The sequence below is a fragment of the Pleurodeles waltl genome, chromosome 7 (assembly GCF_031143425.1).
Source record: "Pleurodeles waltl isolate 20211129_DDA chromosome 7, aPleWal1.hap1.20221129, whole genome shotgun sequence".
Taxonomy (NCBI): Eukaryota; Metazoa; Chordata; class Amphibia; order Caudata; family Salamandridae; genus Pleurodeles; species Pleurodeles waltl.
The window spans coordinates 630,092,656-630,164,744 of record NC_090446.1 but is presented as its reverse complement, the minus strand read 5'-3'; the positions used below and the strand labels follow the sequence as shown (position 1 = coordinate 630,164,744).

The following is a 72,089-nucleotide window of genomic DNA, read 5'->3' as shown; positions in this document are numbered from 1 at the left end:
AGGAGTGTGCTACACCTCCAACAAAAATCTTTTAACATGTCCAAGTTCCTTTAAAAGACAAACAAGCAAAGGAATACAGAAGATCAGGAAGGTAAATATTTGTAGAGGGTGTGATGCACCAGCAAGAGAAATTATTAGGACTGAAACATTTCCAGGAGGAGGACCAGGATTTCAGTTTTGAGACGTGGATGTTGTACATGGAGATAAAAACATTCCACTGAAAAATGTCTTGAGGCTTAATAACTTCATGAATTCTTATTACTGCTAAAAGCTCCTGAGCAAATGTGTGATTTGGTGGAAAATCGCCAAAGTAAAAAGAACATAAAAGGGGAAAACCAGTTATGGGAACTTCGGCAGCACTGTCTACAGTATCTTTGGTATAAATAATACAATACGGACCCTTGAGCATTCCTTTTATCTCTCATATATGTATACGTTTATATTTATGATGAGTGTTTTTACTATATATGGTTTTTATTGGTATATTAATAATGTATTGGTGATTATTTGTTGTAATGGATGAATTTTTTTCATACCGAATAAAGTCTCTCTCATGTTCATCTTGTGTAAACTTGGTCGGTTTGCGTTGCTTAATTTTCTCTTTATACGTGATGAAGTGGATTTTCATCTGTTTACAACATTCCCCTGCTCTGTCTTTGTCCAAATTTGATTTAATTTTATTAACAATTTTTTTAATTTCTTGAAACAGTTGTTCACAGTCACTAATTGTGTATTTTACCAGAAAGTTCACTATGCATTTGGTAGATGCTGCTGTATATCCTACCCATTCCTGGATCAATTTGGGATTCGGGTTCTAGTTCGGGGATAGTATAATTGTGCCGTCCTCTAGGCACCCTATCTGCCTCCAAATATTTTTGTAATGAGACCGCTTCCCAATATTTGCATATTTCCTTTTCGTATGTCCTCTCCAATGTTTGGAAAAGTCCTTGTAGCATTTTATAATAATAATGTGCCCCTTCTTTCCTTTTAGGAGGAATTGTCCTGTCTTTCAGCTGCACACACATATATAACTGGTGCTGCCGTTTGGTGTTCAAAATCTAAAAACCTTATCCCGTCCTGGTGTGGCACACGATTTTCCCAAATTTCACTGACTTATTTTTATTGTCCTTGCTGTTGCCAAACATCAAAGTTCAAATTGAAAAATAAACAGCTACTCACTGCAGCGGTCCATTCATGTGATCTGGACCCTCTGACTCGGATCCTTGAGCATTCCGTCATGCAATGATGTCGCTCCACTTGCGTTTCAATTTCCTTGATACTAGCTCAGCAGGGCTGCCAGCTGTTACTATTTTAGTTTTCTTGGTTTCTCATCAATGCTATCACACACCCAACACAGTGGGTGCTACGGTCATGGGGATGTTACTGCAGGAGTTTTAACAGAAAATATTAATTAATATTCATGTATTTTGAGTAATGGATTTGCATAGAAAATGTGATAATTTAGAGAAAAATAATGCACGCATTTGAAATTGTGTCCATGTGAGTGGCCGCCAATGTTCACGAAGTGTACTTATTAATGGCTTATTAATATGAAATGATGAGCTTATGTTTGAATAATGTAGTAACAAGTCATATTAAGGGTTATCATTATGTATTAGATTTATAAAATAAAATCCTTAACTTAGTGGAAGTCTTGGCCTAGTTGCACGGCCTCATGTCAAGCTGTATTTCTTTAACATTTAATAAAATGTCTGCTTAGGTAACTGAATTGTGATTTTCCACTGTGCTGACCTAATGTGTTCATAGCTAAAAGTCTTTCTCATGAGAACTGCTTGTTAGAAGATGCTGTTCCTGTTAAATGTAACATTGTAGACGTAATGAGTGTAAGCCTGAGTTTCTCAGGTGAAAACAATAGAGATACTGACTGGAGTATAAGCTGCAACAATATTGTTACCTGACGAGCTGGATGATGAGGACATTACAAAAGGAATCAATCATCGACATGTGAACCGAGAACTAGTAGAAATGTAGATTTGAAGTTTTCGTTTTATTCGACAAAGTGTGAACATGCGATCTTGACCAATAGGGACTTGAGAAGTAGTTTTAGGAAATCTAACTTAGCCAGTCTGCACTGATAAGAAGCGGCCACTTGCCATGGTGCATTTGTCTTTGCCCATTCCCATTTTGCGATACCACCATTATTTTCTGGTGCGTCCTGAGAAGAGACGTACTTAACTTTAATGCTTAAAGACTTTTGCCCTCATTACACATGATATCCTCTTCAATTTGGTAACTTGAGTTTATGTCTAAGGGGAAAGAATTATAGTTTTGCTGATTTATCTCATTTTTTTACAAGGTTTGACAGTACAAATCTAGTCAAAATCAAGATTAAATTACACACTATAAAGAAAGACAGAGATTCCTTCTTGCTTCAGTATGTTGACATTTGAGGCCATGTAATAAACCCATTTTCTGTCCTTTGCAGGCACATGAGGAGTCTGAGATTCTCTTTTTCATGTCTTCAACACATCTTCTATGCCTGCAATGTGATAAATCGATTAGGTTTTCTAAGTTTTTCTAACAGTAGCGCTGGGAAACACAGAACCACATTGCCTTTTTGTCCTTCCCTGCTCTGGTGTTCACAAAATGTGAACTACCTCAGAGATTGTTCAAGTTAGTTGTTGCACTGAGGATTAGATAAAGAAAAGCAAGACATCCTTTTGCCCAGCACAGTGCAGACAACTGATTTCAGGAAAAAGCCCTTAATGCAGTGTTACAGATAGTGCTTCTCTACAATCATCTTGTTTCAGTTTAGTAAAAGCAACAATTCAAATATCAGACATTCTTGTTGTCCAATTTCCACCTTGCCCCAATATTTCTCTGTCTCTTGTGTGCTTCTACACCTCCCCCATGTTGCTCTCTTCCTCTTGTGCTGCTTTCCTCCCTTGCCCTACTAATCTTTATTTTTGATGTATTTCCCCTTCACCACATCCACCAAGTTATTCCATTGTCCACACCACCGCTGATTTAATTTTTTATATTTTTTTGTTTGGAAGGTAGGACAGCAAGTTAATGCAGGCTCCTTGGCCTCAAAACCCAGCATATTTGGGTAAAACCAATTTTTTTATTTTTATGTATTGATCTTTCTTTGGTCAGTAAAAATGGAGAAAGGAGTCCACCTCATTTTGACGGTGCATGCATGTGTTTGGATGCATGCATGTATTTGATTGAAGAGATATACATGCCCATACAACACCACAAATGCACAGGACTAGGAAATGATATGGCCATTTAATTGTGTGTTTTGTTTTGACTGATGTTGCATGACATAATCATTAAATGTTTTTTTCTGATGTAGTACTGCATCACTAAAAGTCATTAGCAAGCTAAAAGCTCTAAAGCTGAGACTACTGGCTTTACCATTGCTTGTTAATATAGGGTTTCTTTTACTGAAGATCTTGCACATTTTTAAGTCATTCACCTCCTCTTTATTCGTGGTGCACTTCACTTTTCGTTCTAAAAAACTTAGGGACAGATTTAAGAAAAGGGCGCTGCCCAGGTGCAGAACCACTTTTCTTGTGCCTCTTAGTGCCCCTCTACTGCCACCATACGTGCGCCATATTTAATTTACGGCACCCTATGCCGGTAGTTACGGAACTAGCATCAACAGTTTTTATGCTAGTTTGTCGCTTTGCATGATTGGCGTAAAAAATGTTGATGCTAATCCGGCAAAGCACATTCATGCCCGTTATAAATAATGGTGTGCCTCCTTTTAACACCTGCTCTGTGCAGGCGGTAAAAATGGAGAAAAAATTGCGCAAATTAAATTTTTTAGATTTCTTTTTCGCAATTTTTCAGCACCCGGATGGGGGAATTCTCCCCTTGCATACATTATGCTTGATGGAAGCACAATGTGACGCAATGGATTACAAAGTGTCGTAATGAATGCATTGCGCCACTTTGTAAATATGGTGCTGCGTTATCGCCACAATGGTGTCAAAAAAATAACACTAATGTGGCGATATATGGCGCTAGGCCCTCTTAAATCTGAACCTTAAAGTTAAAGGATAGTCCTGGTACTTTGTCATGGGAATATGAATTTATTTTAAAATTTACATTGGCAAAGCCAAACAAGACTCATAGGGCAGGGTGTATGCATTTAAAAAGTTTTACATTTCCTAGAATTGAAAAACTCCTAAAGCTGTTTTTCACTGTTGTAAGGCTATCCCTCCCAAAGATTAACTGTGAATTACATTATTACAGTTAATGTGTGAAAACCTCAGTTTTGAAACAGACAGAGAAATGCTGCTTCCACACAAATGAATTGTGGTTTAAATTCCTCAGTGCTGATTAAGCTTTATTTTAAGTTACAATTCTAAAAATACCACTTTTTTCTGCCTAAACCAAATGTGCCTTTAAGCCAGGGCCTAGGGTCAAATGACTGTAAATGGCTCTCCTGTGTTTTATTTTGTTGTGGACTGCTTTAAGACATGAGAACAAAAGGGCTTTGAGTGTGGGACAGGATAAATCTCACCTGAGCAGAATGTTCTGGTGTTTTTACTCAGACTTCTTGAGCTTCATTGTGCTACCTCAGGGCTTGCCTACCCCCTGCCTGACTTGTAAGAGCTGCCTGCTCTGCCACTGACAAATGCAGCTCACACCTAGATCCGCCTGCCCGGTGTTACCCTAGAATGCTTGAAGCCAAATCCAGCTAAAAGGGAACGTTAGACAAAGCAGGATCAACACCCACAGGTTGACACTGGGGATAAAAGTGACACCTTCATAACCTCTCATCAGAACACCTGACCCTGTAGAATATTCAGAGGCAGGACTGTCTTGCTTTTTGAAGAAGGAAGATTGGATGTGCTTGCGTTGAACCAAGGCTCCCCAAAAGTGACTCCAAGAGACAGTTGGCTAACCTAGTATTTGAGCTACAAGGACAAAACAAGCTCCCTGAGGCCTCTCTGGAAACTCCAGCTGACCAGGACGTGCCTGAGCCCTGGTGCTGGCCTCTTCTGGAGTGAGTTCTGGTGCTCCCAGGTCTGGACCCTTGGCTGGCATCAGAGTGCCTCCGGAAGAGTGAAGATACAGAAGTTTGGGCTTCCCACAACCACAAAGTGACCTCTTTGCATGAGAAATGCCCGCCCTCATGAATTCCAATTCAAAGCTCCAACAATGACCTGCTCTTTGCACCAAAACAGCGACCATTGGGACAAGTCACTTGCTTCTTGCATTGACAGCAACCTCCTTGCAACACAAGCAGCTACACAATACAAAAAGCAGCTTGTTGAAGGACTTAAGAAGGTAAATCTTCAACCCAACTAACATGGCCCCTTCCTCCAACACCCAGTCCATTGCCATTGGCTTGAACTTGTGAGTTTCGCAGATGATCATACATGCCCCATTGTGCTTTTTTGTGTGTTTTGACCTAAAACTTAATAACTCATATCTCTGGTTCTACTGATCAGATTATTGTCAAGTTTGTGTCATTTTATTAAATCCAAAAGTCCTTATTTGTATAAATTGCTTTGGCATTTTTATTGTGTTGTGTTTACACTTTATTACTGTTTGCACGCTGTATAAATAATGTACACATTGCCTCTAAGTGAAGCCTGTCTACTTTATGCCAAGCTACCAAAGGGATAAGAACAGGCTTATTCAGTGACGTTTGTGGTTTTCCCTGATAAGGATTCTGTTTATTACTTATGTGGGGCTCTCCCAAATTATAACCTAATTTCTTACATAGGGCAACCAAATGAATGGCTCATTGATGTGCTCTCTTTCTTTCATCCATTCAGGCACCAAGTAAATCACATCAATTCATTCTCAAATGCTTTGCTCCATTATCTACCCTTAAAAATGCTGCATTCATCTAATTACTTGCCTGGGTAGCTAAACACAGGAAATCACTCATCCTTTGCCAAGGATTTTTATATATGTTTTCTGGCTCTGACATGTCTGAGGAGCTTGTGCTCCTAAACTGATAAATTAAAAATAGCAATCTTTCAGATCAATAGCCTTTGGGAGAGTTACCCTATGTCCTTATATGGTAATATAGTGCAGCACATGGATGTGTATCTTCTTCACTACATGGCAAAGATAACATTGATGACTCAAATAGATTCCCTTCTAAAATGTAGAATATTCATTTTTGATGAAACATTATTTCTCCCTTGGTTGTCATATTCTTTTGCATGATCAGTGTAGTACTTTGCAAAATATTTGTTTGAGGGATAACAAAAACTTCTATTTTTGTTCTTTTGTTGTATTTTTTTTAATATGTTGCACGATGGCCTATCGTTTGTGTAGGAGGCTGGACTGGCTTGTAGTGAGTACCAAGGGGTACTTGCACCTTGCACCAGGCCCAGTTATCCCTTATTAGTGTATAGGGTGTCTAGCAGCTTAGGCTGATAGATAATGGTAGCTTAGCAGAGCAGCTTAGGCTGAACTAGGAGACGTGTGAAGCTACTACAGTACCACTTAGTGTCATATGCACAATATCATAAGAAAACACAATACACCGTTATACTAAAAATAAAGGTACTTTATTTTTATGACAATATGCCAAAGTATCTTAGAGTGTACCCTCAGTGAGAGGATAGGAAATATACACAAGATATATATATACACAATAGCAAAAATATGCAGTATAGTCTTAGAAAACAGTGCAAACGGAGGCGTGGCCGGGCCACGAAACAAGATGGCCGCTTAGAGCGAGAGCTCCGCGCCGAGGCGGTCCCGGAGGGGCGACGGGGGCGAGAAGACAGCCGGACAACACACCGGGTTCGGTGCCCCTCCACCCCTACAACAGCGGCGACACGGAACCATGTCCGGGGACCCCGTAGGAGCGGGACGCAAGGCAGGAAACTCGCGACTCGCCCCAGGCCGATAAGGCCTGGAGAAAGGGGGCGGAGTCGCGTCTTCGGAAGACTGCGGACGGCGTGCCCGTAGCAGCAAGGAGCAAGCTGAACAGGCCGCAGGGACTGCGGGAGTCGTGACGACCCGCATCCATCTCCCTACAACGCCAACAAACACCCGTGGACCTTCCCCCCCCCCCACAGGGAGACGGGAAGACACAGCAAAGGGGTGCGGCCCCTTCGACAGCCGGGAGAGAAACCCAAAGAGAGGTAGGATCGAATCTCTTCAAAATAAGAACGGCATCGCCGGAGGCAGAGGCACGACTTCTCCCCTCTTTTCCATCACAGAGGGACAACAAAAACCCTCCCGCTGAGATAATAAACTTTCTCCCCCCCCCTCCAGACAACTAATACTGAGGAGGGCAGAGGGGCACGACGGGAGGCACGTGGGGGCGAGGGGACGAGAGGGGTGAGCGACTGGGGGGGCACCGGGGATGAGGAGAGCCAGAGGGAGCCAAGAGAATAGAGATACAGGAGAAGGGAGTGGACTGACACCAGTGTAAGCCACCGAACATCTATATCCTTATCGGAATCTACGGAGGGAATCTCGGGCCCCACGTGGTCAGACTCTGTAGACAATTGAGGCGATGCCCGGCAACAAACCGAACCATAAACCTGTCAGCAAGCCTGCACGACAACTATTATTCTCAGAAGCGCTACAACACAAACGCCTAACCCCCACGAAGATAAACCCTCAAACATCGCCACCTTTAAGCGAGTTCACCACGATGCCTGATAAAGATCAATCCACGACTATGGACAGGATACTACAAGAGATCACCACCGTCAGTCGCCGCATAGAGGGGATGGACGCCTCTATAACTTCATTGACACTAGAAACCAAATCCATGCGATCTGACATTGCCGGCTTTCAATCTAGAGTGACAGGGCTAGAACAACGCATGGGATCACTAGAGACGCAGATTAACACGTCTCAGGTGCGAGAACAAGACTTCATCTACCTCAGGAGCAAACTAACGGACATGGAGGACAGGAGCCGGAGAGACAATATCCGCATACTTGGGATCCCGGAAAACGAAGAAGGCTCGGATATGCAGACTTTTCTGACCTCCACTCTTCCAAAAATGATTTCATTGGACTTTGACCCGCCGCTAGAATTCCAACGGGCACACAGGATAGGCCCAAAACGCTCTGACAACTCCTCAAGGCCCCGCCCAATCATCGCATGCTTGCTGCGGCATAATCAAACCCGACAAATACTCCAAGTAGCACGCAACCACGGCCCTTTCCGAATAGACCAGCACGAGATCCGAATAACCGCCGATTACTCCAAGGAAACCAACGAACGTAGAAAGGCTTTCCTAGCCCTACGACCCCGGCTTCGCAAACTAGAGATGAAATACGGTCTCTTTGACCCTGCAAGAATGTGGGTTACAAAGAATGGAGTATCCAAGGACTTTTATAACCCCGACGAATTGAGACTCTTCCTTGACTCTTTCCAATCCCAGCCTATGGACTCTTACAACACAGACAGTGAGCATGACATTGTAGGAGGCAGTGATAGGGCCGAAACCCCCCACTTGGGAATAGAAAAGGTGAAGACGGCTCTACACGACACCGGAGCCAGTCATAGAGGTAGAGACATGGAGAGACTAACTAGATCATATGATGACAGGGGTCAGATTTTACACGCAGTAGTAACCCACACCCAATTATCGGAAAGAGACAAATCCCGCTCCCCTTTAAAGCCTACAACTGGGTCTTCTTGAGAAGGTAACGCGACAAGACGACTTATGGGACTATCGCCAGAGAGTCGAAAATAACAACTATAGACTCCGCGGAAGGATGAGTACCTTTCCAGATCATATGTGTATTACTATTGTAATTGTCTAAGACTGCTAGTATCAATGTTAAAACCAGATACATGAAAAATATATGCTCTTTATGACTAGAGCCGAGGCCCTATAATGGAAACTACCAGTAAATCGTTATTTGCCCTCAGTACACAACAGATGATGATTACTAGAACAGGGATCAGACCCCACCAACTCACTGTATGTTGAATAAGGGCCCGGTCCCGACCCTATAACCCTATAACAAGGTAACAAGGTAACAGGGGCATTAAACAGATAACAAAAAATAAACACTAATTAACTATCATGGAACTTACCTTACATTCCACACACTACAAAGTATCTCATGGTAGTAAACAACAAAGTATGTGAAACTTTCCTAATACACACCACACTCGACCAGCGCCGACATTAGAACCGTTTAGCCCCCATTATCACCCCAAGGGATGGGACTAGACAACGTAAAGATAAATTAATTCCAATACAGGGACACACAATACGATATAACCTGAAACATATCAAAGCTCCCACTACTTGACTTTACCTTATTCTACAATAAGAAACTGGGGAAAAAAAATAGAACACGAGGACATAATACAACATAATACCGCATAACAAAGCGAAATATTATGACATTCTACACTGCCACTCCACACCACATTATAACATCACAATGTAAATTATAAACTATTAGCTATTCTTTTCCCCAGATGTTCGTACCTACCCCCATCCTAATCATTATTACTATCTTAAACTATCACCAACAACAGAACGACTATGATGGTGGCACATACCAAGCAAGACCTTAGTAGGTCAGTATTATGATGTAATAATACACGGCAAGGAGTTAGTAATAGGATGAGATACGCACTATCCTCGCGTAACCCGGGGCTCAGCTACACTCATTACCTATCCTACGATTAATAGAGAGACGTTTGGCATAATGGCTCCTAACATGATAATGTGATAAGATGCCAGGATATGTTATGTTGATCAACCTAATATGTCATTGAACAGTTGTAAGGCGAGATGAGACGAGGCAGTGTTATAGTTGAAAAGAAATGCTCAGGAAGTATTATATTATACTGTATATTGGTATCTTTATGTACCCATGCATACGCGAGAACTATAATACTCTGTTTGAGCTCTCTCCCCCCCTCCTCTGCCCTGCCCCCCCCCCCCCTCCCCTCGCCAGCCGGTCTCGGTCTTTCTGTCTGCCCAGTCCCTACTTTAATTTACGACCCTATCTCATGAACTCCTAAACACCCTACGATACCATACAACATCAAGTACTAGGCACAACATCCTAAACACCATACCCCATCAACACCCGACACCCCCTCCCTCCTCTCCAGCGCCGCTCAGGTACTATAGTTATTAACCGATCATTACTTCTGCCAATATACGCTTTAGTTATATAACTAATACACTAGCCACTAACCACCGATGAACAGACCCACTTCCCGATACATAAACATAAGCACTGCTGTGTGCCCCCCCCCCACCCCTCCTTATCACCGACATATCGATAACTGGCTGTCTGCTGTTTCCCCCCTTCGCCCCCCCCGATCGAGACCGCCCGACGGCACGAGAGCTCCGAGAGAAATCGGTCCCGCCGTTTACAGACCTAACGAACGAAGGAGGTTGGACTCCTAACCTCCCTCATCCCTACCCTTCTCCACTTCTTCCCCCAAATTGCACGCTCTCTTGCTATACTCTCAATCTCAACTTCAGCACACGCATCCATCCCTTCCCCCCCTTCTCCCTCTTTTCTTCTCCCTCTCATTTCTCCTTGCCTTCTTTTTCCCTCATATTTCCCCTCCATCTGGCTCTCGTCCTACTTATATTACCTCTCTTCCTTCACCCTCTCCTCTCTCTTCTCTTTCTTCTCCAGAGGATTCCCTTGGCCTCCACCAGCTACTAACCCCCGTATAAAATAAAATAAAACACCGTATCATATCGAAACACAACTCCCACTCTAACTACTAAGTCAATATCTCCCACAGGGTGCTTACTTACTCACAATTATCCAATATGTCGAAGCCCCACCCTCAAGCGACGCGACCATTACGCATACTCTCTTGGAATGTACACGGCATGACGAGCTATGTTAAGCGGAAAAAGATACTGTCCTATTTTCAATCCAAAAAAACAGATATAGCTCTGATTCAAGAGACACACCTTGACACTCTGGAATCCAGTAAACTTAAACGGGATTGGGTAGGGAGGGTTGCCTTCAGCTGCCGTCCAACGAGTCAGGAATCTGGAAGTAACGGACCCCGCAAATGTGGAGTGGCGATACTAGTGCGTAAATCCCTCCCGGTCACTATCATTAAAACCTGGAATGATACGGAAGGAAGGTATATATTTGCTAAATTAAAACTAGGGGACACTGTTTTATGCGTGGGATCCGTTTACGCACCAACCGGCCCAAAACGCCCATTCCTTCTACAGCTAAATCGCCTCCTGACAGAAATCGGAACTACTCGATACATAATCGGGGGAGATTGGAATGTCGTCCAAGACGCCATAATGGATAGGACAGGCCCTGTCGATGTATGTAACAATCACGACAGAGCGCTTCTGACAGACCTGACCACTGACGTCGGTCTGGTGGACTGCTGGAGAATACAACACCCGAAAGATAAGGAATATACTTTCTTATCCACCGTCCATGGCACCCAATCGCGTCTGGATTATTTCTTAGTATCACACACTGTAATCCCTCATATACAAGACACCTGTATCCTAGACAGTGGGCTCTCAGATCACTCCCCAATACTAATCCGGATCCAGGTGGGACTCTCCTTCTCTGGTCGTAAACCATGGCGATTGGCTGTACACAGATATCGCTCTCCACAAGGGAAGGAACAATTAAAAGCTCATGTAACCACATACATGGCCGAGAATTCAGGCACTGTATCCTCAAAAAGGATCCTATGGGCGGCAGCAAAAGCAACCCTAAGAGGGAATATGATGCGAGATGCAGCACTGGCCAACAAAGACAGAATAGCCCGCCAAACCACCTTAGAGACCACAATACGGGACCTCACTAAGCAATATACCGCCCAACCATCCCCTAGGCTGCGACACGCCTTAGAACAGGCCCGCATGGCACACAATGAACTCTATACATCTCAGGCGGAATACGCACTGCAAAAATTGCGAGGCCGCCATTACGAACAAGGGGAAAAAGCAGGTCGCCTCCTAGCGGCGCAGCTCCGACAAAGAGAGGCAGCCTCTGCCATTGCGGCCATAACATCTTCTTCAGGAGCAGTGCTAACTCGCCCACAAGACATTGTAAACGAGTTCGCCAAGTACTACCGACATTTGTACACTCCTGAAACAACGACAGATCAAACACAAATGGAGACATTCCTTGCCGCGGCCAATCTACCCCGTCTGTCTGAGGCAGGCAGGGCCCTCTTGGACGGTAACATAAGCAAAGAAGAGATAACCCAAGTTATAACAAGCCTCCCCTACCATAAATCACCAGGAGAGGACGGATTCCCTGCGGAATTCTATAAATGGGCTGGGGAGGAGGCAATAACCGCAGTACATGAAGCACTGACGGAAGCATGTCAAGAAGGCTCCCTGGGCGCTCTATCCAATAAAGCCACGATTGTCATCTTGCCTAAGCCAGGGAGAGACCCCCTTCTTTGCGGCAGTTACCGTCCTATCTCCCTTTTGAATGGGGATGTCAAACTCCTAGCCAGTGTTCTAGCAGCGCGGCTCCGCAAGGTGATACCATCGTTGATTCACAATACCCAAGTAGGATTTGTACCAGGCCGTACCTCCAGAAATCATATGCGAACTCTTTGCCATACACTGTTAGAATCCATACAATTACCTGACGAAGCCCTAGCCCTGTCCCTAGACGTGGAGAAAGCATTCGACCGCATTGAGTGGCCCTACCTATTCACAACCATGAAGCATTTTGGCCTGGGGGAACAATTTATCTCTAAAGTACGTTTATTATATGACCACCCCACAGCACAGGTTAACTGTGGGGGCATCATGTCAGACCCATTCCCTATCGGAAGGGGCACACGCCAGGGATGCCCCTTGTCGCCACTTCTATTTTTATTGGCCATGGAACCCCTAGCTGCCACCATACGAAATTCTCACCAAATAAAAGGGATCCATATCACCGGGGGCATATACAAAATATATCTCTACGCAGACGACATTCTGTTAACAATGTCCGATCTAGAAACCTCGCTCCCAGCACTACTTTCCACTATAGAAGACTTTGCATCCCTATCCGGATATCGGGTAAACTGGGATAAAAGTGAGGCACTACCATTATCCCGCATAACGACGAGGGCAGCGATACATGGCCTTCAATTCAAATGGACCCCGACCCGCCTTAAATATTTAGTAACGTTTATTAACAGAGGTCTAGAACATATGGTCAGGGACAACATAGACCCCCTTATATCTAAAATGAAACAAGACTTTGCCAAATGGTCCCTACTAGGCCTGTCCATGTGGGGCAGGACACAGGCGGTCAGAATGGTCACCTTACCACGCTTCACATACGTGTTAGGCATGATTCCCCTACAGATACCTCTTTCCTCACTCCGATTAATAGACGCATCCATAAGGGCCTTCGTCTGGGGCTCTTCACGCCCAAGACTGAAACCTGCAATAATACTGGCACGACGGCTCTACGGAGGATTAGGACTACCCTCGGTAGAACAATACTCTCTGGCCCTACAACTCTCACAGCTAATATATACGCTTCCGGATATAGCCGATCCACCGCAATGGGTGATCACAGAGAAACTCCTATATGGACAGTATACGGAGATGGGAGGAACATACGCCGACCACGTTCCCTTAACTAACCCCATCCTCAAGGCTACAAACACAGCGTGGTGCAGAGCCCATCGACTACTAGGAGTACACCCCTCCCTGCATACTCAGGCTCCCATAGCAGGGAATAAAAGCATTAAAATAGGAGGGACTATTCTCAGATGGCCCCAATGGTCCGACGCAGGTATTCACAATATATCTCACATAATAGATGGAGATAGCTTCCGCACATTCGCCTCCCTCCAGGAAGAATTCGGTATCCAAAGTAACCAGGAGTGGCGATATCTACAGCTCAAACACTGTATGCGGAGAACATTAGGAACCCCCCCGTGGCTGCTCAAAACCTCACCCATCGTCACCTATCTTCAGAAATGGGGCCGACAAAAAGGCGTCTTGGCTGGCCTCTATGCCGAATTAACTAACCACCTTTACTCTCAGCCTTTACTTAAACGACTACGCTTAAAGTGGCAGGACATACTAGAGATAACCTACACGGACGAAGAATGGCCAGACATACTAGAAGCCCTCGACAGGGGCGTACGTGAAGCACGCCTCAAATTTTGCCTATTTAAAATCCTTCAGGGATGGTACTGGACCCCCGTTAAACTCTTCAGGGCAGGGTTGATACCTCACGCGAACTGTTGGAGATGCACAGAGCCATATTGCGACCAACTTCATATTTTATGCCACTGCCCCACGGTACAGTCACTATGGGACGCGGTACGCCTCGCCTTATCGGACTTCATACAGGTACCAAAACCGACCCCACCAGCATTTATCATTCTACATGACATTCGCCCGTATCCCTCCCTATCGCGGGCACATAAACGATTAATCCACACGGCGCTAGCCACGGCCAAAATATGCATACTCCGGCACTGGAGATCTAGCATTGCCCCCACACCCATGGAATGGATGACGGCCATGTATCAAACGGCTACCCATGAACGAGTGATTTATAACCTACAGGACCAAGCAGAACAGTTTGAGGAGGTCTGGCGCCCATTCTTGAAGAGACCATGAAGCGGCTGGTGGATGACCAACGGATGATCAATGTTCAATGATCAATGATTAGGGAATATTAATTACCAATCACCCTCTGAGAATCCTAGACTCCGGAAACACATTTAATCTCCTATTGCCCCCTCTCTCTCTCCCTAGCTACGCTATCCTCTCTTCTCTCTCTCTTTTTTCTCTCTCTCTATCAATCCACAGGCCTCTAATTTTGTCACATGCCCGAGACCCTGAACTACCCAACATAGTAATACAAGTCGCTTCCTAACACAAACAAGGACTGAGAAATCAACTCATATAAGATGTAGACACTCTCTAACTGACCTTACCATACCTATCATACATATTATCTACCCCTAGATAATAACTTGCTACAGACGGAGAAGTACAGAACGATCTACTCTTAGGCCTGAACAAGCTAGTCTCAGGATACAAAGACCCCCTGCCTACCTCGAGTCTCTTCATTCTACATTCCCCCGCGATTATCCTTCCTCTTTCTCCCTCTTTCTTTCCCTTCTCTCCCCCTCCCCATTTCATATGACTATTTTGCCTCTCCCCTATACCAAGACCAACCCCTCCTACACAACCCTATCCTCGCTCCCCCTCCCCTTACCACCCCCCTCACCTGTTTTCCACTCTTCTTCAAAATAAGGGTACACAACTCAACTATGCCACTGGAAATTTTTACTTACCTGACAGTACATGTATATATGCTTACAATGGAAATAATTGTGGTAAACGAACAAAAACAATGTGTTGAAAGCTAAACAGTTTGTTTATATGCTGTATGTACCGCCTTATATATTCTTAATAAAACTTTTTAAACTTAAAAAAAAAAAAAAAAAGAAAAAAGAAAACAGTGCAAACAATGTATAGTTACAATAGGATGCAATGGGGAAACATAGGAATAGGGGCAACACAAATCATATACTCCAAAAGTGGAATGCGAACCACGAATGGACCCCAAACCTATGTGACCTTGTAGAGGGTCGCTGGGACTATTAGAAAATAGTGAGAGTTAGAAAAATAACCCTCCCCAAGACCCTGAAAAGTGAGTGCAAAGTGCACTAAAGTTCCCCTAAGGACAAAGAAGTCGTGTTAGAGGAATAATGCAGGAAAGACACAAACCAACAATGCAACAACGCTGGATTTCCAATCTGGAGTACCTGTGGAACAAGGGGACCAAGTCCAAAAGTCACAAGCAAGTCGGAGATGGGCAGATGCCCAGGAAATGCCAGCTGCGGGTGCAAAGAAGCTTCTACTGGACAGAAGAAGCAGAGGTTTCTGCAGGAACGAAAAGGGCTAGAGACTCCCCCTTTGGTGGACGGATCCCAGTCGCCGTGGAGAGTCGTGCAGAAGAGTTTTTCCGCCAAAAGAACGCCAACAAGCCTTGCTAGCTGCAAATCGTGCGGTTAGCGTTTTTGGACGCTGCTGTGGCCCTGGAGGGACCAGGAGGTCAAAAATTGGACCAGGAGAGAGAGGGGACGTCGAGCAAAACAAGGAGCCCTCTCAGCAGCAGGTAGCACCCGGAGAAGTGCCAGAAACAGGCACTACGAGGATGCATGAAACAGTGCTCACCCGAAGTCGCACAAAGGAGTCCCACGTCGCCGGAGACCAACTTAGAAAGTCGTGCAATGCAGGTTAGAGTGCCGTGGACCCAGGCTTGGCTGTGCACAAAGGATTTCCGCCGGAAGTGCACAGGGGCCGGAGTAGCTGCAAAAGTTGCGGTTCCCAGCAATGCAGCCCAGCGAGGTGAGACAAGGACTTACCTCCACCAAACTTGGACTGAAGAGTCACTGGACTGTGGGGGTCACTTGGACAGAGTCGCTGGATTCGAGGGACCTTGCTCGTCATGCTGAGAGGAGACCCAAGGGACCGGTAATGCAGCTTTTTGGTGCCTGCGGTTGCAGGGGGAAGATTCCATCGACCCACAGGAGATTTCTTCGGAGCTTCTGGTGCAGAGAGGAGGCAGACTACCCCCACAGCATGCACAAACAGGAAAACAGTCGAGAAGGCGGCAGGATCAGCGTTACAGAGTTGCAGTAGTCGTCTTTGCTACTATGTTGCAGGTTTGCAGGCTTCCAGCGCGGTCAGCAGTTGATTCCTTGGCAGAAGGTGAAGAGAGAGATGCAGAGGAACTCGGATGAGCTCTTGCATTCGTTATCTAAAGTTTCCCCAGAGACAGAGACCCTAAATAGCCAGAAAAGAGGGTTTGGCTACCTAGGAGAGAGGATAGGCTACTAACACCTGAAGGAGCCTATCAGAAGGAGTCTCTGACGTCACCTGGTGGCACTGGCCACTCAGAGAAGTCCAGTGTGCCAGCAGCACCTCTGTTTCCAAGATGGCAGAGGTCTGGAGCACACTGGAGGAGCTCTGGACACCTCCCAGGGGAGGTGCAGGTCAGGGGAGTGGTCACTCCCCTTTCCTTTGTCCAGTTTCGCGCCAGAGCAGGGCTAAGGGGTCCCTGAACCGGTGTAGACTGGCTTATGCAGAAATGGGCACCAAAAGTGCCCATGAAAGCATTTCCAGAGGCTGGGGGAGGCTACTCCTCCCCTGCCTTCACACCATTTTCCAAAGGGAGAGGGTGTAACACCCTCTCTCAGAGGAAGTCCTTTGTTCTGCCATCCTGGGACAAGCCTGGCTTGACCCCAGGGGGGCAGAAACCTGTCTGAGGGGTTGGCAGCAGCAGCTGCAGTGAAACCCCAGGAAAGGCAGTTTGGCAGTACCGGGGTCTGTGCTACAGACCACTGGGATCATGGGATTGTGCCAACTATGCCAGGATGGCATAGAGGGGGCAATTCCATGATCATAGACATGTTACATGGACATATTCGGAGTTACCATTGTGAAGCTACATATAGGTAGTGACCTATATGTAGTGCACGCGTGTAATGGTGTCTCCAGCACTCACAAAGTCGGGGCATTTGCCCTGAACAATGTGGGGGCACCTTGGCTAGTGCCAGGGTGCCCTCACACTAAGTAACTTGGCACCTAACCTTTACCAGGTAAAGGTTAGACATATAGGTGACTTATAAGTTACTTAAGTGCAGTGTAAAATGGCTGTGAAATAACGTGGATGTTATTTCACTCAGGCTGCAGTGGCAGGCCTGTGTAAGAATTGTCAGAGCTCCCTATGGGTGGCAAAAGAAATGCTGCAGCCCATAGGGATCTCCTGGAACCCCAATACCCTGGGTACCTCAGTACCATATACTAGGGAATTATAAGGGTGTTCCAGTAAGCCAATGTAAATTGGTAAAATTAGTCACTAGCCTGTTAGTGACAATTTGAAAGAAATGAGAGAGCATAACCACTGAGGTTCTGATTAGCAGAGCCTCAGTGAGACAGTTAGTCACTACACAGGTAACACATTCAGGCACACTTATGAGCACTGGGGCCCTGGTGAACAGGGTCCCAGTGACACATACAACTAAAACAATATATATACAGTGAAAAATGGGGGTAACATGCCAGGCAAGATGGTACTTTCCTACACAACCCCCCCCCAAACGAAGGACAATAAGACTAGCCATGACCTGATGAGTCTTGATTGTCTAAGTGGAAATATCTGGAGAGTCCATCTGCATTGGAGTGGCTACTCCCAGGTCTATGTTCCACTGTATAGTCCATTCCCTGTAGGGATATGGACCACCTCAACAATTTCAGATTTTCACCTTTCATTTGTTTTAGCCAAAGTAGAGGTTTGTGGTCTGTCTGAACAATGAAGTGAGTGCCAAACAGGTATGGCCTCAACTTCTTCAGAGCCCAGACCACAGCAAAGCCCTCCCTCTCTATGGCAGACCAACGCTTTTCTCTAGGGGTCAACCTCCTACTAATAAAAGCAACAGGTTGATCCTGGCCCTCAGAATTAAGTTGTGATAGGACTGCCCCTACTCCTAATTCAGATGCATCAATTTGGACATAGAATTTTTTAGAGTAACAAGGGCTTTTCAGGACAGGTGCAGAGCACATGGCCTGCTTCAGCTCCTCAAAAGCTTTCTGACAGTTTGCTGTCCATAATACCTTTTTAGGCATTTTCTTGGATGTGAGGTCATTAAGAGGGGCTGCAATGGAGCCATAGTTCTTAATGAACCTCCTGTAATACCCAGTGAGGCCTAGGAAGGCTCTCACCTGAGTCTGAGTGGTAGGGGGAACCCAATCAATAATTGTTTGGATTTTCCCCTGTAGTGGTGCAATCTGTTCCCCACCAACAAGGTGTCCCAGATAAACCACCTTACCCTGCCCTATCTGGCACTTTGAAGCCTTGATAGTGAGGCCTGCCTTCTGCAGGGCCTCCAAAACTTTCCATAGGTGGACCAGGTGATCATCCCAGCTGGAGCTAAAGACCGATATATCGTCCAAATATGCTGCACTGAAAGCTTCCAGCCCTTGCAGGACTGTGTTCACCAACCTTTGAAAAGTGGCAGGTGCATTTTTCAAACCAAAAGGCATTACAGTAAACTGGTAATGTCCTCCAATGGTTGAAAATGCAGTCTTAGGTTTAGCATCTTCTGACAATTTGATCTGCCAATACCCTGCAGTCAAGTCAAAAGTGCTTAGATACTTGGCAGATGCCAGTGTATCTATGAGCTCATCTGCCCTGGGTATAGGGTGAGCATCAGTTTTGGTTACCAAGTTGAGACCTCTATAGTCTACACAAAACCGCATTTCCTTCTTTCCATCTTTGGAATGGGGTTTTGGTACCAGTACCACAGGAGAAGCCCATGGACTGTCAGAGTGCTCAACCACTCCTAGTTCTAACATTTTCTGGACCTCTTGCTTTATGCAGTCCCTGACATGGTCAGGCTGCCTATAGATCTTACTTTTGAGAGGCAAGCTGTCTCCAGTATCTATAGTGTGCTCACACCAAGAAGTGATACCTTGGCACAGTAGAGAAGAGTTCAGAGAATTGATCTAGGAGATTTATGCAATTGTCTTTCTGCTCAGCAGTAAGACAATCAGCCAAAACTACACCTTCCACCAGAGCATCTTGTTCTGTGGAAGAGAAGAGATCAGGTAGAGGATCACTGTCTTCTTCCTGTCCCTCATCTGTTGCCATGAGCAGGGTGAGATCAGCCCTGTCATAGTAGGGTTTTAGGCGGTTGACATGGAGCACCCTAAGGGGACTCCTGGCAGTGCCTAAGTCAACTAAATAGGTGACTTCTCCCTTCTTTTCAACAATTGTGTGGGGTCCACTCCATTTATCTTGGAGTGCTCTTGGGGCCACAGGCTCCAAGACCCACACTTTCTGCCCTGGATGGTACTGAACCAAAACAGCCTTCTGATCATGCCATTGCTTCTGGAGCTCTTGGCTGGCCTGAAGGTTTTTACTGGCCTTTTTCATGTACTCAGCCATCCTTGATCTGAGGCCAAGTAAATAATCCACAATATCCTGCTTAGGAGCTTTTAAAGGTTGTTCCCAACCCTCCTTTACAAGTGTGAGTGGACCCCTAACAGGGTGTCCAAAAAGAAGTTCAAAGGGGCTGAAGCCCACTCCTTTCTGGGGTACCTCCCTGTAGGCAAAAAGGAGGCATGGTAGAAGGATATCCCATCTCCTGCGGAGTTTTTCAGGGAGAGCCATAATCATGCCTTTGAGAGTTTTATTAAATCTCTCCAGCAGTCCATTTGTTTGTGGATGATAGGGTGTTGTGAACTTGTAAGTTACACCACACTCCTTCCACGTGGCCTTTAAGTATGCAGACATGAAATTGCTTCCCCTGTCTGATACTACTTCCTTTGGGAAGCCCACACTGGAAAATATTCCCAGGAGGGCCTTTGCCACTGCAGGAGCTGTAGTGGTCCTTAAAGGAATAGCTTCAGGGTATCTTGTGGCATGGTCCACTACCACCAAGATGAATCTATTGCCTGAAGCAGTAGGAGGGTCAAGGGGGCCAACTATGTCAACCCATACCCTTTCAAAGGGAACCCCAACCACAGGCAGTGGAATAAGGGGTGCCTTTGGGGTGCCACCCTTCTTGCCACTGGCTTGACAGGTTTCACAGGACTTACAAAATTCCTTTGTGTCCTCAGACATTCTAGGCCAATGAAACAGGGGAACAAGCCTGTCCCAAGTTTTCATTTGTCCTAGATGCCCAGCTAGGGGAATGTCATGTGCCAGGGTTAGGAGGAACTTTCTGTACTCCTGAGGAATCACTAATCTCCTGGCAGCTCCAGGTTTAGGATCCCTATGCTCAGTGTACAAGAGGTTGTCCTCCCAGTAAACTCTGTGAGAGTCACTGACATCCCCATTAGCCTGTTTGACAGCTTGCTGTCTGAGACCCTCTAATGTGGGACAGGTTTGCTGTGCCACACTCAGCTCCTCCCTGGCAGGCCCCCCTTCACCCAAAAGCTCAGCAGTGTCTGCTTCAAGCTCCTCTGGTGTAGCTTCTCCACAGGGAGGGAATTCTTCTTCCTCAGAAGTTGAATCCACTGTAGAGGGAGGGATAGTAGGAAGTGGTTTGCTTCTACTAGCCCTAGCTTTAGGGAGCACTTGGTCCATTGTTCCAGGATCCAAGCTTCCCTGTCCTTTTTGCTTTTTGGCCTGAGTCCTTGTCAAAGCAAAAATATGCCCTGGGATGCCCAGCATTGCTGCATGGGCCTCCAACTCCACATCCGACCAAGCTGATGTCTCCAAATCATTTCCTAGTAGACAGTCTACAGGTAAATCTGTGGCTACCACAACTTTCTTTGGACCAGTAACCCCCCCCAGTTGAGATTAACAACAGCCATGGGGTGGCTAAGTGTGTTGTTGTGAGCATCGGTTACTTGGTACTGGTGACCAAGTAGGTGTTGTTCAGGGTGGACCAGTTTCTCTATGACCATAGTCACACTGGCTCCAGTGTCCCTGTAGGCCTGAACCTCAACACCATTTATTAGGGGTTGCTGCTTGTACTTATCCATATTAAGGGGACAAGCAACTAAGGTGGCTAAATCAATAGCCCCCTCAGAGACTAACACAGCCTCTGTGGCCTCCCTAACAAGGCCAACCCCAACTAAGTTACCAATAGTGAGCCCAGCTACTCCCTTGGATTGGCTATTAGTAGGTTTGCTCCCACCACCACTGCTATTAGTAGGGACACTAGGGGTAGCAGTAGGGGTTGTAGTGGTAGGAGCATTGGTGCTTTTCTTTGGACAACTGGGATCTGTTGTCCAATGGCCTTTTATCTTACATAAATAGCACCATGGTTTCTTTTCCTTGTTCTGATTAAAAGATTATTTGGGCCCACCACCCCCATCAGAGTGTTTTTGTGGGCCTGATGAAGACTCATTTTTAGATTTGTCCCCACCCTTGTCAGAAGACTTACCATCCTTCTTTTTGTTGCCATCTTTGTCACCCCCTGTATGAACTTTTCTGTTCACCCTTGTTCTGACCCATTTGTCTGCCTTCTTTCCCAATTCTTGGGGAGAGGTCAGATCAGAGTCCACCAAGTACTGGTGCAACAAATCAGACACACAATTATTAAGAATATGCTCTCTCAGGATCAAGTAATACAGGCTGTCATAATCAGTAACTTTACTGCCATGTAACCACCCCTCCAAGGCCTTCACTGAATGGTCAATGAAATCAACCCAGTCTTGTGAAGACTCCTTTTTGGTCTCTCTGAACTTTATCCTGTATTGTTCAGTGGTTAAGCCATAACCATCCAGGAGTGCATTCTTAAGAACTTGGAAATTATTAGCATCATTTTCTTTCACAGTAAGGAGCCTATCCCTACCTTTTCCACTAAATGATAGCCATAGGATAGCAGCCCACTGCCTTTGAGGGACATCCTGTACAACACAGGCCCTCTCAAGTGCAGCAAACCACTTGTTAATGTCATCGCCCTCCTTATAAGGGGGAACTATCTTATGCAGATTCCTGGAATCATGCTCTTTTGCAGGATGACTATGGGGAATACTGCTGCTGCCACCATGGGTATCTGAACCCAACTTCTGTCTTTCTTTCTCTAGTTCAAAAGACTGTCTATCCAAATCCAGCTGTTGTTTTTTAAGCTTCAGTCTGGTTTGTTCCACTCTCAACTTATTGAGTTCCCTCTCTAACATTCTGTCATCAGGGTTGGTGGGAGGGACATTCTTAGACACAGAAGAATGAACAGAAGGAGACCTGTCCCTTACAGAAGCCACCCTAACAGCTTGGCTAACAGAAACATCACTACCAGTATGATGAGAATAAATGCTTTTGCTATGATGTGAGACAACACTATTTGTATGGTGAGGCTCTCCATCATTACCAACTATGCTAGACTGTCTAGTAATGGGCAGGCTAGGAAGTTTCTTTCCTGAATCTTTTCCTGGGGGAGTCCCTGGATCAGATTGGGAAACATTTGCTACTTTTTCAACAGATGTGGCCCCTATGGCCTTATCTTGTTCTCTAAGCATGTTAAGCAATAATTCCAAAGAAGGATTCTTCCCTACACTCAAACCTCTCTCTATGCAGAGACTCCTTGCTCCTTTCCAGCTAAGGTTATCATATGCAAGTTTGGACAGATCAACATTTTGCCCTGTGCCAGACATTTTTTAGAGAGAGTTAAAGTGATAGAAAAAGAGAAAAAACTTTTCAGAACTTTTTAGAAAGACAGAAAAAAAAAACTTTTTAAACTTTTAAGAACTTTTTGAAAGTTTAGAAGTACTTTTCAGCACTTAGAATAGAGTGAAAAGAGGAAATGCAAAACTTTTTGGCTATGTGTATATACACTGAACTTGTTTTGTATATTTTTCTCTTATGAAAAGTACAATGACAAGAGTGGTAAGTAGTCTCAAAGCACTTATCCCACCGCTGCACAACCAATGTAGGAGGCTGGACTGGCTTGTAGTGAGTACCAAGGGGAACTTGCACCTTGCACCAGGCCCAGTTATCCCTTATTAGTGTATAGGGTGTCTAGCAGCTTAGGCTGATAGATAATGGTAGCTTAGCAGAGCAGCTTAGGCTGAACTAGGAGACGTGTGAAGCTACTACAGTACCACTTAGTGTCATATGCACAATATCATAAGAAAACACAATACACCGTTATACTAAAAATAAAGGTACTTTATTTTTATGACAATATGCCAAAGTATCTTAGAGTGTACCCTCAGTGAGAGGATAGGAAATATACACAAGATATATATACACAATAGCAAAAATATGCAGTATAGTCTTAGAAAACAGTGCAAACATTGTATAGTTACAATAGGATGCAATGGGGAAACATAGGGATAGGGGCAACACAAACCATATACTCCAAAAGTGGAATGCGAACCACGAATGGACCCCAAACCTATGTGACCTTGTAGAGGGTCGCTGGGACTATTAGAAAATAGTGAGAGTTAGAAAAATAACCCTCCCCAAGACCCTGAAAAGTGAGTGCAAAGTGCACTAAAGTTCCCCTAAGGACAAAGAAGTTGTGTTAGAGGAATAATGCAGGAAAGACACAAACCAACAATGCAACAACGCTGTATTTCCAATCTGGAGTACCTGTGGAACAAGGGGACCAAGTCCAAAAGTCACAAGCAAGTCGGAGATGGGCAGATGCCCTGGAAATGCCAGCTGCGGGTGCAAAGAAGCTTCTACTGGACAGAAGAAGCAGAGGTTTCTGCAGGAACTAAAACGGCTAGAGACTTCCCCTTTGGTGGATGGATCCCGCTTGCAGTGGAGAGTCGTGCAGAAGTGTTTTGCCGCCGAAAGAACGCCAACAAGCCTTGCTAGCTGCAAATCGTGCGGTTAGTGTTTTTGGACGCTGCTGTGGCCCTGGAGGGACCAGGAGGTCGCAAATTGGACCACGAGAGAGAGGGGACGTTCAGCAAGACAAGGAGCCCTCTCAACAGCAGGTAGCACCCGGAGAAGTGCCAGAAACAGGCACTACAAGGATGCGTGAAACGGTGCTCACCCGAAGTCGCACAAAGGAGTCCCACGTCGCCGGAGACCAACTTAGAAAGTCGTGCAATGCAGGTTAGAGTGCCGAGGACCCAGGCTTGGCTGTGCACAAAGGATTTCCGCCGGAAGTGCACAGGGGCCGGAGTAGCTGCAAAAGTCGCGGTTCCCAGCAATGCAGCCCAGCGAGGTGAGGCAAGGACTTACCTCCACCAAACTTGGACTGAAGAGTCACTGGACTGTGGGGGTCACTTGGACAGAGTCGCTGGATTCGAGGGACCTCGCTCGTCATGCTGAGAGGAGACCCAAGGGACCGGTAATGCAGCTTTTTGGTGACTGCGGTTGCAGGGGGAAGATTCCGTCGACCCACGGGAGATTTCTTCGGAGCTTCTGGTGCAGAGAGGAGGCAGACTACCCCCACAGCATGCACAAACAGGAAAACAGTTGAGAAGGCGGCAGGATCAGCGTTACAGAGTTGCAGTAGTCGTCTTTGCTACTATGTTGCAGGTTTGCAGGCTTCCAGCGCGGTCAGCAGTCGATTCCTTGGCAGAAGGTGAAGAGAGAGATGCAGAGGAACTCGGATGAGCTCTTGCATTCGTTATCTAAAGTTTCCCCAGAGACAGAGACCCTAAATATCCAGAAAAGAGGGTTTGGCTACCTAGGAGAGAGGATAGGCTACTAACACCTGAAGGAGCCTATCAGAAGGAGTCTCTGACGTCACCTGGTGGCACTGGCCACTCAGAGCAGTCCAGTGTGCCAGCAGCACCTCTGTTTCCAAGATGGCAGAGGTCTGGAGCACACTGGAGGAGCTCTGGACACCTCCCAGGGGAGGTGCAGGTCAGGGGAGTGGTCACTCCCCTTTCCTTTGTCCAGTTTCGCGCCAGAGCAGGGCTAAGGGGTCCCTGAACCGGTGTAGACTGGCTTATGCAGAAATGGGCACCAAAAGTGCCCATGAAAGCATTTCCAGAGGCTGGGGGAGGCTACTCCTCCCCTGCCTTCACACCATTTTCCAAAGGGAGAGGGTGTAACACCCTCTCTCAGAGGAAGTCCTTTGTTCTGCCATCCTGGGACAAGCCTGGCTTGACCCCAGGGGGGCAGAAACCTGTCTGAGGGGTTGGCAGCAGCAGCAGCTGCAGTGAAACCCCAGGAAAGGCAGTTTGGCAGTACCAGGGTCTGTGCTACAGACCACTGGGATCATGGGATTGTGCCAACTATGCCAGGATGGCATAGAGGGGGCAATTCCATGATCATGGACATGTTACATGGCCATATTAGGAGTTACCATTGTGAAGCTACATATAGGTAGTGACCTATATGTAGTGCACGCGTGTAATGGTGTCTCCAGCACTCACAAAGTCGGGGAATTTGCCCTGAACAATGTGGGGGCACCTTGGCTAGTGCCAGGGTGCCCTCATACTAAGTAACTTTGCACCTAACCTTTTCCAGGTAAAGGTTAGACATATAGGTGACTTATAAGTTACTTAAGTGCAGTGTAAAATGGCTGTGAAATAACGTGGATGTTATTTCACTCAGGCTGCAGTGGCAGGCCTGTGTAAGAATTGTCAGAGCTCCCTGTGGGTGGCAAAAGAAATTCTGCAGCCCATAGGGATCTCCTGGAACCCCAATACCCTGGGTACCTCAGTACCATATACTAGGGAATTATAAGGCTGTTCCAGTAAGCCAATGTAAATTGGTAAAATTAGTCACTAGCCTGTTAGTGACAATTTGAAAGAAATGAGAGAGCATAACCACTGAGGTTCTGATTAGCAGAGCCTCAGTGAGACAGTTAGTCACTACACAGGTAACACATTCAGGCACACTTATGAGCACTGGGGCCCTGGTGAACAGGGTCCCAGTGACACATACAACTAAAACAATATATATACAGTGAAAAATGGGGGTAACATGCCAGGCAAGATGGTACTTTCCTACAGTTTGGAGTAAGGGTTGCCGGCAGACCAATGAGACAGTGGATAAAGCATGTAAGGGAAATGGACATAGTGGGATGGTGGAGGCCTGCAGTTATATTTCTTCCTTTTACTTGTGTTCTTCTATGCCCAGATGTGTCATTACACTATGGTGGTTACCTCTTTGGGGCCTAATCTGCATTGGCCATTGATGTATTTCTTAATGTATTTATGTTCTCACTACAGTTGTGAGAGAGATTTTGTTTTGTTTTTAATGGCATGAATGTATGTCAAATTTAAGCCAGTTTTTGCTTGCATTTGCCTTTTAGTAGCTAGGTAGTGGTGGCTACAGGAGTCCAGGCCCATGTAGCCAGGTGTTTGTGTTTGTTCTCAACCACCTTCTTTTTCATGTGATTGACTACTATTTTATGTGGGTCTGTGTTTGTGTAGGTGTGTGTGTGTGTGCGTGTGGGTGTGTAAATGTGCGTGGGCAGGAGATGGAGGTGGGTGGGGGACAACTCTGGGGATAGTGCCTCCCGCCATGTTTTTCTTGGCGGTACACTTGCTACGAAAACCATGGCGGTAGGAGGGGTCATAATCCCGAGGGTGGGATTGTGACGGCTGCCTGGCTGGCGACCTAAGTCTCCAGCCCAGCGGTCGTTACCACCCTGGCAGACGGAGTGGTACATTGGCGGTTTGGCTTGGGCCAAACCGCCAATGTCATAATTTGGGAAAAGGTACCGCCAGCCTGTTGGCAGTACCTTTCCCCAAATTACCGCCGACCGTTATTTTGTACTGTCAAAACTTGTAAAAAATATGATAAATCAGCAAAAACTGTAATTCTTTCCCCTTAGACATAAACTCAAGTTACCAAATTTAAGAGGATTTCATGTGTATTTTAGACCGGCCTAAAGTAACTGTTACTGCTTAATAGAGCAAACATAGGAAACTGATGCATTAAGTATAAGAATCCATTTCCATTTAACTGAAAATCTCAGTGACCAGCTCTTGGCCGTTACACATTTTCCCCCAAGAAAGGTGGCAAATTTAACCATGGAATAATATGTAGTGTATTTCAAAGTGGCATTTGCAACCAATATAGATATTGGAATAGTCAGCCACGGATGAGAGCTTTCTGTATTCTTTCCTTAGCAAAGAGACCACTGTTGGGATGGGAATGTACCCTGCATGGTGTAAATCATGATCTTGCCCAGCGTGCCTAACTGCAAGTATTTGGTCTCATGTTTTCAGATTTTGTGGCACATTCTAATGATATTTAAGTGTGTGTTGAAGGCCTTTGTTTATTCTTGCCTTGTGAATGGTCCTGGATCTGTCCTGTTCCCAGAGGGATGCACCAGGCAGACCCTAAGTAGTAACAAAAAGGCTACTGCCCTTATTCCTGGTTTACATATTTAGTACGGTATTCGTAGTATTCTATGGGGCATACTTAAGAGCGCCTAGCACCAATCCAATGTCACATAAGTGTCATTTTTTACACTAATGTGGCATTAGAAGGCCAAAAACGCCGGCCATATTTACAAAGTGGCGCAAGGCATGTATTGCGCCACTTTGTAACTCTTTGAAATCCTGTGCATCTGTGAATTTGCAGGTATGCTAGAGGAGGTTGATATACATTGCTTGAGTGCCTCAGTGTATCATGGTGACATGAGCATGTGGGATCTGATAAAGCAGTCAGCCTTGGGAAGATCTTCCTCCAAACATTTTGCATTCTCCCCTATTATTTATGCTGAGTTCATTTTTGTTGGCTTTCAGACTCTGTGCACTTTACACCTGTTAACCAGTGCTAAAGTGTTTGTGCTTACTCCCCAAAATATTTTATAAAGGAACAAGGGTCCCTTAGATAAAAGGACTATAGATTTAAATACCTTATAGAATTACAATGAAGTCTATGGAAAACGTGCAATAAACCGGTATACTTATTCCAAACTAAAGTAAGAAATCAGTGTAGTCAGAAAACAAAAATGTCTAGGAAACCATAAATCATAATTGCTCAGTGTAGGAGGCTGGACTGGCTTGTAGTGAGTACCAAGGGGTACTTACACCTTGCACCAGGCAGGGCCAGGTATCCCTTATTAGTGTAGAGTGGTGTCTAGCAGCTTAGGCTGATAGAAAAGGTAGCTTAGCAGAGCAGCTTAGGCTGAACTAGGAGACGAGTGAAGCTCCTACAGTACCACTAGTGTCACTTGCACAATATCATAAGAAAACACATACACAGATATACTAAAAATAAAGGTACTTTATTTTTATGACAAGATGCCAAAGTATCTCAGTGAGTACCCTCAGTATGAGGATAGCAAATATACACAAGATATATGTACACAACACAAAAATATGCAAAAGAAAACAGTGCAAACAATGTATAGTCACAATAGGATGCAATAGGGGCACATAGGAATAGGGGCAACACAAACCATATACTCTAGAAGTGGAATGCGAACCACGAATGGACCCCAAACCTATGTGACCTTGTAGAGGGTCGACTGGGACTGTAAGAAAACAGTGAGGGTTAGAAAAATTGCCCACCCCAAGACCCTGAAAAGTGAGTGCAAAGTGCACTGAAGTTCCCCAAAGAGCACAGAAGTCATGATAGGGGAATTCTGCAGGAAAGACCAACACCAGCAATGCAACAACAATGGATTTCCAGACGAGAGTACCTGTGGAACAAGGGGACCAAGTCCAAAAGTCACGATCAAGTCGTGAGTGGGCAGATGCCCAGGAAATGCCAGCTGTGGGTGCAAAGAAGCTGCCAACTGTCGCGCCGCATGGTGCGGCGCGAGCCGAATGTTCGGCACAAGCCGGGCGTTCGGCTGGGGCCGCACAGCGCGTTTCTAAAATGCGGCGCGCCCCCAGCCTTTCATGCACTTTTCGAGGCCCCAGGCATTGCATGGGGCCTCGCTCTGTCGTTTTCCACCGCCTTGCTGGGGTCTCCTGACCCCTCTTACCTGTTCTTCTTTCTTCTTTCTTGTCCTCTTTCTTTTCTTCTTTCTGGGGTCTTTTTGTTGTACTTTTTTTATGTCTTCTTCCCTTCCCAGGTTACCTTTCTCTTCCCAGCATTCATTGTTCCCTATTCTCTATGGTTTCTATTCTGTTTTGTTCTATGTACCTCTCCCTGTCTAATATGGTGTCCCTTTACTTCCTGTGGGTCACTTCCTGTCTTTTGGTATATAAGGGCTGTGTTTTCTTCATTTCCTTGCGCTGCAACACTTTCTGCTCAGATAGTGTCTTCGCTCCTGATTTCCTCGCCTTTCTGGTTCTGGATTTCATCGCTCTGTGTTTCCTGAATTTTGTTCTTTTTGATTCCTGCTTTTTGTTCTTGTTTTTCAGGAGTCCTCCTGTTAGAGGTTTTTTCCCCTTTTGTTCTAAGGGGTTTTTTCCCTCTGGCGCTATTTTCTGAAGTTCACGGTCTGTTCTTGGCGTCTCCATCACCTACAGCACCGTGGCTACCAGAAAGAGTCGCCCCTTTTTGGGCCAAAGCCGAACATCGAAGATCCACGCCACTAGACCTGCAGATTCCAGGCGCAAGCAGCACATGAGTCGTGACAGATTGCAGCGCCCAACCATTCCGACGTCCTCAAACACCATGGATAATACAGTGGCGGCTGCTGCAGATTCTGATCAATCTCTTTTGACCACGATTCAGCAACAAGCTCAGGAATTGCAACAACTACGCAATGAAAATGCTGCGTTACGACAGGCTTTGGCTCTCCGCACTAGTGATGTTCCGACTATCTCCGCTTCTACCCCTCGTTTCTCCGGCGAACCAACCAAGCTTCGTGAGTTCCTGGATGCATTAACGGTGTACTTCGCCTTCCGACCAACCCAATTCTCCCACGACAGGACCAAGGTGGGTTATCTCATCAGTGCCTTATCCGGTCCAGCCTTGGCCTGGGCAACCCCGATGGTGTCATCCAATGACCCAGTTTTGTCGGACTATTCCACCTTTGTGAGTCGCTTCAAACAAATGTTCAGTCGACCTGGATTGGAAGCCTCTGCAGAAGAAGCCTTATGCGACATTCACCAAGGCTCACAAGATGTTCTGCAATATATAACCCGTTTTCGTCAGCTAGCAGCAGAGACCACTTGGGTGGAACGTACTCTGGTAACGTTATTTCGCAGAGGACTCAAAGAAGAAATAAAGGATGAACTAGTACATTCTACCAGAGTGGAAGATCTTCGTGGCCTGATGGATCAAGCACTGTCCATCGAATATCGTCTTCAGGAACGGAGATCGGAGAAGAGAAGGAGTAGAGGGTTCTCCCAGCCAAGTACCTCACTAGCTGGTCTGCAGCGTTCTGAGGAACCTCGCCCTCCTGCTAGAGACGTCGAAGGGGAACCCATGCAGGTAGATACTACCCGAGGTCCGCTCTCCGCCAGCGAGCGAGAAGACAGACGCAAGAAAGGGTTGTGCCTGTACTGTGGTTCTGCTGGTCACATAATTCGAAACTGTCCTGTACGTCAGCCCAGGCCATCGGGAAACGCCACTTCCCGTCCTCTGTAAGAAGGGAGGGGACGGGATCTACAGCTATACCTTCCATCAGCTCCTTTAATGACAATACAACCTCCTTGTTCATTTTTCCTGTCTTGTTGCAACTTCCTGACGGTCGTCAAGAAGAGACTATGGCATTACTAGATTGTGGTGCTAGTGGAATATACATGGACCAGACGTGGGCTGCTACTCACCAAGTTCCTACACAATCTAAAGAAGTTGCCGAGCAGGTGCACACCGTGGATGGATCCTTATTATCCTCTGGTCCAGTGGACACCACTACCCTGATGTTAAGTTTACAGATCGGAAACCATCAAGAACACATCTCTTTTGATCTTATCACGTCCCCCAACCATACCATTATTCTTGGAATTCCGTGGTTCATCAGACATAATCCATATGTGAACTGGGTAACCCGGACAGTTTCCTTGTCTTCGCAATTTTGTCATGAAAACTGTTTTGCTTCCGACAAGTATTGGTCACCGAAAAGATCTATAGTCACTGAAAGTATTACTGGTTCTTCCATTAATACAGTCCAAGGAGTCCCTGAACACTATTTGGAGTTTCAAGATGTGTTCCAAAAACCATCCAAACCTGTGTTACCTCCACATCGAGACTACGATTGTGCTATTCCCTTAGAACCTGGCACAATCGTTCCTTTTGGGAGGATGTATTCCCTCACGGAACCTGAAAAAGAAGTTCTAAAAGAATATCTGGATGACAATGTCCAGAGTGGTCTTATAGTTCCCTCATCTTCTCCGGCCGGGGCTCCTCTCTTTTTTGTACCCAAGAAGACAAAGGATCTTCGTCCTTGCCTGGACTTTCGAGGTCTGAATAAGATAACCATTAAAGACCGTTATCCTTTGCCTCTCATCAGGGACATTCTAGAAGCAGTTAGAGGGGCTCAACGTTTTACTAAACTTGATCTGCGAGGAGCCTATCACCTTTTACGCATAAAAGAAGGAGATGAGTGGAAGACAGCTTTCAGGACCCCATTTGGTCACTTTGAATACAGAGTTATGCCGTTTGGTCTCACTAATGCCCCCGCAATCTTCCAGAGATTTATGGATTCGGTGTTTTCTGACCTTCTGAACCAGACAGTGGTCATTTACCTAGATGATATTCTGATTTATTCCAGAGATCCTGAACTCCATTCGTCCCATGTGAAACAAGTCCTTCAAAGACTCCGGGCACATCAACTATTTTGCAAACCAGAAAAATGTGAGTTCGACAAGACGGAGGTTAAATACCTGGGTTATCATTTAAGTTCCACCGGCATAGCTATGGACCAAGAAAAAGTACAAGCGATTCTAGACTGGCCTTCTCCTTCTTCTATTAAAGAAGCACAATGTTTTTTAGGATTAGCAAACTTTTATCAGCAGTTTATATTGGACTTTGCAAAACAAACTAGCCACATAACACATACCTTAAAGAAGGAGAATTTAACGAAAGGGTTTATCTGGACTGAGGCGGCTGAAACAGCCTTTCAAGGTTTAAAGAAAGCTTTCACACAAGCTCCCATCTTACGGCATCCAGATACCAACAAACAATTTATTGTTGTCACCGACGCTTCTGAAAGAGCCATCGGAGCTGTCTTACTCCAACAACAAGAGGATGATGGTCTTGAACATCCTGTTTTCTATTTGTCTCATATCCTCTCTACAGCAGAACAACATTACTCTGTACTTGAACGGGAATTATTGGCTTTGAAAACAGCCTGCCTAGAGTGGAGACAGTTTCTGATGGGTTCCAAAGAGCCTTTTGAGGTTAGAACAGACCACCGTAACCTACAATGTTTACAAAATTTTGTGTGCCAGAATAGTCGCCAGGCTCGTTGGGCCTTTTTCTTCAGTCAGTATGATTTTTACGTCACCTATATTCCTGGATCTCAAAACATTCTGGCTGATGCTCTGTCTCGTCGTTATCCAGATTGTACTCCTTCCCCATCTCAGTATCTACTGGAACCTAGTAAGATCATTGGAGTGGCTCAATCTTTTCTGGAGGAAGTACAACTGGAATACACCAAACTATTGGACCACGAAGTAGAGAACCTAAGACCTTTGTTGAATAAGAGACAAGGATTCCATTATTATCAGAACTTGATATTCCTCCCTACTGACAGAGTGAAAGAAAAAGCATTACAAATGTGCCATGATTCACCGGTGGCTGGTCATAGAGGCATCAAGGCCACACAAGAACTTCTCTCACGGTTTTTCTGGTGGCCTACCTGGAAGCAGGATGTTGAAAGATATGTTCAGGCTTGTCCTATTTGTGCTCAAGTCAAGATTCCCCGTACCAGACCTGCAGGATTGCTACAGCCCTTGCCTGTTCCGCCAGCTCCATGGCACACCATCTCTACCGATTTCATGTGTTCGCTCCCACCTTCAGCAGGAAACCGGGTTATCATGGTCACTGTGGATTCCTTTACAAAGATGGCTCATTTCACTGCCCTAAAAAGGCTGCCTACATCTCAAGAACTAAGCCAGATATTTATTGATCATATCTTCTGCCTTCATGGACTTCCACATACCATTATATCTGATAGAGGACCCCAGTACATTTCCCGGTTTTGGAGGTATTTCTGTAAGACACTCAATATCAACAGAGCCCTGTCATTGGGGTTCCATCCACAGACCAATGGACAGACCGAGCGTCTGAACCAAGGACTAGAGCAATACCTTCGCTGTTTTTGCAATTCAACCCAAAGCAACTGGAACACTTATCTCCCTATTGCTGAATTTTCCTACAATAATACTGTCCACAGTGCTTCCAAGGTCACTCCTTTTTTCTGCTCTTATGGTTTTCATCCTACCTCCTTTCCTACTTCTCCTCCATCCACCTCTCCTTTGCCCGCTATTACTCACCTCTCCAAACGACTTTTACAGATCCATAGACTAATTCGATCCAATCTGTTACAAACCAAAAGATATATGAAGAAGGCTGCAGACAAGAAACGTGGAACCACTCCAGACTATCACCCGCAAGATAAAGTCTGGCTCTCATCCAAATTCCTACCCTCACGTCTTTCTCTGAACAAGTTCACACCTCGTTACTACGGACCTTTCCGTATTCTTCAGCTGATCAATCCTGTCACTGTCCGTCTTCGCTTACCTCATACTTGGAAGATTCATCCCGTCTTTCATGTTTCCCAGCTCAAACCTTACGTACCTGACCCTTTCTCTCGCCAGTTTCCTTGTCCTCCTCCTGTGTTGGTGAACGATGTTCCTGAATATGAGGTACAGGAAATCTGTGACTCTCGTCTATTTCACAGACGGCTTCAATATCTGATTCATTGGAAGGGTTATCCTCTCAGTGAATGCTCTTGGGAAGATGCATCTTCTGTTCACGCTCCTCTCCTGATTCAACGCTTTCACCGTTTATTTCCTCTCAAACCTGGGCCTTCGGGAGGGGGACCTACTGTCGCGCCGCGTGGTGCGGCGCGAGCCGAATGTTCGGCACAAGCCAGGCGTTCGGCTGGGGCCGCACAGCGCGTTTCTAAAATGCGGCGCGCCCCCAGCCTTTCATGCACTTTTCGAGGCCCCAGGCATTGCATGGGGCCTCGCTCTGTCGTTTTCCACCGCCTTGCTGGGGTCTCCTGACCCCTCTTACCTGTTCTTCTTTCTTCTTTCTTGTCCTCTTTCTTTTCTTCTTTCTGGGGTCTTTTTGTTGTACTTTTTTTTATGTCTTCTTCCCTTCCCAGGTTACCTTTCTCTTCCCAGCATTCATTGTTCCCTATTCTCTATGGTTTCTATTCTGTTTTGTTCTATGTACCTCTCCCTGTCTAATATGGTGTCCCTTTACTTCCTGTGGGTCACTTCCTGTCTTTTGGTATATAAGGGCTGTGTTTTCTTCATTTCCTTGCGCTGCAACACTTTCTGCTCAGATAGTGTCTTCGCTCCTGATTTCCTCGCCTTTCTGGTTCTGGATTTCATCGCTCTGTGTTTCCTGAATTTTGTTCTTTTTGATTCCTGCTTTTTGTTCTTGTTTTTCAGGAGTCCTCCTGTTAGAGGTTTTTTCCACTTTTGTTCTAAGGGTTTTTTTTCCCTCTGGCGCTATATTCTGAAGGCCACGGTCTGTTCTTGGCGTCTCCATCACCTACAGCACCGTGGCTACCAGAAAGAGTCGCCCCTTTTTGGGCCAAAGCCGAACATCGAAGATCCACGCCACTAGACCTGCAGATTCCAGGCGCAAGCAGCACGTGAGTCGTGACACCACCGGACGGTAGAAGCTGTGGATTCTGCAAGAACAACAAGGGCTAGAAACTTCTCCTTTGGAGGATGGATGTCGCATGTCGTGTAGAGTCATGCAGAAGTGTTTTCTTTTAGAAAGACCGCAAACAAGCCTTGCTAGCTGCAAGGGTCGTGGTTAGGGTTTTTGGATGCTGCTGTGGCCCAGGAGAGACCAGGATGTCGCCAATTGCGTGAGGAGACAGAGGGGGCATCCAGCAAGACAAGGAGCCCACTCAGAAGCAAGCAGCACCCGGAGAAGTGCCGGAACAGACACTACGAAGTGGAGTGAAAAGGTGCTCACCCGAAGTTGCACAAGAGAGTCCCACGCCGCCGGAGGACAACTCAGGAGGTCGTGCAATGCAGGTTAGAGTGCCATGGACCCAGGCTTGGCTGTGCAGAAAGGAAATCCTGGAAAAGTGCACAGGAGCCGGAGTAGCTGCAAAACACGCGGTTCTCAGCAATGCAGTCTAGCGTGGGGAGGCAAGGACTTACCTCCACCAAACTTGGACTGAAAAGTGACTGGACTGTGGGAGTCACTTGGACAGAGTTGCTGAGTTCAAGGGACTTCGCTCGTCGTGCTGAGAGGAGACCCAGAGGACCAGTGATGCAGTTCTTTGGTGCCTGCGGTTGCAGGGGGAAGATTCCGTCGACCCACGGGAGATTTCTTCAGAGCTTCTAGTGCAGAGAGGAGGCAGACTACCCCCACAGCATGCACCACCAGGAAAACAGTCGAGAAGGCGGCAGGATCAGCGTTACAAGGTCGCAGTAGTAGTCTTTGCTACTTTGTTGCAGTTTTGCAGGCTTCCAGCACGGTCAGCAGTCGATTCCTTGGCAGAAGGTGAAGAGAGAGATGCAGAGGAACTCTGATGAGCTCTTGCATTCGTTAACTAAGGAATCCCCCAAAGCAGAGACGCTAAATAGCCAAAATAGAGGGTTTGGCTACTTTGGAGAGAGGATAGGCTAGCAACACCTGAAGGAGCCTATCAGAAGGAGTCTCTGACGTCACCTGCTGGCACTGGCCACTCAGAGCAGTCCAGTGTGCCAGCAGCACCTCTGTTTCCAAGATGGCAGAGGTCTGGAGCACACCGGAGGAGCTCTGGGCACCTCCCAGGGGAGGTGCAGATCAGGGGAGTGGTCACTCCCCTTTCCTTTGTCCAGTTTCGCGCCAGAGCAGGGCTGAGGGATCCCTGAACCGGTGCAGACTGGCTTATGAAGAGATTGGACAAACAATTCAGTGGGGCACATCAACAATCAATGTCTAAACTATTATATTATCAAAATGAGATGACATGAGAGAATCTAGTATGATCAAACTAAATTGCTAATTGATAAATCTTCCTTTTCTGAAAAAAACAATAACTAACCAAAGAGAAAAACCATGTACTCATATAAAACTAACCAAACAGAAATGTCCATGCAAATAGAGAATTTTAATACAAAAGAATATATCATATTATACACATAGACATATAAACATATATACACAACATGTAGAAAAAGGATGAAAAGCCATCAGCCTACACATAAACATATAAACATATATACACAAAATGTAGAAAAAGAATGAAAAGCCATCAGCCGACACGTGTTTCGTCCTGACTGGACTTCTTCAAGGCTGAGAGAATCACAACATATAACAATCAATTACAACAAATATATATATACAATATATACAAATATTAAAATAAATACACATCCAATATTTTATCCTTTCCCTTTCCAAAATACAAAAAACTGATAAATTCTTTGGTCAATTAAGTACACAAGCTCTTAAAAATGCATATTATTTATACTATTTCTCTTGGTTTGAAGCTAAACAAGAAACTTCAGAGAAAAGGAAGAAAACCACCACCACAACCTCAGTGGTGAAGTGTTTATTTGAAGTATCCAACAATATATTTCCCATGTCCCCAAGAATAGGTCTGTTGAAGCCACAGCGATAGTTAGCCATGCAACATGCAAGCCCAAGTGTAAATGAATTTCTTTTTCGTTGGCATTCGATCAATTTATGTCTAAAATTTATTTTCTTTCAAACGTAAACTACTTTTAGCCCAGAATAACCCCTCATTGTATAATGGTGAGGAAAAAGAGTCTAATAAATATATACCTTTATTTGCTTCTATGTCCGTATAATCATATACCATTTATCATCCTCTATAAAGAAGGAGGGGGAACGTGATAATTTAGTTACTCCCATTTCACTTGGCAAAATTTAGGGAATGCCAATAAAGTGTACTATAGTGCAATTACTGACCTGTTTTAATCATAATCAGTCACTTCCTTGCTGTCTTCAAAATGAATCTAAATTACAGGAACCGTAAACCTCATGTATTGAGGAACCAACTGAAATATAAATAATTACAATAAATCCAATGTCCTCCCTAAAAGGAACTCAATTCCTATGTGATCATCTTTTATACCAATGTCTCCACACTATCCTGGTAATGGAGCCAGCATTCTAATAGTGCTCCGTTTTTCATTGAATTCGCAAATCTCATGTATTGAGGAACCAATTGAAATACAAATAATTACAATAAATCCAATTTCCTCCCTAAAAGGACCTCAATTCCTATATAATCATTTTTTATACCAATGTCTCCACACTATCCTGGTAATGGAGCCAGCATTCTAATAATGCTCCATTTTTCATTGAATTACATAGAATACATTTCCCAAACTTCTACCATACACTTACCTATATGCCTCTCTCTCTGTTCTTAAATCTCGTCCCTGTTCTATTTCCCGATGTATCTCGGCGAGAGCATCGAGGGCCTCTGTACCTCGTCTCACTCTCCCCGACTTTTCCAAAGGAAGTGTACATCCCTCGCCGGCATTTTGCGCGCCACATTAGTACTCAAACCGAGTTCATTAGCACTAACAGCGGACAGAAGCTTACCCATAGAACCACGGCGGCCATTTTGAAGTGGTTCCTATTGAGTAAAAACTAACACAAAGTCAGGACGAAATATCGTCTATATCGTATGTATACATTCTAAGACGACGATTTCAATACTTCAAATCCTTCGCCGTTATTTTAAACACCGCGTTAGCACTTAAACATAATTCATTAACCGGAAAAAAAAGGAAAAAGCACCTGCCTATGCAACCGCGGCGGCCATTTTGAAGTGGTTCATGTTTTGTAAATATTACCCCCCAATAAAGACAAATTGTCACCTATTTGCCAACCAAAGAAATACATTTTCAACCACCCAATATCATGATGGTAAAGTAATTTCTACCCCCAATATGTACACAAATGTCACCTCAGTGAACATATAGAGTGAAGTCGTAACCGGTCTTCCCAACATATAGAAAATTCAAATGAGAAGGGAAAGAACCCTCCCTATCTTTCAAGGACACGAAATAGAAAAGATATTGACAAAGTTAGTGACTCATATCATTTGTGTGTTGTTCTACATTCATAGTATGCCAAATGGATATATTCAGAGGAAATGGTACAACTCATCATCCAAATTCATGCCCATTTCAATCGTTCTTAATTTGATAATCCATTTTGCTTCATTTTTACGCAAGTCCAATGTTCTGTTGCCACCCCTAGCGTTCACCGGGATTTGATTTATACCCATATATTTTATTAATGGAACCTCAGTTACTGGATGTTTATCTTTAACATGCCGTACTAGCGGTGATGCTATGTCATAATTTCTTAGGGCTCTGATATGTTCTTGAATACGTTCCTTCAAGGGCCTTATTGTGCTGCCCACATATATCTGGCCACATATGCATTCCAATATGTATACCACAAATTTCGTATTGCAGTTAATAAAAGTGGAGATTTTATATTTGTCACTACCATTGTAGCTGAATTCAGTTGTTTTATGCAATGCCATACTGCACATATTACAATTACCACACCTATAGAAACCCGCAATTTTATTCGGAAGCCATGTTGTTTTACTTTCCATTAGAGGTGGTAAGAAACTTTTACAGACTTCATTTCTGATAGTTTTACCTCTTTTATGAATCATTTTAGGTTTCTTAGAAAGTAAAGCAGCCAGTGTTTCATCTGTCTGTAGAACATTCCAATGTTTACATAGAATGTGATATATATTGTGACTGTTTTGGCTATATGCCGTACAAAAACTCATTGCTCTGTATGGTGAACTGTCTCGCATCTTTGTCTTTTGACCCAGTAGGGTGGTTCTACATGTTTGATCAATCTTTTTCCTTGCTGTTTTGATGACACGCTTGGAATAGCCTCTCTGTGTGAATCTATCTTCCAATTTATTTAGTTCTATGTTGCATACATTGGGATCGCTGCAATTTCTTTTCAATCTGGTCATTTCCCCAAATGGGATGGCTGAAATTTGACTTTTAGGATGCGCACTTTCTGCATGTAATACCGAATTGCAGGCTGTTGGTTTGCGGTAAACTTTCGTATGAATCTTATTATCTGTGACGGATATCTCTAGATCTAAAAAACAGACTTTGTTCTTGCTGAATTCATACGTCATTTTAATATTGAAGATGTTACAATTGATGTATTCATAGAATTCCTTTAATAGTTGTTCCGATCCAGTCCAGATCATTAAAACATCATCAATATATCTTCCCCAGAACAAAATGTTGTCGGTAAATACAGAGGGGCCCTTCTTCCAAACATGTATTGCTTCAAAGAAGCCCATATATATATTCGCATATGAAGGAGAGAACCGTGAACCCATAGCTACTCCTTGTGCTTGCTTGAACCACTGCCCCTCATGTAAAAATACATTGTTTTCCAATGTAAATTCAATCATACATAGTATCATATCAGTATGTTCCATGTATGATGCAGATCTCTCAGACAGAAAATGCCGTACTGCTTGTAAGCCCTTATCTTTGGGAATACATGTGTATAAGGAAGATACATCTAAGGTAACCAGCATCATCTCTGGAGTCCAGTTCACGTCCTCCAGCTTACAAAGAACATCCTTCGTGTCCTGTAGATATGAAGGAATGTTTTTCACAACAGGCTGCAGATAGCTATCAATGAACTCGGAAAGTCTCTCCGTAGGCGCTCCTATTCCCGATATTATGGGTCTGCCTGGTGGTGAAATGGCACTCTTATGTAGTTTAGGTAATACATATATACAAGGTGATGTAGGATAAGGATTGAAGATATATTTGAATTCAAAATCAGAAATTAACCCCTGATTGTACCATAAGAATAATAGTTTTTCCAATTCATCAACAATCTTTTTAATGGGATTACATTGCAATTTAATATATGCTCTACTATCAGATAGTTGTCTATCTATTTCTTGAACATAGTCTGCTCTATCTAAAATCACAATGTTTCCCCCCTTGTCTGCCTCTTTAATCACTATATCGTGATTACTTCCTAGTTCCTTGAGAGCCAATCTCTGTTTATTTGTTATATTAAACGATTTGTGAAAGTTGCCACTTTTAATTTGTTTTTGTAGTTTGCACAAATCTTCTTTCACCAATCCCCCTAATACTTCTATGACATTGTTACTGGGTAATTAGGGGGTAAAGCTAGATTTAGGTTTGAGGCCACTATTTAAAGATGTATCCTGAACAATTTTGAGGTCATTTAATAGGTCTAGCCTGTCCATGTTGTTATCATCCATATTTTCTAAGGTGAGTAAAAGTTCAATGTCTGCAATATCTTTGATAGTATAATTACTCACTGTAGTACTCATTGTGGTATCTAAAATTGTCTCTGTATGCTTTTCTGTCTTGTCTGCAAAATATTTTTTGAGTTTCAACTGTCGAAGAAATTTAAAAAAGTCAATATGTACTTGCGTCATGTCACAAAGATTAGACACACAAAAACCCAATCCTTTGCCTAACACCTTAAGTTGTTCTTCAGTAAGAATATGTTTGGATAAATTCACAATCGAAATGCTGCTACAAACCTGCGCAGCATCTACTAACTTTTTGTTAGATGCCAATATCAATTGTTCTTGATTCTGCTCCTTGCTGCTCTGGTTTGCATCCCTATAGCTGATTGGTTTTTGACCTCCTCTTCTCCTTTTGCCTCTACGTGTTTTGGCCTTGCATTTTGAAAAGGCTGGTTGTAAGCATTTCTCTTGTTTCCTAGTCTGTACCTTTTTGCTTCCTGTAAAAAACTATTGGTGGGCATTTGGTCATCATTGGAATTTGAATTAGTATTATCACTTGATATGCTAGTGCTATCTGATTCATCTGATGTTATTGAAAAATCCGATTCATGGGTCACAACTCCCAATGTGCCCTTCTCATTTGTAGCTTGTCCGTGGTGAATGAAATTATCAAATTTCCTAGCGAACGTATAAATTCTGCCACTTTCATAATCTCTATCATCTCTTCGTAATTTTGCCATTTTTTTATTCCTGATATACAACTGATGTTTATCAAGCACTTCTTTCAAAATCTTGTCATTTTTTGTTTTAACATCTGGCAAATTTAGGGCCTTGATTTCATTTTCTAATTCCTGTATGTCTTTTAATAATTTTTCCCTTTTTTCCTCCGCATGTTGTATTAAAATTGGCATCATACCTTTCGAAGTCTCGAAGAGCAATTGTTCCCACTCCAGCATGTGTTTAACCGACAAGTCGTCAAAAGTAGGGAATATAATTACTCTCAGGCCCCGAGGGACCTTTTTTTCTGTGATGTATTTTTGTAAAACTGTGGCATCCCACCATCGAGATAATTCCTGTTTTTTCAATTTTTCTAAATGTAGATATTTAGATCTCATACCTTCTGGGCAATTACCTATACCTTGGGAAACATTACTAGTATTTGGAGTATGTGAGAACATAGCATGAAAGATCTTGTCTCTCTTATCATCAAACATTGCCATTTTTTCGGAGTGCCTATTCAGCAACCCCTACAGTATTAATCTAGTACTTTCCGAAGTGCAAATAATCAATATGAACATATACAATCAACAACAAAAGGCAACTCATAACTTGAAATAAATGCACATTCTAAACATATAGGAAAAAACTTTTGAGTGCTCATACACTGACACACATCGTTGCCTTGATATGTACTTCCGGGTTTACAATAGTAGACCCGTTTTAATAATGAACAAACAATTCAGTGGGGCACATCAACAATCAATGTCTAAACTATTATATTATCAAAATGAGATGACATGAGAGAATCTAGTATGATCAAACTAAATTGCTAATTGATAAATCTTCCTTTTCTGAAAAAAACAATAACTAACCAAAGAGAAAAACCATGTACTCATATAAAACTAACCAAACAGAAATGTCCATGCAAATAGAGAATTTTAATACAAAAGAATATATCATATTATACACATAGACATATAAACATATATACACAACATGTAGAAAAAGGATGAAAAGCCATCAGCCTACACATAAACATATAAACATATATACACAAAATGTAGAAAAAGAATGAAAAGCCATCAGCCGACACGTGTTTCGTCCTGACTGGACTTCTTCAAGGCTGAGAGAATCACAACATATAACAATCAATTACAACAAATATATATATACAATATATACAAATATTAAAATAAATACACATCCAATATTTTATCCTTTCCCTTTCCAAAATACAAAAAACTGATAAATTCTTTGGTCAATTAAGTACACAAGCTCTTAAAAATGCATATTATTTATACTATTTCTCTTGGTTTGAAGCTAAACAAGAAACTTCAGAGAAAAGGAAGAAAACCACCACCACAACCTCAGTGGTGAAGTGTTTATTTGAAGTATCCAACAATATATTTCCCATGTCCCCAAGAATAGGTCTGTTGAAGCCACAGCGATAGTTAGCCATGCAACATGCAAGCCCAAGTGTAAATGAATTTCTTTTTCGTTGGCATTCGATCAATTTATGTCTAAAATTTATTTTCTTTCAAACGTAAACTACTTTTAGCCCAGAATAACCCCTCATTGTATAATGGTGAGGAAAAAGAGTCTAATAAATATATACCTTTATTTGCTTCTATGTCCGTATAATCATATACCATTTATCATCCTCTATAAAGAAGGAGGGGGAACGTGATAATTTAGTTACTCCCATTTCACTTGGCAAAATTTAGGGAATGCCAATAAAGTGTACTATAGTGCAATTACTGACCTGTTTTAATCATAATCAGTCACTTCCTTGCTGTCTTCAAAATGAATCTAAATTACAGGAACCGTAAACCTCATGTATTGAGGAACCAACTGAAATATAAATAATTACAATAAATCCAATGTCCTCCCTAAAAGGAACTCAATTCCTATGTGATCATCTTTTATACCAATGTCTCCACACTATCCTGGTAATGGAGCCAGCATTCTAATAGTGCTCCGTTTTTCATTGAATTCGCAAATCTCATGTATTGAGGAACCAATTGAAATACAAATAATTACAATAAATCAAATTTCCTCCCTAAAAGAACCTCAATTCCTATATAATCATTTTTTATACCAATGTCTCCACACTATCCTGGTAATGGAGCCAGCATTCTAATAATGCTCCATTTTTCATTGAATTACATAGAATACATTTCCCAAACTTCTACCATACACTTACCTATATGCCTCTCTCTCTGTTCTTAAATCTCGTCCCTGTTCTATTTCCCGATGTATCTCGGCGAGAGCATCGAGGGCCTCTGTACCTCGTCTCACTCTCCCCGACTTTTCCAAAGGAAGTGTACATCCCTCGCCGGCATTTTGCGCGCCACATTAGTACTCAAACCGAGTTCATTAGCACTAACAACGGACAGAAGCTTACCCATAGAACCACGGTGGCCATTTTGAAGTGGTTCCTATTGAGTAAAAACTAACACAAAGTCAGGACGAAATATCGTCTATATCGTATGTAGACATTCTAAGACGACGATTTCAATACTTAAAATCCTTCGCCGTTATTTTAAACACCGCGTTAGCACTTAAACATAATTCATTAACCGGAAAAAAAAGGAAAAAGCACCTGCCTATGCAACCGCGGCGGCCATTTTGAAGTGGTTCATGTTTTGTAAATATTACCCCCCAATAAAGACAAATTGTCACCTATTTGCCAACCAAAGAAATACATTTTCAACCACCCAATATCATGATGGTAAAGTAATTTCTACCCCCAATATGTACACAAATGTCACCTCAGTGAACATATAGAGTGAAGTCGTAACCGGTCTTCCCAACATATAGAAAATTCAAATGAGAAGGGAAAGAACCCTCCCTATCTTTCAAGGACACGAAATAGAAAAGATATTGACAAAGTTAGTGACTCATATCATTTGTGTGTTGTTCTACATTCATAGTATGCCAAATGGATATATTCAGAGGAAATGGTACAACTCATCATCCAAATTCATGCCCATTTCAATCGTTCTTAATTTGATAATCCATTTTGCTTCATTTTTACGCAAGTCCAATGTTCTGTTGCCACCCCTAGCGTTCACCGGGATTTGATTTATACCCATATATTTTATTAATGGAACCTCAGTTACTGGATGTTTATCTTTAACATGCCGTACTAGCGGTGATGCTATGTCATAATTTCTTAGGGCTCTGATATGTTCTTGAATACGTTCCTTCAAGGGCCTTATTGTGCTGCCCACATATATCTGGCCACATATGCATTCCAATATGTATACCACAAATTTCGTATTGCAGTTAATAAAAGTGGAGATTTTATATTTGTCACTACCATTGTAGCTGAATTCAGTTGTTTTATGCAATGCCATACTGCACATATTACAATTACCACACCTATAGAAACCCGCAATTTTATTCGGAAGCCATGTTGTTTTACTTTCCATTAGAGGTGGTAAGAAACTTTTACAGACTTCATTTCTGATAGTTTTACCTCTTTTATGAATCATTTTAGGTTTCTTAGGAAGTAAAGCAGCCAGTGTTTCATCTGTCTGTAGAACATTCCAATGTTTACATAGAATGTGATATATATTGTGACTGTTTTGGCTATATGCCGTACAAAAACTCATTGCTCTGTATGGTGAACTGTCTCGCATCTTTGTCTTTTGACCCAGTAGGGTGGTTCTACATGTTTGATCAATCTTTTTCCTTGCTGTTTTGATGACACGCTTGGAATAGCCTCTCTGTGTGAATCTATCTTCCAATTTATTTAGTTCTATGTTGCATACATTGGGATCGCTGCAATTTCTTTTCAATCTGGTCATTTCCCCAAATGGGATGGCTGAAATTTGACTTTTAGGATGCGCACTTTCTGCATGTAATACCGAATTGCAGGCTGTTGGTTTGCGGTAAACTTTCGTATGAATCTTATTATCTGTGACGGATATCTCTAGATCTAAAAAACAGACTTTGTTCTTGCTGAATTCATACGTCATTTTAATATTGAAGATGTTACAATTGATGTATTCATAGAATTCCTTTAATAGTTGTTCCGATCCAGTCCAGATCATTAAAACATCATCAATATATCTTCCCCAGAACAAAATGTTGTCGGTAAATACAGAGGGGCCCTTCTTCCAAACATGTATTGCTTCAAAGAAGCCCATATATATATTCGCATATGAAGGAGAGAACCGTGAACCCATAGCTACTCCTTGTGCTTGCTTGAACCACTGCCCCTCATGTAAAAATACATTGTTTTCCAATGTAAATTCAATCATACATAGTATCATATCAGTATGTTCCATGTATGATGCAGATCTCTCAGACAGAAAATGCCGTACTGCTTGTAAGCCCTTATCTTTGGGAATACATGTGTATAAGGAAGATACATCTAAGGTAACCAGCATCATCTCTGGAGTCCAGTTCACGTCCTCCAGCTTACAAAGAACATCCTTCGTGTCCTGTAGATATGAAGGAATGTTTTTCACAACAGGCTGCAGATAGCTATCAATGAACTCGGAAAGTCTCTCCGTAGGCGCTCCTATTCCCGATATTATGGGTCTGCCTGGTGGTGAAATGGCACTCTTATGTAGTCTAGGTAATACATATATACAAGGTGATGTAGGATAAGGATTGAAGATATATTTGAATTCAAAATCAGAAATTAACCCCTGATTGTACCATAAGAATAATAGTTTTTCCAATTCATCAACAATCTTTTTAATGGGATTACATTGCAATTTAATATATGCTCTACTATCAGATAGTTGTCTATCTATTTCTTGAACATAGTCTGCTCTATCTAAAATCACAATGTTTCCCCCCTTGTCTGCCTCTTTAATCACTATATCGTGATTACTTCCTAGTTCCTTGAGAGCCAATCTCTGTTTATTTGTTATATTAAACGATTTGTGAAAGTTGCCACTTTTAATTTGTTTTTGTAGTTTGCACAAATCTTCTTTCACCAATCTCCCAAATACTTCTATGACATTGTTACTGGGTAATTTGGGGGTAAAGCTAGATTTAGGTTTGAGGCAACTATTTAAAGATGTATCCTGAACAATTTTGAGGTCATTTAATAGGTCTAGCCTGTCCATGTTGTTATCATCCATATTTTCTAAGGTGAGTAAAAGTTCAATGTCTGCAATATCTTTGATAGTATAATTACTCACTGTAGTACTCATTGTGGTATCTAAAATTGTCTCTGTATGCTTTTCTGTCTTGTCTGCAAAATATTTTTTGAGTTTCAACTGTCGAAGAAATTTAAAAAAGTCAATATGTACTTGCGTCATGTCACAAAGATTAGACACACAAAAACCCAATCCTTTGCCTAACACCTTAAGTTGTTCTTCAGTAAGAATATGTTTGGATAAATTCACAATCGAAATGCTGCTACAAACCTGCGCAGCATCTACTAACTTTTTGTTAGATGCCAATATCAATTGTTCTTGATTCTGCTCCTTGCTGCTCTGGTTTGCATCCCTATAGCTGATTGGTTTTTGACCTCCTCTTCTCCTTTTGCCTCTACGTGTTTTGGCCTTGCATTTTGAAAAGACTGGTTGTAAGCATTTCTCTTGTTTCCTAGTCTGTACCTTTTTGCTTCCTGTAAAAAACTATTGGTGGGCATTTGGTCATCATTGGAATTTGAATTAGTATTATCACTTGATATGCTAGTGCTATCTGATTCATCTGATGTTATTGAAAAATCCGATTCATGGGTCACAACTCCCAATGTGCCCTTCTCATTTGTAGCTTGTCCTTTGTGAATGAAATTATCAAATTTCCTAGCGAACGTATAAATTCTGCCACTTTCATAATCTCTATCATCTCTTCGTAATTTTGCCATTTTTTTATTCCTGATATACAACTGATGTTTATCAAGCACTTCTTTCAAAATCTTGTCATTTTTTGTTTTAACATCTGGCAAATTTAGGGCCTTGATTTCATTTTCTAATTCCTGTATGTCTTTTAATAATTTTTCCCTTTTTTCCTCCGCATGTTGTATTAAAATTGTCATCATACCTTTCGAAGTCTCGAAGAGCAATTGTTCCCACTCCAGCATGTGTTTAACCGACAAGTCGTCAAAAGTAGGGAATATAATTACTCTCAGGCCCCGAGGGACCTTTTTTTCTGTGATGTATTTTTGTAAAACTGTGGCATCCCACCATCGAGATAATTCCTGTTTTTTCAATTTTTCTAAATGTAGATATTTAGATCTCATACCTTCTGGGCAATTACCTATACCTTGGGAAACATTACTAGTATTTGGAGTATGTGAGAACATAGCATGAAAGATCTTGTCTCTCTCATCATCAAACATTGCCATTTTTTCGGAGTGCCTATTCAGCAACCCCTACAGTATTAATCTAGTACTTTCCGAAGTGCAAATAATCAATATGAACATATACAATCAACAACAAAAGGCAACTCATAACTTGAAATAAATGCACATTCTAAACATATAGGAAAAAACTTTTGAGTGCTCATACACTGACACACATCGTTGCCTTGATATGTACTTCCGGGTTTACAATAGTAGACCCGTTTTAATAATGAACAAACAATTCAGTGGGGCACATCAACAATCAATGTCTAAACTATTATATTATCAAAATGAATGCCAATAAAGTGTACTATAGTGCAATTACTGGATGTGTATTTATTTTAATATTTGTATATATTGTATATATATATTTGTTGTAATTGATTGTTATATGTTGTGATTCTCTCAGCCTTGAAGAAGTCCAGTCAGGACGAAACACGTGTCGGCTGATGGCTTTTCATTCTTTTTCTACATTTTGTGTATATATGTTTATATGTTTATGTGTAGGCTGATGGCTTTTCATCCTTTTTCTACATGTTGTGTATATATGTTTATATGTCTATGTGTATAATATGATATATTCTTTTGTATTAAAATTCTCTATTTGCATGGACATTTCTGTTTGGTTAGTTTTATATGAGTACATGGTTTTTCTCTTTGGTTAGTTATTGTTTTTTTCAGAAAAGGAAGATTTATCAATTAGCAATTTAGTTTGATCATACTAGATTCTCTCATGTCATCTCATTTTGATAATATAATAGTTTAGACATTGATTGTTGATGTGCCCCACTGAATTGTTTGTTCATTATTAAAACGGGTCTACTATTGTAAACCCGGAAGTACATATCAAGGCAACGATGTGTGTCAGTGTATGAGCACTCAAAAGTTTTTTCCTATATGTTTAGAATGTGCATTTATTTCAAGTTATGAGTTGCCTTTTGTTGTTGATTGTTTATGAAGAGATTGGCACCATCTGTGCCCATCAAAGCATTTCCAGAGGCTGGGGGAGGCTACTCCTCCCAAGCCCTAACACCTTTTTCCAAAGGGAGATTGTGTAACACCCTCTCTCTGAGGAAGTCCTTTGTTCTGCCTTCCTGGGCCAAGCCTGGCTGAACCCCAAGAGGGCAGAAACCTGTCTGAGAGGTTGGCAGCAGCAGCAGCTGCAGTGAAACCCCGGGACAGGCAGTTTGGCAGTACCCGGGTCTGTGCTAGAGACTCGGGGGATCATGGAATTGTCTCCCCAATGCCAGGATGGCATTGGGGTGACAATTCCATGATCTTAGACATGTTACATGGCCATGTTCGGAGTTACCATTCTGACGCTATACATATGTTGTGACATATGTATAGTGCCCGTGTGAAATGGTGTCCCCGCACTCGCAAAGTCCGTGGAATTTGCCCTGAACAATGTGGGAGCACCTTGGCTAGTGCCAGGGTGCCCACACACTAAGTTACTTAGCACCCAACCTTTACCAGGTAAAGGTTAGACATGTAGGTGACTTATAAGTTACTTAAGTGCAGTGGTAAATGGCTGTGAAATAACGTGGACGTTATTTCACTCAGGCTGCACTGGCAGACCTGTGTAATAATTGTCAGATCTCCCTATCGGTGGCACAAGAAATGCTGCACAGCCCATAGGGATCTCCTGGAACCCCAATACCCTGGGCACCTCAGTACCATATACTAGGGAATTATAAGGGTGTTCCAGTATGCCAATCTGAATTGGTGAAATTGGTCACTAGCCTGTTAGTGACAATTTGGAAAGAGAATGAGAGAGCATAACCACTGAGGTTCTGGATAGCAGAGCCTCAGTGAGACAGTTAGTCATAAGACAGGTAACACATACAGGGCACACATATGAGCACCGGGACCCTGGCTGGCAGGGTCCCAGTGACACATACAACTAAAACAACATATATACAGTGAAATATGGGGGTAACATGCCAGGCAAGATGGTACTTTCCTACACAACCCCCCCCCCCCAAACGAAGGACAATAAGACTAGACATTACCAGATGGGTCTTCATTGTCTAAGTGGAAATATCTGGAGAGTCCATCTGCATTGGAGTGGGTATTCCCAGAGCTATGTTCCACTGTATAGTCCATCCCCTGTAGGGATATGGACCACCTCAACAATTTAGGGTTTTCACCTTTCATTTGTTTTAGCCAAAGTAGAGGTTTGTGGTCTGTCTGAACAATGAAGTGAATGACAAACAGGTATGGCCTCAACTTCTTCAGTGCCCAGACCACAGCAAAGGCCTCCCTCTCTATGGCAGACCAACGCTTTTCTCTAGGGGTCAACCTCCTGCTGATAAAAGCAACAGGTTGATCCTGGCCCTCAGAATTAAGTTGTGATAAGACTGCCCCTACCCCTAATTCAGATGCATCAGTTTGGACAATTAATTTTTTGGAGTAACAGGGGCTTTTCAGGACAGGTGCAGAGCACATGGCCTGCTTCAGCTACTCAAAAGCTTTCTGACAGTTTGCTGTCCATTATACCTTTTTAGGCATTTTTTTATATGTGAGGTCATTAAGAGAGGCTGCAATGGAGCCATAGTTCTTTATGAACCTCCTGTAGTACCCAGTGAGGCCTAAAAAGGCTCTCACCATAGTCTGAGTTGTAGGGGGAACCCAATCTATAATAGTTTGGATTTTCCCCTGAAGTGGTGCAATCTGTTCTCCACCTACCACGTGTCCCAGATAAACCACTTTCCCCTGCCCTATCTGGCACTTTGAAGCCTTGATAGTGAGGCCTGCCTTTTGCAGGGACTCCAAAACTTTCCATAGGTAGACCAGGTGATCATCCCAGCTGGAGCTAAAGACAGCTATATCGTCCAGATATGCTGCACTAAAAGCTTCCAGCCCTTGCAGGACTGTGTTCAGCAACCTTTGAAAAGTGGCAGGTGCATTTTTCAATCCAAAAAGCATTACTGTTAATTGGTAATGGCCTCCAATGGTTGATAATGCAGTTTTTGCTTTTGCATCTTCTGATAATTTGACCTACCAATACCCTGCAGTCAAATCAAAAGTGCTTAGATACTTGGCAGATGCCAGTGTGTCTATGAGCTCATCTGCCCTGGGTATAGGGTGAGCATCAGTTTTGGTTACCTGGTTGAGACCTCTGTAATCCACACAAAATATAATTTCCCTTTTACCATCTTTGGAATGAGGTTTTGGTACAAGTACCACAGGAGAGGCCCATCGACTTTCAGAGTGCTCAACCACTCCTAGTTCTAACATTTTATGGACCTCTTGCTTTATGCAGTCCCTGACATGGTCAGGCTGCCTATAGATCTTACTTTTGACAGGCAAGCTGTCTCCAGTATCTATAGTGTGCTCACAACAAGAAGTGGTGTCTGACACAGTAGAGAAGAGTTCAGAAAACTGACCCAGGAGATTTATGCAGTGGTCTTTCTGCTCAGCAGTAAGATAATCTGCCAAAACTACACCTTCCACTAGAGCATCTTGTTCTGTGGAAGAGAAGAGATCAGGGAGAGGGTCACTCTCTTCTTCCTGTCCCTCATCAGTTGCCATGAGCAGGGTGAGATCAGCCCTGTCATCGTAGGGTTTCAGGCGATTGACATGGAGCACCCTAAGGGGAATCCTGGCAGTGCGTAAGTCAACTAAGTAGGTGACTTCACCCTTCTTTTCAACAATAATGTGGGGTCCACTCCATTTGTCTTGGAGTGCTCTTGGGGCCACAATGTGAGAAAGTAGCCTCTTTCTAGCCTTGTTACCCCCACTTTTGGCCTGTTTGTGAGTGTATGTCAGGGTGTTTTCACTGTCTCACTGGGATCCTGCTAGCCAGGGCCCAGTGCTCATAGTGAAAACCATACGTTTTCAGTATGTTTGCTATGTGTCACTGGGACCCTGCTAGTCAGGACCCCAGTGCTCATAAGTTTGTGGCCTATATGTATGTGTTCCCTGTGTGGTGCCTAACTGTCTCACTGAGGCTCTGCTAATCAGAACCTCAGTGGTTATGCTCTCTCTGTACAAATTGTCACTAACAGGCTAGTGACCAATTTTACCAATTTATATTGGCTTACTGGAACACCCCTATAATTCCCTAGTATATGGTACTGAGGTACCCAGGGTATTGGGGTTCCAGGAGATCCATATGGGCTGCAGCATTTCTTTTGCCACCCATAGGGAGCTCTGACAATTCTTACACAGGCCTGCCACTGCAGCCTGAGTGAAATAACGTCCATGTTATTTCACAGCCATTTTACACTGCACTTAAGTAACTTATAAGTCACCTACATGTCTAACCTTTACCTGGTAAAGGTTAGGTGCAAAGTTACTTAGTGTGAGGGCACCCTGGCACTAGCCAAGGTGCCCCCACATTGTTCAGGGCCAATTCCCCGGACTTTGTGAGTGCGGGGACACCATTACACGCGTGCACTACATATAGGTCACTACCTATATGTAGCTTCACAATGGTAACTCCGAATATGGCCATGTAACATGTCTATGATCATGGAATTTCCCCCTCTATACCATCCTGGCATAGTTGGCACAATCCCATGATCCCAGTGGTCTGTAGCACAGACCCTGGTACTGCCAAACTGCCCTTCCTGGGGTTTCACTGCAGCTGCTGCTGCTGCCAACCCCTCAGACAGGCATCAGCCCTCCTGGGGTCCAGCCAGGCCTGGCCCAGGATGGCAGAACAAAGGACTTCCTCTGAGAGAGGGTGTTACACCCTCTCCCTTTGGAAAATGGTGTGAAGGCAGGGGAGGAGCAGCCTCCCCCAGCCTCTGGAAATGCTTTCTTGGGCACAGATGTGCCCAATTCTGCATAAGCCAGTCTACACCGGTTCAGGGGACCCCTTAGCCCTGCTCTGGCGCGAAACTGGACAAAGGAAAGGGGAGTGACCACTCCCCTGACCTGTACCTCCCCTGGGAGGTGCCCAGAGCTCCTCCAGTGTGCTCCAGACCTCTGCCATCTTGGAAACAGAGGTGCTGCTGGCACACTGGACTGCTTTGAGTGGCCAATGCCACCAGGTGACGTCAGAGACTCCTTCTGATAGGCTCCTTCAGGTGTTGCTAGCCTATCCTCTCTCCTAGGTAGCCAAACCCTCTTTTCTGGCTATTTAGGGTCTCTGTCTCTGGGGAAACTTTAGATAACGAATGCAAGAGCTCAGCCGAGTTCCTCTGCATCTCTCTCTTCACCTTCTGCCAAGAAATCGACTGCTGACCGCGCTGAAAGCCTGCAAAACTGCAACATAGTAGCAAAGACGACTACTGCAACTCTGTAACGCTGATCCTGCCTGTAGGAGGCTGGACTGGCTTGTAGTGAGTACCAAGGGGTACTTGCACCTTGCACCAGGCCCAGTTATCCCTTATTAGTGTATAGGGTGTCTAGCAGCTTAGGCTGATAGATAATGGTAGCTTAGCAAAGCAGCTCAGGCTGAACTAGGAGACGTGTGAAGCTACTACAGTACCACTTAGTGTCATATGCACAATATCATAAGAAAACACAATACACAGTTATACTAAAAATAAAGGTACTTTATTTTTATGACAATATGCCAAAGTATCTTAGAGTGTACCCTCAGTGAGAGGATAGGAAATATACACAAGATATATATACACAATAGCAAAAATATGCAATATAGTCTTAGAAAACAGTGCAAACAATGTATAGTTACAATAGGATGCAATGGGGAAACATAGGGATAGGGGCAACACAAACCATATACTCCAAAAGTGGAATGCGAACCACGAATGGACCCCAAACCTATGTGACCTTGTAGAGGGTCGCTGGGACTATTAGAAAATAGTGAGAGTTAGAAAAATAACCCTCCCCAAGACCCTGAAAAGTGAGTGCAAAGTGCACCAAAGTTCCCCTAAGGACAAAATAGTCGTGTTAGAGGGAAAATGCAAGGAAAACACAAATCAGCAATGCAACAACGATGGATTCCTGACTGAGGGTACCTGTGGAACAAGGGGACCAAGTCCAAAAGTCACAAGCAGCTCGGAGATGGGCAGATGCCCAAGAAATGCCAGCGGTTGGTGCAAAGACGCTCTTACTAGGCTGAAGAACTGTGAATACTGCAGGAACAACAAGGGCTAGAGACTTCCCCTTTGGAGGATGGATCCCCCACTCCTTGGAGAGTCGTGCAGAAGTGTTTTCCCGCCGGATGGACGCCAACAAGCCTTGCTACACGCAAATCGTGCGTTTGGCGTTTTTGGACGCTGCTGGGGCCCAGGAGGGACCAGGAGGTCGCAAATTGGACCTGCAGAGAGAGGGGACGTCGAGCATGACAAAGAGCCCTCACTGAAGCAGGTAGCACCCGGAGAAGTGCCAGAAACAGGCACTACGAGGATGCGTGAAACGGTGCTCGCCGAAGTTGCACAAAGGAGTCCCACGTCGCCGGAGACCAACTTAGAAAATCGTGCAATGCAGGTTAGAGTGCCGTGGACCCAGGCTTGGCTCTGCACGAAGGATTTCCGCCGGAAGTGCACAGGGGCCGGAGTAGCTTGCAAAGTCGCGGTTCCCAGCAATGCAGCCCAGCGAGGTGAGGCAAGGACTTACCTCCACCAAACTTGGGCTGAAGAGTCACTGGACTGTGGGGGTCACTTGGACGGTGTCGCTGGATTCGAGGGACCTCGCTCGTCGTGCTGAGAGGAGACCCAAGGGACCGGTAATGCAGCTTTTTGGTGCCTGCGGTTGCAGGGGGAAGATTCCGTCGACCCACGGGAGATTTCTTCGGAGCTTCTGGTGCAGAGAGGAGGCAGACTACGCCCACAGCATGCACAAGCAGGAAAACAGTCGAGAAGGCGGCAGGATCAGCGTTACAGAGTTGCAGTAGTCGTCTTTGCTACTAGGTTGCAGGTTTGCAGGCTTCCAGCGCGGTCAGCGGTCGATTCCTTATCAGAAGGTGAAGAGAGAGATGCAGAGGAACTCGGCTGAGCTCATGCATTCGTTATCTAAAGTTTCCCCAGAGACAGAGACCCTAAATAGCCAGAAAAGAGGGTTTGGCTACCTAGGAGAGAGGAAAGGCTACTAACACCTGAAGGAGCCTATCAGCAGGAGTCTCTGACGTCACCTGGTGGCACTGGCCACTCAGAGCAGTCCAGTGTGCCAGCAGCACCTCTGTTTCCAAGATGGCAGAGGTCTGGAGCACACTGGAGGAGCTCTGGACACCTCCCAGGGGAGGTGCAGGTCAGGGGAGTGGTCACTCCCCTTTCCTTTGTCCAGTTTCGCGCCAGAGCAGGGGCTAAGGGGTCCCTGAACCGGTGTAGACTGGCTTATGCAGAATTGGGCACATCTGTGCCCAACAAAGCATTTCCAGAGGCTGGGGGAGGCTACTCCTCCCCTGCCTTCACACCATTTTCCAAAGGGAGAGGGTGTCACACCCTCTCTCAGAGGAAGTTCTTTGTTCTGCCATCCTGGGCCAGGCCTGGCTGGACCCCAGGAGGGCAGCTGCCTGTCTGAGGGGTTGGCAGCAGCAGCAGCTGCAGAGAAACCCCAGGAAGGGCAGTCTGGCAGTACCAGGGTCTGTGCTACAGACCACTGGGATCATGGAATTGTACCAACAATGCCAGGATGGCATAGAGGGGGCAATTCCATGATCATAGACATGTTACATGGCCATATTCGGAGTTACCATGGTGAAGCTACATATAGGTAGTGACCTATATGTAGTGCACGCGTGTAATGGTGTCCCCGCACTCACAAAGTTCAGTGAATTGGCTCTGAACAATGTGGGGGCACCTTGGCTAGTGCCAGGGTGCCCTCACACTAAGTAACTTTGCACCTAACCTTTACCAGTTAAAGGTTAGACATATAGGTGACTTATAAGTTACTTAAGTGCAGTGTAAAATGGCTGTGAAATAACGTGGACGTTATTTCACTCAGGCTGCAGTGGCAGGCCTGTGTAAGAATTGTCAGAGCTCCCTATGGGTGGCAAAAGAAATGCTGCAGCCCATAGGGATCTCCTGGAACCCCAATACCCTGGGTACCTCAGTACCATATACTAGGGAATTATAAGGGTGTTCCAGTAAGCCAATGTAAATTGGTAAAATTGGTCACTAGCCTGTTAGTGACAATTTGAAAGTAATGAGAGAGCATAACCACTGAGGTTCTGGTTAGCAGAGCCTCAGTGAGACAGTTAGGCACCACACAGGGAACATATACATGCACACCTATGAGTACTGGGGCCCTGTGTGACAGGGTCCCAGTGACACATACATATAGTCCACAAACCTATGAGCACTGGGGTCCTGACTAGCAGGATCCCAGTGACACATAACAACCATACTGAAAACATGGTGTTTTCACTGTGAGCACTGAGGCCTGGCTATCAGGATCCCAGTGAGACAGTGAAAACAGTGACAAACACCCTGACATACACTCACAAACAGGCCAAAAGTGGGGGTAACAAGGCTAGAAAGAGGCTACCTTCTCACACAACCCCCCCCCAAACGAAGGACAATAAGGCTAACCTTGGCCAGTTGAGACTTTATTGTCTAAGTGGTGATAAGTAGAGAGTAGCTCTGCAATAGCCTGGTTACTCCCTTTATCATCCACTATATGGTTACTTCCCTGTGGGGATGTAAACCACCCTGTTTGAAGTTTTTTAGCTAAGCAACAATGTGAAGATGTATTTTCAGAGTTTCTATCAGTAAGTTTTAGTTTAGAGCAGTGTGAATTGTCCACTGAACCTATTTGTAGTGATGGAAATGCCAGACAGGGATGCTGTCTCAGAAAAGCCATGGCTGGGCAAAAACTTTGTCCATTTGGCTGGAAGAGGGAACAGGGATGCTGTTTCTCTTGAGTTGGAGCAGGGCAGGGATGCTGTCCTATGAGCTCCACACTAGGGCAGGGATGCTGTCCTAAGTGTTGTGAGGCAGTACAGGGTTTCTGCACTAAAGTTTCTCTGGGAGGGTTGGAGGGATGCTCCATGTTAACTAAAATGGTGCTCTTTTTGTCACCAATGTTAGTTATCCCACAGAGAGGTACTTCTACCTCAGGGAGTCCAGCTATGCCAGCTGATGATTCCCTTGGAACAGGTACCACCCGAGGAGAGGTTTCTCCCACCACAGGAATGGTATCCTGAATGGTAGGGTGGTTAGGGGATACTGTGATACCCTTTTTACCTGTTGATGGAGAGGGATCCTGAGTTTTCAGGCCTTCTCTCCTTTGCTTTTTCATTTCAGTAGAAATGAGAGGGAACAATTCCTCAGGGATGCCCAGCATGGCTGCATGGGCATAAAACTCTACATCAGCCCAACCTGAGGCCTCTAGGTCATTACCTAAGAGACAGTCTACAGGTAAGCTAGGTGATACCACCACCTGCTTAGGGCCAGTAACTCCACCCCAACTAAACTGAATTATAGCTAAGGGAAGAAACTTAGTGGAGTTATGGACATCAATAATCTTATACTGTTGTCCAATGATGTGTTGTTCAGGAGGCACTAGGTTTTCAGTCACCAAAGTGAAACTGGCACCTGTGTCCCTGTAGGCCAAGGCCTCAACACCATTTATTGAAACTGTCTGCCTGTACTTATCCATTGTAAGGGGACAAGCAGCCAGTGTGGCAAGGCCAATGCCACTAGGTGTGACAGAAACTGTCTTGGGACTGATTACATCAGTTTCCACTATGGACCCATAAGTGAACCCAACTACACCCTTTGCTTGACTGTTGCCGGCAGTCCCACCACTAGTACCACTACTGCTAGGGGCACTAGAGCTTGATGTATTAGTGGTGGTAGGCTCAGGGGGTTTACCTGGACAGGACTTATCCCCTGGCCTATGGCCTCTGTTTTTACACACAAAGCACCAAGGCTTTTTAATGTGTGCAGGTTGGGAAGAAGAGGAAGAATTTGTTTTATCCCCACCCTCTGAAGAGTGTTTAAGATTTGAAGTGGGATCTTTGGTTTTACCCTTATCCCCATGCTTATCTTGAGATTTTTCACCATCTTTCTTCTTATTGCCATCTTTGTCACCCCCTGTATGAACTTTTCTGTTCACCCTTGTTCTGACCCATTTGTCTGCCTTCTTTCCCAATTCTTGGGGAGAGGTCAGATCAGAGTCTACCAGGTACTGGTGCAACAAATCAGACACACAATTATTAAGTATATGCTCTCTCAGGATTGTGTTATACAGGCTTTCATAATCAGTAACTTTACTGCCATGTAACCACCCCTCCAAGGCCTTCACTGAATGGTCAATGAAATCAACCCAGTCTTGTGAAGACTCCTTTTTGGTCTCTCTGAACTTTATCCCACCGCTGCACAACCAATGTAGGAGGCTGGACTGGCTTGTAGTGAGTACCAAGGGGTACTTGCACCTTGCACCAGGCCCAGTTATCCCTTATTAGTGTATAGGGTGTCTAGCAGCTTAGGCTGATAGATAATGGTAGCTTAGCAAAGCAGCTCAGGCTGAACTAGGAGACGTGTGAAGCTACTACAGTACCACTTAGTGTCATATGCACAATATCATAAGAAAACACAATACACAGTTATACTAAAAATAAAGGTACTTTATTTTTATGACAATATGCCAAAGTATCTTAGAGTGTACCCTCAGTGAGAGGATAGGAAATATACACAAGATATATATACACAATAGCAAAAATATGCAATATAGTCTTAGAAAACAGTGCAAACAATGTATAGTTACAATAGGATGCAATGGGGAAACATAGGGATAGGGGCAACACAAACCATATACTCCAAAAGTGGAATGCGAACGACGAATGGACCCCAAACCTATGTGACCTTGTAGAGGGTCGCTGGGACTATTAGAAAATAGTGAGAGTTAGAAAAATAACCCTCCCCAAGACCCTGAAAAGTGAGTGCAAAGTGCACCAAAGTTCCCCTAAGGACAAAATAGTCGTGTTAGAGGGAAAATGCAAGGAAAACACAAATCAGCAATGCAACAACGATGGATTCCTGACTGAGGGTACCTGTGGAACAAGGGGACCAAGTCCAAAAGTCACAAGCAGCTCGGAGATGGGCAGATGCCCAAGAAATGCCAGCGGTTGGTGCAAAGACGCTCTTACTAGGCTGAAGAACTGTGAATACTGCAGGAACGACAAGGGCTAGAGACTTCCCCTTTGGAGGATGGATCCCCCACGCCTTGGAGAGTCGTGCAGAAGTGATTTCCCGCCGGATGGACGCCAACAAGCCTTGCTACACGCAAATCGTGCGTTTGGCGTTTTTGGACGCTGCTGGGGCCCAGGAGGGACCAGGAGGTCGCAAATTGGACCTGCAGAGAGAGGAGACGTCGAGCAAGACAAAGAGCCCTCACGGAAGCAGGTAGCACCCGGAGAAGTGCCAGAAACAGGCACTACGAGGATGCGTGAAACGGTGCTCGCCGAAGTTGCACAAAGGAGTCCCACGTCGCCGGAGACCAACTTAGAAAGTCGTGCAATGCAGGTTAGAGTGCCGTGGACCCAGGCTTGGCTGTGCACGAAGGATTTCCGCCGGAAGTGCACAGGGGCCGGAGTAGCTTGCAAAGTCGCTGTTCCCAGCAATGCAGCCCAGCGAGGTGAGGCAAGGACTTACCTCCACCAAACTTGGGCAGAAGAGTCACTGGACTGTGGGGGTCACTTGGACGGTGTCGCTGGATTCGAGGGACCTCGCTCGTCGTGCTGAGAGGAGACCCAAGGGACCGGTAATGCAGCTTTTTGGTGCCTGCGGTTGCAGGGGGAAGATTCCGTCGACCCACGGGAGATTTCTTCGGAGCTTCTGGTGCAGAGAGGAGGCAGACTACCCCCACAGCATGCACAAGCAGGAAAACAGTCGAGAAGGCGGCAGGATCAGCGTTACAGAGTTGCAGTAGTCGTCTTTGCTACTAGGTTGCAGGTTTGCAGGCTTCCAGCGCGGTCAGCGGTCGATTCCTTATCAGAAGGTGAAGAGAGAGATGCAGAGGAACTCGGCTGAGCTCATGCATTCGTTATCTAAAGTTTCCCCAGAGACAGAGACCCTAAATAGCCAGAAAAGAGGGTTTGGCTACCTAGGAGAGAGGAAAGGCTACTAACACCTGAAGGAGCCTATCAGCAGGAGTCTCTGACGTCACCTGGTGGCACTGGCCACTCAGAGCAGTCCAGTGTGCCAGCAGCACCTCTGTTTCCAAGATGGCAGAGGTCTGGAGCACACTGGAGGAGCTCTGGACACCTCCCAGGGGAGGTGCAGGTCAGGGGAGTGGTCACTCCCCTTTCCTTTGTCCAGTTTCGCGCCAGAGCAGGGGCTAAGGGGTCCCTGAACCGGTGTAGACTGGCTTATGCAGAATTGGGCACATCTGTGCCCAACAAAGCATTTCCAGAGGCTGGGGGAGGCTACTCCTCCCCTGCCTTCACACCATTTTCCAAAGGGAGAGGGTGTCACACCCTCTCTCAGAGGAAGTTCTTTGTTCTGCCATCCTGGGCCAGGCCTGGCTGGACCCCAGGAGGGCAGCTGCCTGTCTGAGGGGTTGGCAGCAGCAGCAGCTGCAGAGAAACCCCAGGAAGGGCAGTCTGGCAGTACCAGGGTCTGTGCTACAGACCACTGGGATCATGGAATTGTACCAACAATGCCAGGATGGCATAGAGGGGGCAATTCCATGATCATAGACATGTTACATGGCCATATTCGGAGTTACCATGGTGAAGCTACATATAGGTAGTGACCTATATGTAGTGCACGCGTGTAATGGTGTCCCCGCACTCACAAAGTTCAGTGAATTGTCTCTGAACAATGTGGGGGCACCTTGGCTAGTGCCAGGGTGCCCTCACACTAAGTAACTTTGCACCTAACCTTTACCAGTTAAAGGTTAGACATATAGGTGACTTATAAGTTACTTAAGTGCAGTGTAAAATGGCTGTGAAATAACGTGGACGTTATTTCACTCAGGCTGCAGTGGCAGGCCTGTGTAAGAATTGTCAGAGCTTCCTATGGGTGGCAAAAGAAATGCTGCAGCCCATAGGGATCTCCTGGAACCCCAATACCCTGGGTACCTCAGTACCATATACTAGGGAATTATAAGGGTGTTCCAGTAAGCCAATGTAAATTGGTAAAATTGGTCACTAGCCTGTTAGTGACAATTTGAAAGTAATGAGAGAGCATAACCACTGAGGTTCTGGTTAGCAGAGCCTCAGTGAGACAGTTAGGCACCACACAGGGAACATATACATGCACACCTATGAGCACTGGGGCCCTGTGTGACAGGGTCCCAGTGACACATACATATAGTCCACAAACCTATGAGCACTGGGGTCCTGACTAGCAGGATCCCAGTGACACATAACAACCATACTGAAAACATGGTGTTTTCACTATGAGCACTGAGGCCTGGCTATCAGGATCCCAGTGAGACAGTGAAAACAGTGACAAACACCCTGACATACACTCACAAACAGGCCAAAAGTGGGGGTAAGAAGGCTAGAAAGAGGCTACCTTCTCACACTGCCGCCTTCTCGACTGTTTTCCTGGTGGTGCATGCTGTGGGGGTAGACTGCCTCCTCTCTGCACTAGAAGCTCCGAAGAAATCTCCCGTGGGTAGACGGAATCTTCCCCCTGCAACCGCAGGCACCAAAAAGCTGCATTACCGGTCCCTTGGGTCTCCTCTCAGCACGATGAGCGAGGTCCCTCGAATCCAGCAACTCTGTCCAAGTGACCCCCACAGTCCAGTGACTCTTCAGTCCAAGTTTGGTGGAGGTAAGTCCTTGCCTCACCTCGCTAGACTGCATTGCTAGGAACCGCGACTTTTGCAGCTACTCCGGCCCCTGTGCACTTCCGGCGGAAATCCTTTGTGCACAGCCAAGCCTGGGTCCACGGCACTCTAACCTGCATTGCACGACTTTCTAAGTTGGTCTCCGGCGACTCCTTTGTGTAACTTCGGGTGAGCACCGTTTCACGCATCTTCGTAGTGCCTGTTTCTGGCACTTCTCCGGGTGCTACCTGCTGCTAAGAGGGCTCCTTGTCTTGCTCGACGTCCCCTCTACTTCCTTTTCCAATTTGCGACCTCCTGGTCCCTCCTGGGCCACAGCAGCATCCAAAAACGCTAACCGCACAATTTGCAGCTAGCAAGGTTTGTTGGCGATCTTTCGGCGGGAAAACACTTCTGCACGACTCTACACGGCGAGCGGGATCCGTCCACCAAAGGGGAAGTCTCTAGCCCTTTTGTTCCTGCAGAAACCTCAGCTTCTTCTGTCCAGTAGAAGCTTCTTTGGATCCACAGCTGGCATTTCCTGGGCACATGCCCATCTCCGACTTGCTTGTGACTTTTGGACTTGGTCCCCTTGTTCCACAGGTACCCTAGATTGGAAATCCATCGTTGTTGCATTGTTGGTTTGTGTCTTTCCTGCATTATTCCTCTATCACGACTTCTTTGTCCTTAGGGGAACTTTAGTGCACTTTGCACTCACTTTTCAGGGTCTTGGGGAGGGTTATTTTTTTAACTCTCACTATTTTCTAATAGTCCCAGCGACCCTCTACAAGGTCACATAGGTTTGGCGTCCATTCGTGGTTCGCATTACACTTTTGGAGTATATGGTTTGTGTTGCCCCTATCCCTATGTGTCCCCATTGCATCCTATTGTAACTATACATTGTTTGCACTGTTTTCTAAGACTATACTGCATATTTTTGCTATTGTGTATATATATCTTGTGTATATTTCCTATCCTCTCACTGAGGGTACACTCTAAGATACTTTGGCATATTGTCATAAAAATAAAGTACCTTTATTTTTAGTATAACTGTGTATTGTGTTTTCTTATGATATTGTGCATATGACACTAAGTGGTACTGTAGTAGCTTCACACGTCTCCTAGTTCAGCCTAAGCTGCTCTGCTAAGCTACCATTATCTATCAGCCTAAGCTGCTAGACACCCTATACACTAATAAGGGATAACTGGGCCTGGTGCAAGGTGCAAGTACCCCTTGGTACTCACTACAAGCCAGTCCAGCCTCCTACATTGGTTGTGCAGCGGTGGGATAAGTGCTTTGAGACTACTTACCACTCTTGTCATTGTACTTTTCATAAGAGAAAAATATACAAAACAAGTTCAGTGTATATACACATAGCCAAAAAGTTTTGCATTTCCTCTTTTCACTCTTTTCTAAGTGCTGAAAAGTACTTCTAACTTTCTAAAAAGTTCTAAAAAGTTTAAAAAGTTTTTTTCTGTCTTTCTAAAAGTTCTGAAAACTTTTTTCTCTTTTTCTATCACTTTAACTCTCTCTAAAAATGTCTGGCACAGGCCAAAATGTTGACCTGTCTAAGATTGCATATGATCACCTCAGCTGGAAAGGAGCAAGGAGTCTCTGCATAGAGAGAGGTTTGAGTGTAGGGAAGAATCCTTCCTTGGAATTGTTACTTAACATGCTTAGAGAACAAGATAAGGCTAAAAGTGCCCCATCTGTTGAAAAAGTAGCTAATGGTTCCCAATCTGATCCAGGGACTCCCCCAAGTAAAGGTTCAGGAAAGAAACTTCTTAGCCTTCCCATTACAAGACAGTCTAGCATAGTTGGTACTGAGGTGGAGTCACATCATACAGATGATGTGCTCTCACATTACACTGTCAGCCAAGCTGTTAGTTTGCCCTCTGTAAGGGACAGGTCTCCTTCTGTCCATTCTCACCATACTTCTGTTTCAAGAGATGTCCCTCCCACCCACCCTGATGACAGATTGTTAGAAAGGGAGCTCAATAGATTGAGAGTGGAACAAACCAGACTGAAGCTCAAGAAGCAACAGCTGGATTTGGATAGACAGACTTTAGAAGTAGAGAAGGAGAGACAGAAACTGGGTTTAGAAACCCATGGTGGCAGCAGCAGTATTCCCCATAGTCATCCTGCAAAAGAGCATGATTCCAGGAATCTGCATAAGATAGTTCCCCCTTAAAAGGAGCGGGATGACATTAACAAGTGGTTTGCTGCACTTGAGAGGTCCTGTGTTGTACAGGATGTCCCTCAAAGGCAGTGGGCTGCTATCCTATGGCTATCATTTAGTGGAAAAGGTAGGGATAGGCTCCTTACAGTGAAATAAAGTGATGCCAATAATTTTACAGTTCTTAAGAATGCACTCCTGGATGGTTATGGTTTAACCACTGAACAATACAGGATAAAGTTCTGAGAGACCAAAAAGGAGTCTTCACAAGACTGGGTTGATTTCATTGACCATTCAGTGAAGGCCTTGGAGGGGTGGTTACATGGCAGTAAAGTTACTGATTATGACAGCCTGTATAACTTGATCCTGAGAGAGCATATTCTTAATAATTGTGTGTCTGATTTGTTACACCAGTACTTGGTGGACTCTGATCTGACCTCTCCCCAAGAATTGGGAAAGAAGGCAGACAAATGGGTCAGAACAAGGGTGAACAGAAAGGTTCATACAGGGGGTGACAAAGATGGCAACAAAAAGAAGGATGGTAAGTCTTCTGACAAGGGTGGGGACAAATCTAAAAATGAGTCTTCATCAGGCCCACAAAAACACTCTGGTGGGGGTGGTGGGTCCAAATCCTCCTTTAATCAAAACAAAGAAAAGAAACCATGGTGCTATTTATGCAAAGTAAAAGGCCATTGGACAACAGATCCCAGTTGTCCAAAGAAAAGCACCAAGCCTCCTACCACTACAACCCCTACTGCTACAACTAGTGTCCCTACTAATAGCAGTGGTGGTGGGAGCAAACCTACTAATAGCCAATCCAAGGGAGTAGCTGGGCTCACTATTGGTAACTTAGTTGGGGTTGGCCTTGTTAGGGAGGCCACAGAGGCTGTGTTAGTCTCTGAGGGGGCTATTGATTTAGCCACCTTAGTTGCTTGTCCCCTTAATATGGATAAGTACAAGCAGCTACCACTAATAAATGGTGTTGAGGTTCAGGCCTACAGGGACACTGGAGCCAGTGTGACTATGGTCATAGAGAAACTGGTCCACCCTGAACAACACCTACTTGGTCACCAGTACCAAGTAACCGATGCTCACAACAACACACTTAGCCACCCCATGGCTGTTGTTAATCTCAACTGGGGGGGGGGGTTACTGGTCCAAAGAAGGTTGTGGTAGCCACAGATTTACCTGTAGACTGTCTACTAGGAAATGATTTGGAGACATCAGCTTGGTCAGATGTGGAGTTGGAGGCCCATGCAGCAATGCTGGGCATCCCAGGGCATATTTTTGCTTTGATAAGGGCTCAGGCCAAAAAGCAAAAAGGACAGGGAAGCTTGGATCCTGGAACAATGGACCAAGTGCTCCCTAAAGCTAGGGCTAGTAGAAGCAAACCACTTCCTACTATCCCTCCCTCTACAGTGGATTCAACTTCTGAGGAAGAAGAATTCCCTCCCTGTGCAGAACCTACACCAGAGGAGCTTGAAGCAGACACTGCTGAGCTTTTGGGTGAAGGGGGGCCTGCCAGGGAGGAGCTGAGTGGGGCACAGCAAACCTGTCCCACATTAGAGGGTCTGAGACAGCAAGCTGTCAAACAGGCTAATGGGGATGTTAGTGACTCTCACAGAGTTTACTGGGAGGACAATCTCTTGTACACTGAGGCAAGGGATCCTAAACCTGGAGCTGCCAGGAGATTAGTAATCCCTCAGGAGTACAGAAAGTTCCTCCTAACTCTTGCTCACGACATTCCCTTAGCAGGACATCTGGGACAAATGAAAACTTGGGACAGGCTTGTTCCCTTGTTTCATTGGCCTAGGATGTCTGAGGACACAAAAGAGTTTTGTAAGTCCTGTGAAACCTGTCAAGCCAGTGGCAAGACAGGTGGAACACCAAAGGCACCCCTTATTCCACTGCCTGTGGTTGGGGTTCCCTTGAAAGGGTAGGGGTTGACATAGTTGGCCCCCTTGACCCTCCTACTGCTTCAGGCAATAGATTCATCTTGGTGGTAGTGGACCATGCCACAAGATACCCTGAAGCTATTCCTTTAAGGACCACTACAGCTCCTGCAGTGGCAAAGGCCCTCCTAGGAATATTTTCCAGGGTGGGCTTCCCAAAGGAAGTAGTATCAGACAGGGGAAGCAATTTCATGTCTGCATACTTAAAAGCCATGTGGAAGGAGTGTGGTGTGACTTATAAGTTCACTACACCCTATCATCCACAAACAAATGGACTGGTGGAGAGATTTAACAAAACTCTCAAAGGCATGATTATGGGTCTCCCTGAAAAACTCCGCAGGAGATGGGATATCCTTCTACCATGCCTCCTTTTTGCCTACAGGGAGGTACCCCAGAAAGGAGTGGGCTTCAGCCCCTTTGAACTTCTTTTTGGACACCCTGTTAGGGGTCCACTCACACTTGTAAAGGAGGGTTGGGAACAACCTTTATAAACTCCTAAGCAAGATATTGTGGACTATGTACTTGGCCTCAGATCAAGGATGGCTGAGTATATGAAAAAGGCCAGTAAAAACCTTCAGGCCAGCCAAGAGCTCCAAAAGCAATGGCATGATCAGAAGGCTGTTTTGGTTCAGTACCAACCAGGGCAGAAAGTGTGGGTCTTGGAGCCTGTGGCCCCAAGAGCACTCCAAGATAAATGGAGTGGTCCCCACACAATTGTAGAAAAGAAGGGAGAAGTCACCTATTTAGTTGACTTAGGCCCTGCCAGGAGTCCCCTTAGGGTGCTCCATGTCAATCGCCTGAAACCCTACTATGACAGGGCTGATCTCACCCTGCTCATGGCAACTGATGAGGGACAGGAAGAAGACAGTGATCCTCTACCTGATCTCTTCTCTTCCACAGAACAAGATGCTCTTGTGGAAGGTGTAGTTTTGGCTGATTGTCTTACTGCTGAGCAGAAAGACCATTGCATAAATCTCCTAGATCAATTCTCTGAACTCTTCTCTACTGTGCCGGGTACCACTTCTTGGTGTGAGCACACTATAGATACTGGAGACAGTTTACCTGTCAAAAGTAAGATCTATAGGCAGCCTGACCATGTCAGGGACTGCATAAAGCAAGAGGTGCAGAAAATGTTAGAACTAGGAGTGGTTGAGCACTCTGAAAGTCCATGGGCTTCTCCTGTGGTACTTGTACCAAAACCCCATTCCAAAGATGGAAAGAAGGAAATGCGGTTTTGTGTAGACTATAGAGGTCTCAACCTGGTAACCAAAACTGATGCTCACCCTATACCCAGGGCAGATGAGCTCATAGATACATTGGCATCTGCCAAGTATCTAAGCACTTTTGATTTGACTGCAGGGTATTGGCAGATCAAATTATCAGAAGATGCTAAACCTAAAACAGCATTTTCAACCATTGGAGGACATTACCAGTTCACTGTAATGCCTTTTGGATTGAAAAATGCACCTGCCACTTTTCAGAGGTTGGTGAACACAGTCCTGCAAGGGCTGGAAGCTTTCAGTGCAGCATATTTGGACGATATAGCTGTCTTTAGCTCCAGCTGGGATGATCACCTGGTCCACCTGTGGAAAGTTTTGGAGGCCCTGCAAAACGCAGGCCTCACTATCAAGGCTTCAAAGTGCCAGATAGGGCAGGGTAAGGTGGTTTATCTGGGACACCTTGTTGGTGGGGAACAGATTGCACCACTACAGGGGAAAATCCAAACAATTATTGATTGGGTTCCCCCTACCACTCAGACTCAGGTGAGAGCCTTCCTAGGCCTCACTGGGTATTACAGGAGGTTCATTAAGAACTATGGCTCAATTGCAGCCCCTCTTAATGACCTCACATCCAAGAAAATGCCTAAAAAGGTATTATGGACAGCAAACTGTCAGAAAGCTTTTGAGGAGCTGAAGCAGGCCATGTGCTCTGCACCTGTCCTGAAAAGCCCTTGTTACTCTAAAAAATCTATGTCCAGACTGATGCATCTGAATTAGGAGTAGGGGCAGTCCTATCACAACTTAATTCTGAGGGCCAGGATCAACCTGTTGCTTTTATTAGTAGGAGGTTGACCCCTAGAGAAAAGCGTTGGTCTGCCATAGAGAGGGAGGCCTTTGCTGTGGTCTGGGCTCTGAAGAAGTTGAGGCCATACCTGTTTGGCACTCACTTCATTGTTCAGACAGACCACAAACCTCTACTTTGGCTAAAACAAATGAAAGGTGAAAATCCTAAATTGTTGAGGTGGTCCATATCTCTACAATGAATGGACTATACAGTGGAACATAGACCTGGGAGTAGCCACTCCAATGCAGATGGACTCTCCAGATATTTCCACTTAGACAATGAAGACTCATCAGGTCATGGCTAGTCTTATTGTCCTTCGTTTGGGGGGGGGGGTTGTATAGGAAAGTACCATCTTGCCTGGCATGTTACCCCCATTTTTCACTGTATATATGTTGTTTTAGTTGTATGTGTCACTGGGACCCTGTTCACCAGGGCCCCAGTGCTCATAAGTGTGCCTGAATGTGTTACCTGTGTAGTGACTAACTGTCTCACTGAGGCTCTGCTAATCAGAACCTCAGTGGTTATGCTCTCTCATTTCTTTCCAAATTGTCACTAACAGGCTAGTGACTATTTTTACCAATTTACATTGGCTTACTGGGACACCCTTATAATTCCCTAGTATATGGTACTAAGGTACCCAGGGTATTGGGGTTCCAGGAGATCCCTATGGGCTGCAGCATTTCTTTTGCCACCCATAGGGAGCTCTGACAATTCTTACACAGGCCTGCCACTGCAGCCTGAGTGAAATAACGTCCATGTTATTTCACAGCCATTTTACACTGCACTTAAGTAACTTATAAGTCACCTATATGTCTAACCTTTACCTGGTAAAGGTTAGGTGCAAAGTTACTTAGTGTGAGTGCACCCTGGTACTAGCCAAGGTGCCCCCACATTGTTCAGGGCCAATTTCACTGACTTTGTGAGTGCCGGGACACCATTACACGCGTGCACTACATATAGGTCAATACCTATATGTAGCTTCACAATGGTAACTCCGAATATGGCCATGTAACATGTCTATGATCATGGAATTGCCCCCTCTATGCCATCCTGGCATAGTTGGCACAATCCCATGATCCCAGTGGTCTGTAGCACAGACCTAAGTACTGCCAAACTGCCCTTCCTGGGGTTTCACTGCAGCTGCTGCTGCTGCCAACCCCTCAGACAGGCATATGCCCTCCTGGGGTCCAGCCAGGCCTGGCCCAGGATGGCAGAACAAAGGACTTCCTCTGAGAGAGGTTGTTACACCCTCTCCCTTTGGAAAATGGTGTGAAGGCAGGGGAGGAGTAGCCTCCCCCAGCCTCTGGAAATGCTTTCTTGGGCACAGATGTGCCCAATTCTGCATAAGCCAGTCTACACCGGTTCAGGGGACCCCTTAGCCCTGCTCTGGTGCGAAACTAGACAAAGGAAAGGGGAGTGACCACTCCCCTGACCTGTACCTCCCCTGGGAGGTGCCCAGAGCTCCTCCAGTGTGCTCCAGACCTCTGCCATCTTGGAAACAGAGGTGCTGCTGGCACACTGGACTGCTCTGAGTGGCCAGTGCCACCAGGTGACGTCAGAGACTCCTTCTGATAGGCTCCTTCAGGTGTTGCTAGCCTATCCTCTCTCCTAGGTAGCCAAACCCTCTTTTCTGGCTATTTAGGGTCTCTGTCTCTGGGGAAACTTTAGATAATGAATGCAAGAGCTCATCCGAGTTCCTCTGCATCTCTCTCTTCACCTTCTGCCAAGGAATCGACTGCTGACCGCGCTGGAAGCCTGCAAAACTGCAACATAGTAGCAAAGACGACTACTGCAACTCTGTAACGCTGATCCTGCCGCCTTCTCGACTGTTTTCCTGGTGGTGCATGCTGTGGGGGTAGTCTGCCTCCTCTCTGCACTAGAAGCTCCGAAGAAATCTCCCGTGGGTCGACGGAATCTTCCCCCTGCAACCGCAGGCACCAAAAAGCTGCATTACCGGTCCCTTGGGTCTCCTCTCAGCACGATGAGTGAGGTCCCTCGAATCCAGCAGCTCTGTCCAAGTGACCCCCACAGTACAGTGACTCTTCAGTCCAAGTTTGGTGGAGGTAAGTCCTTGCCTCACCACGCTAGACTGCATTGCTGGGAACCACGACTTTTGCAGCTACTCCGGCCCCTGTGCACTTCCTGCGGAAATCCTTTGTGCACAGCCAAGCCTGGGTCCACGGCACTCTAACCTGCATTGCACGACTTTCTAAGTTGGTCTCCTGCGACATGGGACTCCTTTGTGTAATTTCGGGTGAGCACCGTTTCACGCATCCTCGTAGTGCCTGTTTCAGGCACTTCTCCGGGTGCTACCTGCTGCTAAGAGGGCTCCTTGTCTTGCGCAACGTCCCCTCTACCTCCTGGTCCAATTTGCGACCTCCTGGTCCCTCCTGGGCCACAGCAGCTTCCAAAAACGCTAACCACACGATTTGCAGCTAGCAAGGCTTGTTGGCGTTTTTTCGGCGGAAAAACACTTCTGCACGACTCTCCACGACATGTCGGATCGGTCCACCAAAGAAGAAGTCTCTAGCCCTTTTCGTTCCTGCAGAAACCTCAGCTTCTCCTGTCCAGTAGAAGTTTCTTTGCATCCACAGCTGGCATTTCCTGGGCATATGCCCATCTCCGACTTGCTTGTGACTTTTGGACTTGGTCCCCTTGTTCCACAGGTACACTTGATTGGAAATCCATCATTGTTGCATTGTTGGTTTGTGTCTTTCCTGCATTATTCCTCTAACACGACTTCTTTGTCCTTAGGGGAACTTTAGTGCACTTTGCACTCACTTTTCAGGGTCTTGGGGAGGGTTATTTTTCTAACTCTCACTATTTTCTAATAGTCCCAGCGACCCTCTACAAGGTCACATAGGTTTGGGGTCCATTCGTGGTTCGCATTCCACTTTTGGAGTAAATGGTTTGTGTTGCCACTATCCCTATGTGTCCCCTTTGCATCCTATTGTAACTATACATTGTTTGCACTGTTTTCTAAGACTATACTGCATATTTTTGCTATTGTGTATATATATCTTGTGTATATTTCCTATCCTCTCACTGAGGGTACACTCTAAGATACTTTGGCATATTGCATAAAAATAAAGTACCTTTATTTTTAGTATAACTGTGTATTGTGTTTTCTTATGATATTGTGCATATGACACTAAGTGGTACTGTAGTAGCTACACACGTCTCCTAGTTCAGCCTAAGCTGCTCTGCTAAGCTACCATTATCTATCAGCCTAAGCTGCTAGACACCCTATACACTAATAAGGGATAACTGGGCCTGGTGCAAGGTGCAAGTACCCCTTGGTACTCACTACAAGCCAGTCCAGCCTCCTACATTGGTTGTGCAGCGGTGGGATAAGTGCTTTGAGACTTCTTACCACTCTTGTCATTGTACTTTTCATAAGAGAAAAATATACAAAACAAGTTCAGTGTATATACACATAGCCGAAAAAGTTTTGCATTTCCTCTTTTCACTCTTTTCGAAGTGCTGAAAAGTACTTCTAACTTTCTAAAAAGTTCTAAAAAGTTTTAAAAGTTTTTTTCTGTCTTTCTAAAAGTTCTGAAAACTTTTTTCTCTTTTTCTATCACTTTAACTCTCTCTAAAAATGTCTGGCACAGGCCAAAATGTTGACCTGTCTAAGATTGCATATGATCACCTTAGCTGGAAAGGAGCAAGAAGTCTCTGCATAGAGAGAGGTTTGAGTGTAGGGAAGAATCCTTCCTTGGAATTGTTACTTAACATGCTTAGAGAACAAGATAAGGCTAAAAGTGCCCCATCTGTTGAAAAAGTAGCTAATGGTTCCCAATCTGATCCAGGAACTCCCCCAGGTAAAGGTTCAGGAAAGAAACTTCTTAGCCTTCCCATTACAAGACAGTCTAGCATAGTTGGTACTGAGGTGGAGTCACATCATACAGATGATGTGCTCTCACATTACACTGTCAGCCAAGCTGTTAGGGTGCCCTCCGTAAGGGACAGGTCTCCTTCTGTCCATTCTCACCATACTTCTGTTTCAAGACGTGTCTCTCCCACCCACCCTGATGACAGATTGTTAGAAAGGGAGCTCAATAGATTGAGAGTGGAACAAACCAGACTGAAGCTCAAGAAGCAACAGCTGGATTTGGATAGACAGACTTTAGAAGTAGAGAAGGAGAGACAGAAACTGGGTTTAGAAACTCATGGTGGCAGCAGCAGTATTCCCCATAGTCATCCTGCAAAAGAGCATGATTCCAGGAATCTGCATAAGATAGTTCTCCCTTATAAGGAGGGGGATGACATTAACAAGTGGTTTGCTGCACTTGAGAGGGCCTGTGTTGTACAGGATGTCCCTCAAAGGCAGTGGGCTGCTATCCTATGGCTATCATTTAGTGGAAAAGGTAGGGATAGGCTCCTTACTGTGAAAGAAAGTGATGCCAATAATTTTACAGTTCTTAAGAATGCACTCCTGGATGGTTATGGCTTAACCACTGAACAATACAGGATAAAGTTCTGAGAGACCAAAAAGGAGTCTTCACAAGACTGGGTTGATTTCATTGACCATTCAGTGAAGGCCTTGGAGGGGTTGTTACATGGCAGTAAAGTTACTGATTATGACAGCCTGTATAACTTGATCCTGAGAGAGCATATTCTTAA

At 44.8% G+C, this 72,089-nt stretch overlaps 2 long non-coding RNA genes across 2 annotated transcripts; both read right to left on the bottom strand.

The window, feature by feature from the left end:
- Positions 1–37,139: 37,139 nt before the first annotated feature.
- Positions 37,140–37,814, bottom strand: LOC138247293 (uncharacterized). Its single transcript, XR_011194415.1, has 3 exons — positions 37,710–37,814; positions 37,269–37,357; positions 37,140–37,168 (listed from the first exon to the last, which is right to left on the bottom strand). It is a non-coding gene; the product is annotated as an uncharacterized lncRNA (long non-coding RNA).
- A 5,141-nt stretch (positions 37,815–42,955) lies between these two features.
- LOC138247292 (uncharacterized) lies at positions 42,956–43,630 on the bottom strand. The gene is made up of 3 exons (XR_011194414.1): positions 43,526–43,630; positions 43,085–43,173; positions 42,956–42,984 (listed from the first exon to the last, which is right to left on the bottom strand). It is a non-coding gene; the product is annotated as an uncharacterized lncRNA (long non-coding RNA).
- Positions 43,631–72,089: the final 28,459 nt, after the last annotated feature.